The 70508-nt window shown below is 43.9% G+C and overlaps 8 protein-coding genes across 10 annotated transcripts in view; 5 read left to right on the top strand and 3 right to left on the bottom strand.

Annotated features, from left to right (window-relative positions):
- Window positions 1–1132, top strand: part of LOC311107745 (N-alpha-acetyltransferase 15, NatA auxiliary subunit-like) — a 12619-nt gene extending 11487 nt beyond the window's left edge. The window contains exon 20 of the mRNA XM_084150266.1: window positions 144–1132. Coding sequence (XP_084006392.1) covers window positions 144–353 — 210 coding nt within the window. The 3' untranslated portion in view covers window positions 354–1132. The remainder of the gene's footprint in view (window positions 1–143) is intronic.
- A 5953-nt stretch (window positions 1133–7085) lies between these two features.
- On the top strand, window positions 7086–9043 carry rab33ba (RAB33B, member RAS oncogene family a). The gene is made up of 2 exons (XM_084150272.1): window positions 7086–7448; window positions 8028–9043. Exons 1-2 carry the CDS (start codon window positions 7218–7220, stop codon window positions 8526–8528), a joined length of 732 nt encoding a protein of 243 aa, XP_084006398.1. The 5' UTR covers window positions 7086–7217; the 3' UTR covers window positions 8529–9043.
- Window positions 9044–12146: 3103 nt separating this feature from the next.
- On the bottom strand, window positions 12147–16309 carry LOC311107752 (uncharacterized protein). Of its 2 annotated transcripts, none has more exons than XM_084150279.1 (6): window positions 15927–16309; window positions 15757–15816; window positions 15476–15607; window positions 13118–13264; window positions 12907–12967; window positions 12147–12773 (listed from the first exon to the last, which is right to left on the bottom strand). In XM_084150279.1, exons 1-6 carry the CDS (start codon window positions 16089–16091, stop codon window positions 12667–12669), a joined length of 672 nt encoding a protein of 223 aa, XP_084006405.1. In that variant the 5' UTR covers window positions 16092–16309; the 3' UTR covers window positions 12147–12666. The 2 variants fall into 2 exon arrangements, with proteins under 2 accessions (XP_084006405.1, XP_084006406.1); XM_084150280.1 differs by having other exon boundaries at window positions 12147–12770.
- Window positions 16310–16591: 282 nt separating this feature from the next.
- Window positions 16592–27342, bottom strand: setd7 (SET domain containing 7, histone lysine methyltransferase). The gene is made up of 8 exons (XM_084150101.1): window positions 27190–27342; window positions 21947–22076; window positions 21585–21786; window positions 21231–21420; window positions 21057–21138; window positions 19399–19516; window positions 18608–18765; window positions 16592–17990 (listed from the first exon to the last, which is right to left on the bottom strand). Exons 1-8 carry the CDS (start codon window positions 27299–27301, stop codon window positions 17801–17803), a joined length of 1182 nt encoding a protein of 393 aa, XP_084006227.1. The 5' UTR covers window positions 27302–27342; the 3' UTR covers window positions 16592–17800.
- Window positions 27343–30921: 3579 nt separating this feature from the next.
- On the top strand, window positions 30922–31809 carry mgst2 (microsomal glutathione S-transferase 2; the record flags this gene model as incomplete). The annotated part of the gene is made up of 5 exons (XM_084150615.1): window positions 30922–30982; window positions 31139–31238; window positions 31344–31414; window positions 31506–31587; window positions 31692–31809. 5 exons carry the CDS (start codon window positions 30922–30924, stop codon window positions 31807–31809), a joined length of 432 nt encoding a protein of 143 aa, XP_084006741.1.
- Window positions 31810–33792: 1983 nt separating this feature from the next.
- LOC311107287 (short coiled-coil protein B) lies at window positions 33793–36805 on the top strand. Its single transcript, XM_084149771.1, has 4 exons — window positions 33793–33914; window positions 35419–35490; window positions 35584–35664; window positions 35763–36805. Exons 2-4 carry the CDS (start codon window positions 35472–35474, stop codon window positions 35903–35905), a joined length of 243 nt encoding a protein of 80 aa, XP_084005897.1. The 5' UTR covers window positions 33793–33914; window positions 35419–35471; the 3' UTR covers window positions 35906–36805.
- A 15364-nt stretch (window positions 36806–52169) lies between these two features.
- On the bottom strand, window positions 52170–61246 carry LOC311107571 (matrix metalloproteinase-17-like; the record flags this gene model as incomplete). The annotated part of the gene is made up of 11 exons (XM_084150077.1): window positions 60300–61246; window positions 59660–59792; window positions 59319–59472; window positions 59131–59239; window positions 58815–58992; window positions 58358–58534; window positions 58179–58275; window positions 57956–58029; window positions 57491–57640; window positions 54558–54809; window positions 52170–52561 (listed from the first exon to the last, which is right to left on the bottom strand). Exons 1-11 carry the CDS (start codon window positions 60456–60458, stop codon window positions 52170–52172), a joined length of 1875 nt encoding a protein of 624 aa, XP_084006203.1. The 5' UTR covers window positions 60459–61246.
- Window positions 61247–69627: 8381 nt separating this feature from the next.
- LOC311107422 (histidine--tRNA ligase-like) overlaps window positions 69628–70508 on the top strand; it is a 5011-nt gene continuing 4130 nt past the window's right edge. The window contains exon 1 of one of the 2 annotated variants that reach the window (XM_084149915.1): window positions 69628–69807. In XM_084149915.1, coding sequence (XP_084006041.1) covers window positions 69718–69807 — 90 coding nt within the window. In that variant the 5' untranslated portion in view covers window positions 69628–69717. The remainder of the gene's footprint in view (window positions 69808–70508) is intronic. The other variant, XM_084149914.1, reaches the window with a different exon arrangement.

The following is a 70508-nucleotide window of genomic DNA, read 5'->3' as shown; positions in this document are numbered from 1 at the left end:
TCGAGTTCCATTGCCCTCTTTACCACATCTATGCCTGAACCAGAAACAGTATTTGGAAAAACAAAGGCAAGGAATAATGGAACAATTGTGAATATGGTGTGAACCAAGTCTAAGCAGACACCCTATCTTGTCTTTCCTGTCAGATCTGCACAGAGGTGCTGGAGGCGCTGCGCGAGGGAAATCTGGGCGACGGGCAGCAAAAGGCAGCAGAGGCGTACCGCGCTGCGTGTAACAAGCTGTACCCCCACACCCTGGCTTTCATGCCCCCTGGCTATGAGGACAACGCCACCACCATCAACACCAATGGAGACCTGTCAGCCGGCGAGCACGACGACATGGCAAACGACATGTGAGAGGGGAGCGAGAGAGGAAGAGGAGCGCACATGCTGCCAGTCAGACAACACCCCAGCTACGGTTGTTTGTTTGTGAATGCCCCCTGCAGTGCACTGACCTGGACTGAGAGCCGCAGAGGAAAAAGAGAGTGAAGAGGAGGAAAAACGAATGCCTATTTTACTTTTTTTAAACCCTGTTGACAACTCTATTCTTTAACAAACAAATTAAACGGTATGAGAAGAGTGGAAAGTGTTTAGGGTGGATGCCGTTAAGTCAGGTTTTTACTCCTGTGTTTTCATGCCTGTGTTTCTCCTGTATGTGCATCTGCTTCTCATGTTTTTAAAGGTAATTTATATATTAAAAATGACAAAGAATAAAAAAGTTTGCAAAAGTTGAAAGATATCAATTGTAGTGGTGGTGGTGATGATGGAGGATTGTGGTTGTACTTGTAGGCTGGCGTGTGCCAATAAATAAAAGGCAGAACTTTTAAAAGGAGACATCACTTGTTTCCCGGGGGAGGCGTAGCAGCGACGCACTTGGTTAATCAGCTACTGAGCTCAAGAAGTCCTCTGCTCGGCCACAAGGGTGTGCAGCGGTAGAGTTCCCGGCGAGGCCTCCAGGAGGGGACAGGACACGGCTGATCTGAATGCAGAGACCCCTCAAAGCTCACCTGGACTGCTGCATGACTGACGTGTAGATTTATTGGTTTTAATTTCCTTTTCAGCTCAGTATTTCCTTTTCTAGTTTAACCCATGTGAAAGTCCCATAAAACCACTTCCTGATAAAGCAAAACAAATGTTTGTTTTGGGGTTTTATTTCTGTTTGTTGGTCAAATGTTGAAAAAAGGCTAAATCCAAGTTATCCCCTCTTTATTTTTATTTTGAAAAAGCCTTTTTCTCAATCATACTGAATTCTGCACACAGATCACTCCAATCTAACACCAATGAGTTCTCAAAACTAAAGTTAAATACAAATATATTTCCTGATTGCATTTTTCCTGCAGAAGTTTGATTTGTATTTTATTGTGGTTAATATTCCAATTGCCAAGAAAGACAACATTTGTGTGATCTTCAAGAGGAACACTCAAATGCATGTTGGTGTACGTACTATGAGGGGTGTAAATACCATGCTAGGTTGGACGGGGCCTTCAGAGTTTCGGCCTGGGCACGGTCCCCTACTGCCCCACCCTCCTGCCTTTTGAGCTGAGGATGATGTGGTCCAGGTTGAGGTAGGTGGTGAGGAACTCTGGGAAATCTCTCTTCCCGACCACCTCTAGGAACATGGCTGTAGCCGTCAACAAACTCTGTTCCTCCCTGGAGGGGGGGGGGGGGGGGGAAATAGTTGAGAGAACGGCAGAAGAAAGTTCTGAAATGGTGGAACGCTAAAGGAGTAATGAGTTTTTTTGGAAACCTCAAGCTCTTGTCCTACTCCTCCTACCTGACGGTGTGTGACACCCCTCAGCTGCCCCATGACCTCGTGGATCAGCTCTGTCACCAGACTCCAGGTCATCATCCTCGAGCCGTGTATGATGGCGGAATCACTGCCACACCTGGACACAAAACACTACACAGACATCTCTAATGAAATGGACCATGGACTCTGCAGTGGATGAATCCTCCACCTGTCCCCTGTAGAAGAAGTGACCTCTGCCTAGGGGAGAGCCATGAAGCATTACTCAATCACATATCTGTTCCAAATGGACTTAGCCTTCATTAAGTATGATGGTTCATCACGATGATGCATACCATTGAATTCTCACCAGTGAGCCAAGCATCTAGCATCTGGCCTCCCGAGTGGTGCAGCGGTCTAAGGCACTGCATCGCAGTGCTAGAGACGTCGCTACTGACCCGGGCTGTATCACACCCGGCCGTGATCGGGCGGTTCACCATTGGCACAGCGTCGTCCGGGTTAGGGGAGGGTTTGTCTGGGGGTGCTTTACAAGTAGGCCGTCATTGTAAATAAGAATTTGTTCTTAACTGACATGCCTAGTTAAATAAAAAAATTCATCTATGAACAGGATTCCTACAGCGATGTTATACTTCAAGCCATACAAGGTCACTCCACCCTAGAAGAAAGTTTAGAGCAGTACAGTACATGAGATGTGGAATTGTATTCCAGAGAGATGTATAGCATTTTGTAGTACAAATATACAGTAGCACAATGTTATTGAGTAACTAACCGCTGGAATACAAAGCAGCTCGTCGGGGGTAACCGTGAGGTCATCTCTAAGCTGGTGCATCCGGTTGTCACCCTGAGTATGCAGCTGGAAGAGCTGAGGAGGATACAGATAGGTAGAGCGACTGGGGAGTGATAGTGTGAGACTGACAAGTGAGAAGGACAACAGTACCTTGAAAGGTATTGCTTGTGCACAACAGCTCAATAAGTCCTACATCAAGGACTTCATTTCTGCATGAGCTCTATCAAGCCCAGGTCATACACCATGAAACCATCAACACCAGCTTTGATCTCCAGTAACTTCAGTCTGAAATATGAGACACAAAAGAAATGTTGAATGGTGCAATTGGAGCCAAGTGAAATACAAATCAAGCAATCAGTCTTTTCACTGCTGATCTCATGTGGCTCAGTTGGTAAAGCATGGCGCTTGCAATGCCAGAGCTGTGGGTTCAACTCCCACGGTGGACTACTATGAAAAATGTATGCACTCACTACTTTACGCCGCTCTGGATAAGAGCATCTGCTAAATGACAAAAAATGTGTTCCCAGAATAGATCAGGGACAAATAAGTCAGTTGTTCTGTAGATGGTGAGAAGTGGATAAGACTGTGTAGAATAGGTCCTTGCCTGGTGATGTTGACCAAGGCTGCTCTACAGAGGGCACTGTCCCTGTCCTAAGGCAGCAGCAGGGCTGCCAGGGCTCCTCTACGATGACACGTCTGGAACAGCTTCTCCATGTTGAGGACTTACTGTGGTCAGTCAGTAAGGTCACCTAGGAGAGAATTGAATGAGTTTTCGTAAACTAGTAGTTTAGTGATGGACCACGATATACCCAAAGAGATTACCCATGTAATCTGGTGCATTCAGTTTTATAATAAAAAGGCTAAACTGAGCGGTTTGGGACAGAATGGTCACAATCTAAAAAAAACACTGTTGGTTGAAAGATTGAAAGCTGAAAGTTGTCTGCTCCAACATTGCCAGTATAGATACATTTTGTAGTCCCATACAAACCCTTAGTTTCCATGGAAAATACACTACATGACCACTCTTCTGGGAAGGCATTCCACTAGATGTTGGAACATTGCTGCGGTGCCTTGCTTCCATTCAGCCACAAGAGCATTAGTGAGGTCGAGCACTGATGATGGGCAATTAGGCCTGGCTCGCAGTTGACGTTCCAATTCATCCCAAAGGTGTTCGATGGAGTTGAGGTCAGGGCTCTGTGGAGGCCAGTCAAGTTCTTCCACACTGATCTCGACAAACCATTTCTGTATGGACCTCGCTTTGTGAACGGGGGCATTGTTATACTGAAACAGGAAAGGGCTTTCCCCAAACTGTTGCCACAAAGTTGGAAGCACAGAATCATCTAGAATGTCATTGTATGCTGTACCGTTAAGATTTCCCTTCACTGGAACTAAGGGGCCTGGCCCGAACCATGAAAAACAGCCCCAGACCATTATTCCTCCTCCACCAAACTTTACAGTTGTCACTATGCATTTGGGCAGGTAGCGTTCTCCTGGCATCTGACAAACCCAGATTAGTCCGTTGGACTGCCAGATGGTGAAGCGTGATTCATCACTCCAGGGAATGCGTTTCCACTTGCTCTAGTCTAATTGTGGCGAGCTTTACACCACTCCAGCCGACGCTTGGCATTGCGCATGGTGATCTTAGGCTTGTGTGCGGCTGCTCGGCCATGAAAACCCATTTCATGAAGCTCCCGACGAACAGTTCTTGTGCTGACGTTGCTTCCGAGGCAGTTTTGGAACTCGGTAGTAAGTGTTGCAACCGAGGACAGATGTTTTTCCACTTCACAATAACATCACTTACAATTTTACGAACTGACTTGTTGGAAAGGTGGCATCCTATGATGGTGCCACGTTGAAAGTCACTGAGCTCTTCAGTAAGGCCATTCTACTGCCAATGTTTGTCAATGGAGATTGTATGGCGGTGTGCTCGATTTTATACACCTGTCAGCAACGGCTGTAGCTGAAATAGCCAAATCCACTAATTTGAAGGGGTGTCCACATACTTTTGTATATATAGTGTATACTGAGTGTACAAAACATTAGGAACACCGGCTCTTTCCATGACATAGATTGACCAGGTGTATCCAGGTGAAAGCTATGATCCCTTATTCATGTCACTTGTTAAATCCACTTCAATCAGTGGAGATGAAGCGGACGGTTGAGCTAACGTGCGCTAATGTGATTAGCATGACCGTTGTAAGTAACAGCAAACTTTCCAGGACATAGACATGTCTTATATGGGCAGAAAGCTTAAATTCTTGTTAATCTAACTGATCTATACAATTTACAGTAGCTATTACAGTGAGAAAATACCATGCTATTGTTTGAGGAGAGTGCACAACAACAAAAAACGTATCATCGCAACTGGTTTGATACATTCACCTCTGAAGGTAAATAATGTACTTACATTCAGCAATCTTGCTCTGATTTGTCATCCTAAGGGTCCCAGAGATCAAATGTAGCATAGTTTTGTTTGATAAAATCCATTTTTATATTCAAATGTAGGAACTGGGTTCTACAGTTTGAACCCCTGCTGTCTCTGGCTCCACACCCACCCCGCCCTGCCATCTAGATGTGTGAAAGTTAGTGTATAAGCTAATTATCTATCATGTATGACATTCCTGGGAGTGTGTAAACTTACATTTTGTATTACCATATCATTTATGTATGTTCTCTATAGTTATGTACTTGAAAATGTATCAATTTACATTTACATTTACGTCATTTAGCAGACGCTCTTATCCAGAGCGACTTACAAATTGGATTGACCAATTCGGCACATTTGGGCAGACTTGATACAAAATAGTCCAGTATTGCAATGCTTCACTGGATCAATCTGAAACGTTGCAGACACACTGCTGCCATCTAGTGGCCAACATCTAAGTTGCGCCTAAACTGCAATATTACATTGTGGCCTTTCTCTTGCATTTCAAAGATGATGGAACCATCTAATGTGTTATATTCTCCTACATTCATTTCACATTTACACAACCTTCAAAGTGTTTCATTTCAAATGATATCAAGAATATGCATATCCTTGCTTCAGGTCCTGAGCTACAGGCAGTTAGATTTGGGTATGTCAATTTAGGCGAAAAATTGAAAAAAAAGGGTCAGATCCTTAAGAGGTTAACAACCAATTTGACAGAGCTTGAATAATTTTGAAAATAATAATGGGCAAATATTGTACAATCCAGGTGTGCAAAGCTCTTAGAAACGTACTCAGAAAGACTCACAGCTGTAATCGCTGCCAAAGGTGATTCTGACATGTATTGACTCAGGGGTGTGAATACTTATGTAAATGAAATATTTCATTTTCAATAAATGTGCAAACATTTCTAAAAACATGTTTTCACTTTGTCATTATGGGGTATTGTGTGTAGATGGGAGAGAAACACATATATTTAATCCATTTTGAATTCAGGCTGTAACACAACAACATGTGGAATAAGTCAAAGGGGATGAATACTTTCCGAAGACATGGCAGAAAGACACATACTGTATTAGAATAGGTTGACATACTGTATATTTTTTTGTGATCACTTAGTTGGTCAACAAGTGGGCCTAGCTAATACAAATATTACTTTGGAATATGTATTAGTGCATTGTATCCTACCTTGTTGACCTTTTCATAAAATCTTGAGACCAGTTCCTGTAGGAAGATACTCAGCCTCCAACCTTGGGGGAGAGGGCTCCAGCGCCATGCTTATAGGGGCCTGTCGGCCATAGAGTTATTACTTGTGAAATAACATGCCTCAACTCATGGGTCTATGCAAAGAAATCACTCAACTGGGACATGATAGTGTGTATATGAAGTACTATACCCTGTGCTTGAATATGTCTAGTTGGTTACTGTCTGTCTGTAGATAATAATGTTACAAACACAAGTTTAAATGGATCAAAATGTCACTGCAACACATCAATAAAAACCAGGACAGAGTGGAAAGTAGTGAACTTTCACCAGTCATGACAATAAAGATGATGTTGTCGTTTATACAATTTTAACAAACTGTAATAGGAGTACTCATGGACATGTTGATGCCTTTTTCACTACAGGAGTTGACTTTGGTAAGGAGCACTGACCACTGTTTGGCCAGGCACACTCTTTGTTTGAGATTGAGGTTAAAAGGCACTTTCTGAAACATTAACAGGATTTCACACTTTTTACATATTTTCAAACATCTGAAAATTATTTTTATTTTATAAATATTTAGTACTGTAGTTCATTTCTTTATTCTCACTCATGTAATGCTTATTTTAGTGTTTTGACTGGTCTTGGTAGGGAGGTGAGAGGCGGGCTGAAGTTGTAAGCAACGCCCATTGTGTCGAATCTGATCCAATCAAGAAAGGCTTTCACTTTCTTGGTTCCCTCTCGCGAGAGTCTTGTTTTCTGTCAACATTGTACGCGACTTTATATCTAACACAGGGCAGGGAGGGAGTTAGAAGATTGCATTAGCTAGCAACCTGAAATTGTCAGTACAAAACTAATGCATGGTCATATGTTTATATTTGGAGCTCACAGATTTGCCACGAATGTCCAATTGCATTTGTATTGGCCAAGATTCCTTGTCTAATTTTGACAGACCATCCAGCTAGCATTTGCAGTTTTGCACGCTACAACAGCTCTGTGGGTTAGCTAGGCAGTTAGCTAGCTAGCTAGTATACCCTCGATAATTAATAACTAATCAATATGGCAAGTGTAGAGTCGTCGATGGAATTCACCAGTTCACTGACTGTCTCGTCTCATCTTCCGCCACCACGGACACGGATTTTCAAGATCATCGTGATTGGGGACTCCGGGGTGGGCAAGACCTGCCTCACCTACCGATTCTGTGCGGGCAAGTTTCCGGAGAAAACCGAGGCCACGATCGGGGTGGACTTTCGGGAGAAACTTATCGAGATTGACGGCGAGACAATCAAGGTGAATTGCCAAATGACATAAAACATGCAACATTTTTGTTTTTGTTTGGATTATTCTAAAACAGAACAATTTGAAACACACAATGGGCATAAATGCAGACAGGGGGGAGGGGGATTGTTGTGGCATCAATTTCATACGTCTAGATCTTTGATGATCTCAAGGGCAGTGGCAGCAGAGAGAACTAGCTATCTGTCTGGTGCACCGACTGCCCTCTGTAGAATCATACACATATTACAGTTGAGTTCATCCTATAGCACCTTCACATTGGACATTATGTTTAGCTACTGTGTTTGTTTCTTGAGGACTGACAACTTTCAATAATAATAATAATAATAATAATAAAAATAATATGCCATTTAGCAGACGCTTTTATCCAAAGCGACTTACAGTCATGCGTTCATACATTTTTGTGTATGGGTGGTCCCGGGGATTGAACCCACTACCTTGGTGTTACAAGCGCCGTGCTCTACCAGCTGTGCTCTACCAGCTGAGCTACAGAGGACCAATATATCCAAGAAACTGTTCAGTGTCATTATAATTTGTACTCTCTTTCCCCTCCCTCTCTCTCTCCCTCTCCAGGTCCAGCTATGGGACACGGCGGGCCAGGAGCGTTTTCGTAAGAGCATGGTGCAGCACTACTACCGCAACGTGCACGCAGTGGTGTTTGTGTACGACGTGACCAGCGCCGCCAGCTTCCGCAGCCTCCCGACCTGGATCGAGGAGTGTAAGCAGCACGCCCTGGGCCAGGAGGTCCCGAGGATCCTGGTGGGGAACAAATGTGACCTGCAGAACTCTGTCCAGGTGGGCACAGACTTGGCCCAGCAGTTTGCCGACGCCCACTCCATGCCACTGTTCGAGACGTCCGCCAAGAACCCCAGCAGTGATGGCAGCGGTGATAGTAGCCGGGGGAGCAGCGATCACGTGGAGGCCATCTTCATGACGGTGGCCCACAAGCTGAAGTCCCAGAAGCCTCTGATACTGAGCCAGCTGCCCAGGGGGGTGTTAGGGGGGGACACAGTGACCCTGAGGAGGGGGAGGGACGAGGGCGAGGAGAAGGTGAGCTGGACCTGCAGCTGCTGAGAGAGGAGGGGTGAGAGAGAGAGCATTGGGGGAAGCAAGAGAGGGAGGTTAGGGGAGATATAGGAAGGAAGGACTATTATCATACAGTTGAAGTCGGAAGTTTACATACACCTTAGCCAAATACATTTAAACTCAGTTTTTCACAATTCCTGACATTTAATCCTAGTAAAAATTCCATGTCTTAGGTCAGTTAGGATCACCACTTTATTTTAAAAATGTGAAATGTCAGAATAATAGTAGAGAGAATGATTTATTTCAGCTTTTATTTATTTCATCACATTCCCAGTGGATCAGAAGTTTACATACACTCAATTAGTATTTGGTATTTGGTAGCGTTGCCTTTAAATTGTTTAACTTGGGTCAAACGTTTCAGGTAGCCTTCCACAAGCTTCCCACAATAAGTTGGGTGAATTTTGGCCCATTCCTACTGACAGAGCTGGTGTAACTGAGTCAGGTTTGTAGGCCTCCTTGCTCGCACACGCTTTTTCAGTTCTGCCCACACATTTTCAATAGGATTGAGGTCAGAGCTTTGTGATGGCCACTCCAATACCTTGACTTTGTTGTCCTTAAGCCATTTTGCTACAACTTTGGAAGTACGCTTGGGGTCGTTGTCCATTTGGAAGACCCATTTGCGACCAAGCTTTAACTTCCTGACTGATGTCTTGAGATGTTGCTTCAATATATCCACATCATTTTCCTTCCTCATGATGCCATCTATTTTGTGAAGTGCACCAATCCCTCCTGCAGCAAAGCCCCCCACAGCATGATGCTGCCACCCCCGTGCTTCACATTTGGGATGGTGTTCTTCGGCTTGCAAGCGTGCCCCTTTTTCCTCCAAACATAACGATGGTCATTATGGCCAGACAGTTATATTTTTGTTTTATCAGACCAGAGGACATTTCTCCAAAAAGTACAATCTTGTCCCCATGTGCAGTTGCAAACCTTAGTCTGGCTTTTTTATGGCGGTTTTGGAGCAGTGGCTTCTTCCTTGCTGAGCGGCCTTTCGGGTTATGTCGATATAGGACTTGTTTTACTGTGGATATAGATACTTTTGTACCCGTTTCCTCCAGCATCTTCACAAGGTCCTTTGCTGCTCTTCTGGGATTGATTTGCACTTTTCGCACCAAAGTACGTTCATCTCTAGGAGACAGAACGCGTCTCCTTCCTGAGCGGTAGGACGGCTGCGTGGTCCCATGGTGTTTATACTTGCGTACTACTGTTTGTACAGATGAACGTGGTACCTTCAGGCGTTTGGAAATTGCTCCCAAGGATGAACCAGAATTGTGGAGGTCTACAATTTTTTTTCCTGAGGTCTTGGCTGATTTCTTTTGATTTTCCCATGATGTCAAGCAAAGAGGCACTGAGTTTGAAGGTAGGCCTTGAAATACATCCACAGGTACACCTCCAATTGACTCAAATGATGTCAATTAGCCTATCAGAAGCTTCTAAAGCCATGACATCATTTTCTGGAATTTTCTGAGCTGTTTAAAGTCACAGTCAACTTAGTGTATGTAAACTTCTGACCCTCTGGAATTGTGATACAGTGAATTACAAGTGAAATAATCTGTCTGTAAACAATTGTTGGAAAAATTACTTGTGTCATGCACAAAGTAGATGTCCTAACCGACTTGCCAAAACTATAGTTTGTTAACAAGAAATGTGTGGAGTGGTTGAAAAACGAGTTTTAATGACTCCAACCTAAGTGTATGTAAACTTCCGACTTCAGCTGTATATGGTAAACATCTCGGTGATATGGGAAAGAAAAAAGATCAAAAGGTAACTTGTTTGAAGTGAATCATGTTGACTGGTTCCACTGAACTGTTTGAGATTGATGTACAACATACTCAATTTACATGTAGGAATAACGCACACATACCTCTCATAGTTTACAGCAGGCCATATCAGTGCACATCACTCAGGCGTTTCTGTAACAAAATTCCCATCCATAGGGTTTATAATTGTGCCCCTGCGTAAAGCAGACAACTATAAAATGGTTTCCTAAGCAAAGTTATCTTATGCAGCATGTCTTACATAAGTCACATCTATAAAACAACTATTACAATATACAAAAAATACAATTTCTCCTAAGTGACATTTCTAAGTAACCATACACGTATTCAGTCCCCACTTAGCTGTTTTCTACCCTAGTGTGTTGTCGTCCCAATGCCTTTACTATCGTCATCATTGCTTTGTGTGTGTTTGGATCACAGCTGGTCCTGTGGTCCATCGCTAGTGTGAGTTTCAGCTTTACGTGTGTGACTGTGAGAAAGATGTGTGGCATAACATCAGAGAAATGTAAACTACTGTGAGTGAAACGCATGATGCTGCACTTACCACTCCTCCTGATGAGATCATTGTTGATGTGGGGCAAGACTTGTCATCATTTCCTCTTCATAATCTGCTTTGGTTGAAGATGCAGTCCGGGATCTTAAGCACAACAAATTTGTATCATATTGTACAAATTGGATTTGCACCCAAACAAATGTGTAGATAAAACATTTTTTTGCAGGATGTAACGTATCGTACTAAATGGATGACGTAGTGCACAATTGGATGACTGCTATCAATGCATGGGTTTCTTTATCTTTACAAGTCTGTAAAATGTGTCAAAAATAGTATAGAGAAGAACAGTACCTGTGTTGTTGCCTATTAAGCTTAGCTAACGCACCTGAGGGGTACACTACAAATCAGGGTCAATGAATTAGCCAGCTAACTTTGATTTAAAAAAAACCCCAGAAATAACAATTTAGCTTTTTGTTAATTAAGAAAGCTAAACTAAGATATTGTTTTGGTTGTTGAGTCATTTAGACCATGCACATTTCAAGATTATCTTTCTAAAATATGAAATGTTATTTCAGAATATTTAGGCAAGTTAGCGAACTCCTTGATCCTGCTTTGTAATACACCCCTCTGCTTGTTTGAACATGGGACAGTTGCAATGAAAACCCACCAGTGAAATTACCCTCTAATGAAGACTTGTGCCCGTGTTTATGTGCTGTATGTCAGATTACCAGTAAGTCTTATCGTAAAAGGACTGTTTGTAGCCAGTAGAACACAGATGCCACATCACATTAATCAGCTGCTCTAAGGTACTGTGGACTCAGATAGATGGCCTTTTCTCAGGATACAGTTAATTAATTAATATTAATATTCTCTATGACCTGTTACCCTTAGATTGGACTACAACACTAGACAGAGAAAATGGTAGGCTTTATCAATTGCCTTGCACTCTTGTTTTACTTTCATATGGTCTTTAGTGTCCTTTTGGTTTGTAATGTGTTGGTGCTCTCTGAAGTTCATACATTTATTTCTGTTCATTTTATTTGGGTTATTTGATACAGAGGTATGTGTACTGCTTGATAGCTCTTTTCAAGTGCCCCGATAAATATGTTTGAGAAAGATGCCATTTATTACGTCGAGAGACTGAACACTTCAGGACTGAACTTCTGGGAAGTAAAAAAAGGAGTAAAGCCTTGCAATGGTTTATGGATTACATTACAAATGTTATGTGTAACCTTGCAATAAAGCATCCTGTACATTTCAAGGCATTGTTATTTCAGGACAACATGTTATTGTCTGTGGTACGAGGCAGTTAAAGAAAGATCATCAAATAAAACATTATTTCAAAAGATTTATTTAGTTGAATAGAACATGGCATATAAAAACACCTATAAAACAGGGCAACAATCCAAACGTGAGCAGCTTCACAGAAGGACCATGTACATTTCAACTGTCACGGGATACCGTGCAAGGCACTTCCATGCTGATACTTTGGCAGATTCATTAAAAAAGGCATATTTACACTAAGTATGTGTATATTACATTGGGATTTACACATACAAGTAGATGGGTAATAAGTGGAAGAACAGTAGACAATCTATTTGGAAATGGCAGGTTGAAATGTTTGGTATATTGCATCTGTTATTCTGCCTCCTCTTGGTTCTCTGTTTGGTGAAATGCTAGTGGACAATAATATAGCTAGCTACTCACTACAACATAACAATCCTCTATAGCTGGGTCTGCTGGTTTTAATTCGGTTTACTCAAACATGAGTAATTGCCAAAGGTGCTAAATGGGGTTTTTCCCTCCGAAGTCCCCTTTCACAAGGTTAGGTAACCACTGCCCTAGAGGATTCCTCTCAGGTGAGTCTGCTGTAGGGGGGGAGTTTGGAGGGTGCCTCTTCTACCTCAGGACATCTGTCACTGAAGTTCACTGGAGAGTTTAACACACTGTCTTCGCTACCTGCTGGGGGAGGGAGCAACTGCATCACTACAGTCAATACCAAACAAGTGTCTCAACACAGCAACCACTCAGCCTAAGAGTGGCCAGAGCTCGACCACCTAGCTTTCCCTCTTCCTCACTCACCTAGATAACTTACCTTGCCATGTACACACAAGCTCGGTCTGTGTGCTGGGGTCATTCTGAGGGACCAGTAGCTCCTGAAACAAACACACAGTCTGAAAACATGGGAGGATCAGGCAGACAACTGTATATGATTGGCAGGTATGATTATTTAGTGCTCTGATATGGTTTAGTGTGGTAGAGCATAGTATGGTACAGTGTGATATAGCACTACTGCATGTTCTTACCAGGCCAGTGAGGCCATCGTAGCAGCCACAGAGGGGCAGACTGCGACAGCCTACAAAGGCGATGAGAGAGGAGAGGACCAGGCTGACGACACAGACCAACAGTATGGTGGCATTGGCCCCCTTCACCATCCGGCTCAGCATAAACCTCTGTAGAGCAGTCAGAGTAACACACATTATTATTGATGAACCATCCAAGATGTGTTTGGGGTGTAAGAAGGGTAGTTAGGTACCTCCTTAGGATTCAGAGAGAGTAGTTTCTGCTTTAGTCAAATCCTTTGTAACCTCATCCCCAGGCTATCAGGGAGGAAGTGTCAGATATACCAACCTGGTCTCAGAGCATTTCGTATTATTCTGTACGTACATCCGACACACTTGATTTACAGATGGTTACTTAAGGGAAATGTATAACGCGAACCTCTAGCAATCCAAAGGTTGTGAGTTCAAATCTCATCTTGGACAACTTCAGTATTTTAGCAACTTTTCAACTACTTACTACTCTTTTGCAACAATTGTCTGTTCAAAAAGTGCACTGTGAACCATTGTACATGGGCCTTGAATTAGAAAATGTTTTTTTTTATAAAATAAAAGTGCATGTTTCTGGAGAACAAAGGAGAGTTTAACAAAAATAATCATGTGAATGCACATAACGTCACTGTGGGCCGTGCAATATTAATGTATAAGTCCCTCTGGGCCTTTCCCTGCATTAATGAGAGAAATGACACTGTCTGTCTCCTGCCAATGCTTTGAACTTTGGCACAAATGGTGTGAGAGCAACCAACAGTGAAGTTCTCTTCCAACAGTGAAGTCATCAAAGCGAGCCTTGAAGTTATCCATCAGCTTCTGGATGAAATCAACATGGTTGGGAACTTTTGTCTCCCTGCGTTTGCTCCAGAAGATTGGGGAAGTGGACAAGTTCTCCCTGGAGGTCATTCTTGAAAAGCTCCAATTTCTTCTGGAAAGCCCGGACTGCTGTTATCATCACATCACACACTGTGTTGTCCCGTCCCTGCAGCTTAACATTCAGTTGATTAAGGTGTGATGTAATGTCTGTCAAAAATGCAACTGTTTCCATCTTCTCATCATCTTCCAAAAACTCAGTTGCCTTGTCACTCTTTTGCTCTGATAAGAAAGCTTTGATTTCCTCCTAAATGGCCCAAAAGCGTTCCAAAACCCTGCCTTTGCTGAGCCATCTGATATTGTTGTGCAGTAGTAAGTCATCAAAACTGGCATTGGCCTTTGTCAGAATGCCTCGTAGCAGGCGCTGTTGTAGGGATGATGTTGCTCTCAAAAAGTTGATCAGTTTCATCATCGTTGTCATGACCTCAGAATACCCTTTTCCCAGACTGGCACACAGGATAGATTGATGGATGATGCAGTGATATGTCAGGTCAGGGTAGTCGTCTTTCAAACGTGCAACCAGTCCCCCCCCTCTTCCTATCATGGCTGGAGCTCCATCTGTGGTGATGGACCACTGACTTCAGATCAATCCCCCTTCTTTGTTCTGTTATAAAATCTGACAAACACCAGAAGCTGGGCATTATCTGTTGATTCATCCACAGCTAATGAAATGCATGGTGCATTCTGAATGGCCTCATCAAGTTGTGAAGTTAAATCTTCAGGTAATATTCCAGTTCTCATTGCTGTGGAATCTGACAGTGGGATCTGTTTGATCTTTTTGTTAACCTTCAAGCAAGGTGTCAGCAACTTCACACATGCATTCTTTTACCATCTCAGCGTCTGAAAATGTTTTTTTGCGTTTTCCCAAAACCCAAGCTATCCTCAGTGAACACTCCATTGCACATTGTTGGGCTGTCAGGAAATTGACAAGGACTTTGGTGGACCTCTAATATTGGGATTTGAGTTGATGAATCTTGTTTGTTCTCATCATTAATGTGATTGGGTAAGACGTGGCCTCTTGTATTTGCATATAACCACGCGATTGGATTAGACGGGGCACTAGTAGAGGTGGGCGTTGCTTCGAGAGAGAGCAAGAAAGAGAGGTTGCTGAGTTAAAGAGGCTGCTGCGCCCAGTAGATTTTTTAAAAGCTGTCTAAAAAGAATGTATTGACTTTTATATAACAAAGAGCGATGTTGTCCGGTCCAGATTGACCCTTCTTTGGGTCCGGACCCGGACCGCGGTCCGCCAGTTGTTTGGCTGAAATAGAGTGTCTCGGATTTACATACAGAATTATACAACATGCTCTGAGACCAGGTTGGATATACCAGACTAAATCCTTTGTGACAACAAAGCAGTTGGCTGAAGCAGAAACTGACTGGCACACAGACCAGAGTAGGCACTATGTGTGAAAGAGATTGTTGTGTTGATCGTTTGTGGGAGCTGGTAGGGTCGGGCATTACCACTTCAGGGTTGTTGTGATGGTGGAACACCTCGTTGTCATTTTCGCCATAGGTCAACGTTAGGCAGGCGTAGCCTGACACCATCACCACGGAAACACCGGAGCACACTGAGGCAGCGATCATTACATTCACCTGAACAGGGTCAAACCAGGCTATTAGAGGATTTAACATTACTTGTCACCTTTGTGGAATTCAGTCAGACAAAATGAAATCATGTTTGGTGTGCTTTAATTGTAATTCAATAGGAGGAATCAAGCCAAGGCTACCTTTATCACACTTACCAATACTGGATTTTTCCTTTGGGAAGCAAAGAGCGCCAGCGCACCTGGGCAGGCCATAATCTATAGGAGGAAGTCATTATGAATGACGACAAACAGGCAGTCCAAAGTGTCATCCTCTATATTTTGATAAATCATTACATATGTTTAGATGAAAGAAAACCCATGCTCACCAAACCCGCCCACACAGGTGCCCTAGTTTCACTGAGGGTGGTGTTTTTCCGAAAAAACGCATCAATGAATCCGCACACCAAGCACAGCGCCGCACATGCCACCTGCAGGATGCCCAGAACGACGACACTGCGCTGGTTGAATATGAAATACCGGTAGCCGTCCATCTCCAGTTGAACTTTTACTTTGGCGCGTCCAAAGTCCTTTGTCCTAGAGTTCACACAAAAACACCCAGTCCGACTTCCAAAATGAGTTCTCTCACTGCAACATTTTTATAAGTTATTATACTTTTGTTAAATAGGTCAACTGTCCTTTCCCCTGTCCGCTCACTGACTTTCTTCCGGGCTGTTGTGTTGGTTTCTGTTGACTCACGCACGACAGGTGAACATCAGCGCGTTAACCATTAACCCGCCCACGCGCAGGTGCACAGCGATGAAATCCCATGCAAATATTTAACCCCTTCTCTGCCATCATTGTGGTAGGTAGGAGATAGTTTCCTTCTCTTCTGATGTTGCGTTTCATGAGCAAACGCAATAAATCTGGTTTTGAATACCACTTAACTATTGCCAATAGAGATCAATCAACACATGAATAATTTTATTACACATACTCGTACTTCGTTAAAACTAGCACATTAGAATAAAAAAATCTAAGCAAGTCACAGATGGATGGTTCATGTTGTCTTTATTTGTGTTTAGTCTGGGCTACTTACGAGTTTACCATTGCTATTGCTATCACAGTTGACCTTTTTATCTCCCAGAGTATTTAAACAGTCTCCAAAGTTGAGCTCACTTGTTGGTCTGAATCATGTGCAGAGTTGACAATAACACCAACCAAAAGGTGAGAAAAGTGTTGATAAATAAATGTAACTAATGAACTATAGATATCATTGGTTAGTATTTAATGTATGTCAAAAAAAAGGTTAGAAGGCCAACCATGTCAATTTACTGTAAGTGGCTGAAGAGGACATTCAGATCATGATTTATACTATACTCAGGTGATGTTGGGGAAATGATTTGGCAAAGCCAATGTCTTCAAACCTATTCAGATTCACACAGAGACAATGTTTAAACAGCCAGTACACACACTAACACACTGTCACAGTGGAGTAAAAGGAATAAGGGTCTAACTTGATCTCAATTACCAAACTAATATCAAGGACACTCCACATACCACGAGTTCATGTCCATAGGTTGTATAAAAGACACAGGCTGGGGAGAACGAGACTCACAGAGCAGCAAATACAGCAGTAAACCTTGTACATTACATCTGATTGGTCTCTTGACGTGACACATAGGTTCCTGTGTTTAAGTGCAAGTGTGGCTGGGTTAGTGCTGATCTCCATAGCACCCTCACCCACATCCACGTACAGCGGTGTTCCATTCCTATACCGTACAAATCGACATATCACACCTTCCACCTGTGTTGCCAAGCTCTCAAACAATCCTTCGATGTTTGGAAATAGTCTGATCCGAGCCCTCAATGTTGCTGTGCCTTTTGTCCTCAAGGAGCAGCCGTAGCAAGACTGGGGGCTCAGGTAGAGGGGTTCAGTCTAGAGGGGGGCAGTTATTAATGAGTAGGTGGAGGTTGAAGCAGGGCTGCATTGAGAGCACTGTTAAGGAAGAGGATGTTTGGGTGTAAGGGTAACACTAGTTCAGGTCGGGAAAGTAACATGCTTTGTTACACCGACCGCGTCAATATTTTGAATTTATTTTCTTTCTTTTGGGAGTTATTGCTCCTGTGCAAAGGGCAGGGAGGTGGGTAGCAGTTGTGTCAGTAGAGTGGTAGATGCTTTATTGCCCTTGTTCTATGAAAAGGGGGGTCCAACGGGGTAGTAGTTGTTCGGGTAGATTGAGTGGAGTAGTAGTACGTTTTTTTACTGCCCGTTGGTAGTCTGTCTCTGCTGGAAGGCCTGCAGTTCCTGTTTGTACCAGTCTGGTGCCTCCGGACCGCTCTTCCCCGATGGCTCGTGGTCGTAACCATAGGCAACAGTCAGCTCCTCATCCCTCTGCACCACCCGCAGGGTGCGGATGCACTTGATGGGCCCAAAACGAGGGTGGACGAATCTGAGGAAGCAAATGATCAACAGACAGATGTGTTTTTGATAATGGATCATATACTGAAATAGAACATAATAGAATACATTAGGCTTGGGCGATATATATAGTTTATACCGACGGTCTGATTTTCAATACCGTTAAAAATATATACTTTTTCGGGGGGGGGGGGGGGGGGTTGGGGGGTTGGGGGCACCCACTGCAGGGGTGCGTGCTACGCCACTGCTTATAACTATAACTAAGAAATGTAAGATGTGTCAAATTAATTATATCCAGCACAGGGCTCCAGCTATGAATTTGGTTTGCTACCTTACTAGCTAACTGGTTAGATGTCAAGATCAAGCTTCATGGTTACAGCAGAGACATTCAATCTCAAGATCCCTGTTGCCTAAATTGTTTTGTGCATTTAATTATTTATTTATTATTAATAGCGCACCTTGTGTGCACATTCGGTAATACTGTATACACCGGTATGGTACGGAAACGGTATGACCATCTGGATACCGTCCAACCCTAGAATACATGACAATTCTATCTTTACTATTCAGACCATTGTACCCTCCTGAACATCATGTTGCTCTCAGGTTGGGTCATATTTGTTCACGCTATGCTTGGATAATACTCACGGGTCGTATTTGCAGTTTGGGGTGAAGGAGTGGTTGGCCTTGTGTCCCAGAGAGGCACAGTATCTGTCCATCTGGTGGAAGGGCTGGGGAACGTCAATCACTGTGTCCTCATCCAGGGAGATGGTATTCCCGTTCAGGGACCAATCCCTGCTGTCTACCTGGGAAGCACCGTTGGCAACACCACAAACAACAACAACAAAAACAACAACAGTATTTAATTCAAAAATTATGTTTTGTTTAGCACAGACATCTATATACACAGTATTTGGTTTGCCATGTGAATGATTATTGCTCATACCTTGTCTTTGTGAAACTCATAACACATTAGTAGTCTAATCGCCTAGAGCTAAATTAGGTTTTGTATGAACACACACACACACACACACACACACACATTAAATAGTTAACCAAATAGCTAGCCGGACTATCTGCATTGATCCTATTTGCACTAACTATTTTGACTCATCACATACGCTGCTGCTACAGTTTATTATCTATCCTGTTGCCTAGTCACTTTATCCCTACCTACATGTACATATCTACCTCAATTACCTCGTACCCCTGCACATCGACTCGGTACTGGTACCCAGTGTATATAGCCAAGTTAACATTACTCATTGTGTATTTACTCCTTGCGTTATTATTTTTCTTTATCTTTCCCCCTCTACATTGTTGGGAAGGGCTCGTAAGTAACCATTTCACTGTTGGTCTACACCTGTTGTTTACGAAGCATGTGACAAGTAACATTTGATTTGATTTGACACACAAACACAGCTCCCTCTCCCTCTTACCTCTGAGTGTGTGATGCGTACTCCGTTGTAAAAGGCCATTACAACATTGGCCTCAACATCAATCTTGGCAAACAAGCCTTCTCCTGCTCCTGAGATCAGTGAGTCTGCCACAAATACCCTGTGACACAATAGGGAATGACACAGCAAAACTGACTTCAGATCAGCTTCTCTCATATGTGACAGCCGAAGGTAAACCCATAGGATATGTCTATGTAAAAACAGAATTTTAGAAATTTGTACCTACTAGACTTAATAAGAGTTACAGTGCATTCGAAAAGTATTCAGACCCCTTCACATTTTCCACTTTGTTATGTCACAGCCTTATTCAAAATTGATTGTTTTTTTTCCTCAACAATCTACACTTGAATACCCCATAATGACAAAGCTAAAACAGGTTTTTAGATTGTTTTGCAAAAAAAAATAAAAAAAGATCACATTTACGTAAGTATTCAGACCCTCTACTCAGTACTTTGTTGAAGTACCTTTGGCAGCAATTACAGCCTTGAGTCTTCTTGGATATGACGCTACAAGCTTGGAACATCTGTATTTGGGGAGTTTCTCCCATTCTTCTCTGCAGATCCTCTCAAGCTCTATCAGGTTGGATGGGGAGCGTCGCTGCACAGCTATTTTCAGGTCTCTCCAGAGATGTTCGATCGGGTTCAAGTCCAGGCTCTGGCTGGAACATTCAAAGGACACTCACAGACTTGTCCCGAAGCCACTCCTGCGTTGTCTTGGCTGTTTGCTTAAGGTCGTGGGAGCTCTGGAGCAGGTTTTCATCAAGGATCTCTCTGTACTTTGCTCCGTTCATCTTTCCCTCGATCCTGACTAGTTTCCCAGTCTCTGGAGCTGAAAAACATCCCCACAGCATGATGCTGCCACCACCATGCTTCACCGTAGGGATGGTGCCAGGTTTCCTCCAGACGTGACGCTTGGCATTCAGACCAGACAATCTTGTTTCTCATGGTCAGAGTCCTTTAGGTGCCTTTTGGCAAACTCCAAGCGGGCTGTCATGTTCCTTTTACTGAGGAGTTCTGTCAAAGTGACCATCGGGTTCTTGGTCACCTCCCTGACCAAGGCCCTTCTCCCTCGATTGCTCAGTTTGGCCGGGCGGCCAGCTCTAGGAAGAGTCTTGGTGGTTCAAACTTCTTCCATTTAAGAATGATGGAGGCCACTGTGTTCTTGGGGACCTTCAATGCTGCAGACATTTTTTTGTACCCTTCCCCAGAACTGTACCTAGACAAATTCCTTCGACCTCATGGCTTGGTTTTTGCTCTGACATGCACTGTCAACTGTGGGACCTTATATAGACAGGTGTGTGCCTTTCCAAATCATATCCAATCAATTGAATTTACCACAGGTGGACTCCAATCAAGTTGTAGAAACATCTCGATGAGGATCAATGGAAACAGGATGCACCTGAGCTCAATTTCGAGTCTCATAGCAAAGGGTCCGAATACTTATGTAAATAAGGTATATGTTTTAATGCATTTGCATACATTTCTAAAAGCCGGTTTTCACTTTGTCATTATGGGGTGTTGTGTGTAGATTGATGAGGATTTTTTATTTTTATTTAAATCAATTTTAGAAGAAGGCTGTATCGTCACAAAATGTGGAAAAAGTCAAGGGGTCTGATTACTTTCTGAATGCACTGTACCTACCTTTTGCTTTCATAGGGGTCTGGAAGAAGAGTGTGGGTAGCGATACAGGTGGAAGTGGATTTATCATAGGAGTACACAGGGCCTAAGAAAGAACAGGAAATGCTGAGATTTTAGAAAACCTACAGCGTTATATTTGACTACCGGTTTACTTGTCCTGTGTGTCATGTCACTCACTGTCAGGTGAAACGTCAAAGTGTGGTCTGGCGGTCTCCATGGAAACCAGGGTGGCGAGTCGAGCCTCGATCAGCTCCCCCTCCACGAAGCTCCCATAGAGAGCCGTTTGGCCATCTGGGTAAACATACGCCACCGCTTTACCGGTCATCTCGCCATCCTCGTTCACCTGCCCAAATACACTGCCTCGGTCCTGGACACACACAGCAATTAGTTGAGTGTTCAATCAATTCATTCTTCAGTTTTGAATATGGAAAAGCAGCCAACTTTAGAAGACAGTTCTACTCCCTATGAAATCTCAATGTAACTTGTGTAGTGTAACATAACAACAAGTTACAGATGAGTATGATGACTCACAGGGTAGTAGATCCAACACTCCCCACAGCGGCTGTTGTCTTTGTACTGGCCTTCAAACATCAGCCGGCCCTCAGAATCAAACTCCTGTGCAGGGCCGTTGAGGTCCCCATCCATATAGGTCCCATGGAGGACCCCTCCATCCTCGTAGGAGTACACCCCCTGACCCTGTAACGCATCGTCCACATAGAACCCCTCCAAGGTGCTGTGGAGGGGAGGAGGAGGAGGGAGGGAGAGGGGATGGGTTATGGGAGGGTTAATTAAGGCAAGGCAAGGTAGCTAGATAAGAGCCTGAGAGCGAGACAGCGAGAGAGAGAGATCACACAGTCACACTTGAATGGACCGTGTATGCTTTTCTGTCATACCTGCCATCAAAAAAGAAGAACTTGCCCTTCCCATTCTTTTCTCCATGTGTAAAATGTCCTTCAAAGCGATCGCTGGAGGAGAAGGTGACTGTACAGAACCCGTGAGGCTGGTCATCCTCATCCAGAGGGCCTGGACACGCACACACATCAGGATTGTACAGAGGCACAAGACAGCTTACATTGGAGTTCAACAGTCTCCATTTCTACAAATCGTCTCGGAAATAGAACCACACATTTAGGAGTCTGCATTATTGCCAAGTCACTGTATCTGGGCCCAGTTTTTCAAAGGTTATCTATCTGGATTTTGCCTATCGGATAGGATTACATGCATTGAAATAGAACGAATACGATGGACGAATCATTGACTTGAATGGGGACACCTGTTCTATTCATTCATATTTCTATGCATTTAATCCTATCCGATAGGCGAAATCGACCAGATAGATAACTTTTGAAAAACTGGGCCCAGATGATAAATGCACCCTTTGCTTTGCTTGCTGTTCTGATCCAGATCCAAGCCTGATAATTTTAGGGCAACCTGACCACTTGTGTGCTATGCCAGCACCACTTTAGGGTTGGTAGTACTATACCTTACTTCTCTTGGTTTCCAAATCAACATTTCTTTCATCAGCCAAAGGCACAATCCTAGTCATACAATATGACTAGGATTGTGCCTTTGGCTGGTGAAAAAAATGTTGATTTGGAAACCAAGAGAAATGCTGGTTTCAATGGCATACAAGTAATAATTCCCTCATCGTTTCTATGGTCGGATTTTGGCTAGGCTACTTTGAAGCAAGGTAAGACATGCCTTATTAATTTGGTAAAACGTCCAGGTTTCAAACAATTACATACAGTGTGTGCAGTAAATAATGTGCGGGTTGCAAAAGGCACTGGCCTTTCTCTGCTCTTGTGATCATTTTAGCTAAATGAGTAGCCTATGTGAGCAGAATCAAGCATTAATGAAGTATTAAGGCCGATCAAAGCTCTAATCCAGACATTTAAAATTAGCCCTTTTTTCCGCACGCTATCAGGACCACATCAACTGATATTAATTGCTTTTTGGGCCATGGGGTGGGAGCTTTAAGATTAGTTGGTTCTGAGGGTGTTGGAGCCGAATCTAATGGTTGTCTGCTGTATCTAATTTTAGTTTAACTCAACCCTTCACAAAAATTCCAAGTAATCAGGTGCCAGCAGCTACATGGTTGATTTTGCAAATACGGGTACTTTTGGATGTTAAATGTTTTTGAAAATGAATATTTTCTTCACTCTGCCTGGTAACAAGATCTAATAGTGGCTGAGACCATACTTTTTAAGAATATAAAGATTTTTATCGGTTTCCCCAAATACCCGAGGGTAAATGTCATTACCACCACGTCATAAAATGTGGTATTTTAGTTGAAAAGGAAATTACAGAAATTGTGCCTACGGTATTTTATATGACATTTTACGTTTTTCTTTTAAATTATGTATTTTTTACTATTTGGAAGTTTTAATTATATGTATTCATCATTGTCATGTCTAAATGTCTATATATGCCTTGATGATACTCAGAAACATGTATTTACCAAATCAAAATCTTAATATTTTACATTATTTTAGGAATTATCTTAAGAACATGCATATAAGGTTCACATATGGGAAAAATCATCAATATTAATTGTAATTTAATACACCTTTTCCTCAAAAATATGTACCGTGATGGTAATGACTTAGTGTTGTGGTAATGACAGCGTGTGGTGGAAATTACATTGAATATAAAACTGATTAAAAATAACATTAAACATTTTGTCACAGTTGTACATGTTTAATTTTATTGAAGATATAGAACAGACCATTCAAAACCTCAAAAAACAAAGGTTACATGTCTCAAGAACTTAAAGCATATTTTAGAACAATTTGGGATTCAATGCATTAGGCATAAATACATGTACAAGGTTGGAAACACTGGTTGACATTAAACAAATTATTGTTCACTGGCTGCAGCCTATTAATTCAGACACGAGACAGGTGTGTGCTCACTCAAGATTTTTATGCACTCTATTGCTTAACGAGAGACCAAATTTCCTCCCAGACTGCGCCATCAAGCATCACATGCCGTTTTGTCACTGGATGAGGCTCAGGGACAAGCCCAAGCACATTCTCTGGTTGGTACCATACAATGTCCTCTCTCATTGGCCAAAATAATCGGTTGGCTCCCACACGACTCATGGTTTTGACTAGAGCGCAGCTCTCTGCATCAACATCTTGTATAATACCAGGGTAAGGGTCTTCATCATATTTCACAACACACCACTTTCCAATCAGTCCCTCAACACACCACTTTCCTTTCTCTTGAGGTATCTTTCTTTTTGTTTCTTAAGATACTCCTGGTATCTTATAGGATCTTGTTTGATTTTGTTTATATACACTACATGACCAAAAGTATGTGGACACCTGCTCGTCGAACATCTCATTCCAAAATCACAGGCATTAATATGGAGTTGGTCCCCCCTTTGCTGCTATAACAGCCTCCACTTTTCTGGGAAGGCTTTCCACTAGATGTTGGAACATTGCTGTGGGGACTTGCTTCCATTCAGCCACAAGAGCATTAGTGAGGTCGGGCACTGATGTTGGGCGATTAGGCCTGGCTCGCAGTCGGCGTTCCAATTAATCCCAAAGGTGTTAGATGGAGTTGAGGTCATGGCTCTGTGGAGGCCAGTCAAGTTCTTCCACACCGATCTCGACAAACCACTTCTGTATGGACCTCACTTTGTGCACAGGAAAGGGCCTTCCCCAAACTGTTTCCACAAAGTTGGGATCACAGAATCGTCTAGAATATCATTGTATGCTGTAGTGTTAAGATTTCCCTTCACTGGAACTAAGGGGTCTAGCCCGAACCATGAAAAACAGCTCCAGACCATTATTCCTCCTGCACCAAACTTATCAGTTGGCACTATGCATTGGGGCAGGTAGCGTTCTCCTGGCATCCGCCAAACCCAGATTTGTCTGTCGGACTGCCAGATGGAGAAGTGTGATTCAACACTCCAGAGAACACATTTCCACTGCTCCAGAGTCCAATGGCGGCTAGCTTTACACCACTCCAGACAACGCTTGGCATTGCGCATGGTGATCTTATGCTTGTGTGCGGCTGCTCGGCCATGGAAACCCATTTCATGAAGCTCCCGACTAAAAGTTATTGTGCTGACATTGCTTCCAGAGGCAGTTTTGAACTCGGTAGTGTGTTGCAACCGAGGACAGACCATTTTTACGCGCTATGTTCTTCAGCACTCGGTGGTCCCATTCTGTGAGCTTGTGTGGCCTACCACTTCGCAGCTGAGTCGTTGTTGCTCCTAGATGTTTCCACTTCACAATAACAGCACTTACAGGGCAGAAATTTGACGAACTGACTTGTTGGAAAGGTGGCATCCTATGACCGTGCCACGTTGAAAGTCACTGAGCTCTTCAGTACCGGCTATTCTACTGCCAATGTTTGTCTATGGAGATTGCATGGCTGTGTGCTCGATTTTGTCTATGGAGATTGCATGGCTGTGTGCTCGATTTTATACACCTGTCAGCAACGGGTGTGGCTGAAATAGCCGAATCCACTAATTTGAAGGTGTGTCCACATATACTATATATACAAATGTATGTCCTTGTCCTCTCCTTGGTTGATTTAGGGGGCATCTTACAGAAAAAATAAATAATTGTTATTAAATCAGTAATAACCATAGTAAGTCACATAAAAAGACATCCAAATCACTCAATCATCCTAACATAATACAAAATGTAATAGTCTTATTTAGCAAATAAGTGTTCAATTTCAACTTAACCATGATCATATATGTAATTTGTGTGTCTTTTCAGGTCTTAAGGTTAGTAAAAATGTATGAACTAATACATTTAGTCATTACCAGTTCATTATGTGGTGGTAATGACGTGTTGTGGGAATGACATTTTTACAGTATTTGGTCATAAATAGCAGGGATTCTAGCATGCTAACTCCAGTTGAACAGCTAGTATACAATGTATCCTACATATAATTAAAACATAATTTCAAAAATCTGACATTATTTGATGACATTATAGCCTATTTGGTAATGATGTACAATAAAAATATTATCTTCTCAAGTCATATTCACCTTTATTTTTCTATCATTTCCCGGCATCAACATTTGAATCTGCCTCCATGACATCCATGTGCGCCACTGTCACTATTCACATCCATGGTAACCAAGAACACAGACTTTTGAAAAAACTTTATTATCATGTAATTTGCTTGTTGTGGTGGTAATGACCCAATACTTAGAGACGACTGTATTTTCTGTTTAAAAAAGTAACAAGTGGCTTATGCACATCTAATATGTATATAGTTTCCATTTATTTGACTCTTTTTTTTAAACAGGTGCATTAATTATTTTCTAATTATAAAGACTTTTAAGTGTAATACATAGCAAAATGTCAAAAGTCGGTGTGAGACAGGACAAAAACAGTGCAAAACAGTGAAATACAGACATGAAATGCTTCAGAAAACAAAATAAAAAAACACATTGAAAGCTGGAAAAAAAAGTTTACGGTTATTTTAGTCTCTACTTAATGGATGTGGGAAAAAAAATCTAAATTCACATTTTCTCTTAAAAATATAATCATGAGACACAAAAAGGCCCGTATTTGCAAAATCACCCACATAATATGGAATTGTGTAGACATGCAGGCACAAGAACTCGCACGCACGCGGTCGTCCGACACTATGCATTTAGAATTACCTCTGATATTCTCTAAAAACAACGTTACGGCGTCAGCACATGTAGGCTACTGTGAACAACACCTATTTTCTAAAAGTAACAATTGTGTGATAAAACATCAAGTAGGCCTACGGTTAATAAAGTGTCACGGATTTCGCATAGCACCTAATACGACAAACTTTAAGTCAAGTCTACAATTTTGGCACACATACCGACGTAGCCTACGTGACCCAGAGCGCACGCAAATAGTTTACAATACAATTTAATACTTTTTCAATCTCATGCATTTTAACTCAAGTGTCAAAGCACAGAGGCCCACATTTGTGTCGATACTGCTGCCTCACACGCCCGAAGAGTGGGCTTCCATCGGAAATAAAGTCCCGGGCGCGACGGGCCCACAACGCCTGTTAAAACCATAACATCAATTTGTTCACGGTATATTATGCGGAGAGTTTACCGGAAAATATATTAAAACAAATACACACAAAACGACGCATATGAGTTTGTCAGCCTTTTCCGTACCTTCAACGACTTCTTCCATATCGTCATCGCTGTCCATAGTGGAGGTTGCTGTGGATGACACGCGCAGAGACTTGAAGTGTTGCGGTCGTTTTTGTAATATCCAGCACTTCATCTACCACTCCATTGCTTGCCTCAGCTCGCTTTTCTTCTTCTTCTTTAAATTTTTATGGCCGACTACACCTATTGGTGTATTGCCGCCACCTACTGTACCGGGTATTGAAAGAAAACAAAAATAAGATATTTTCATTACGGTGGGGCCCCATTCATTCATCGACAGGACTCCTTGTAATGCATCAAAAGTCCCCAAAAACGCTCAACCGCACTCACAATGATGCCTATTTGTTCCGATTTGCTCTCCGTTTGCGCTGTGCAGTTGATAATTTAAGTAATAAACGCTACAAAGTCCACCTTCTTAACATGTAACATGTCAGGATCCCTGTGTTGACAACATCATATTCTGTCTCTACTCCTACTACCATTACTTCTTCAAATATTTGGGCCAAATAATTTTGCAAATGTATTAAATAACTGAAATATTAAATTTACATAAGTATTCAAACCCTTTACTCAGTACTTAGATGAAGCACCTTTGGCAGTGATTACAGCCTCGAGTCTTCTTGGGTATGATGCTACAAGCTTGGCACACCTGTATTTGGGGAATTTCTCCCATTCTTCTCTGCAGATCCTATCAAGCTCTGTCATGTTGGATGGGGAGCGTCACTGCACAGCTATTTTCTGGTCACTCCAGAGATGTTAGATCGGGTTCAAGTCCGGGTTCTGGCTGGGACACTCAAGGACATTCAGAGACATGTCCCGAAGCCACTCCTGCGTTGTCTTGGCTGTGTGCTTAAGGTCATTGTCCTTTTGGAAGGTGAACCTTCGCCCCAGTCTGAGGTCCTGAGAGCTCTGGAGCAGGTTTTCATCAAGGATCTCTCTGTACTTTGCTCCGTTCAGCTTTTCCCCGATCCTGACTAGTCTCCCAGTCCCTGGCACTGAAAAACATCCCCACAGCATGATGCTGCCACCACCATACTTTACCTTAGGGATGGTGCCAGGTTTCCTCCAGACGTGACACTTGGCATTCAGGCCAAAGAGTTCAAACCTGGTTTCATCAGACCAGAGAATCTTGTTTCTCATGGTCTGAGAGTCCTTTAAATGCCTTTTGGCCAACTCCAAGCAGGCTGTCATATGCCTTTTACTGAGGAGTGGCTTCCGTCTGGCCACTCTACCATAAAGGCCTGATTGGTGGAGTGCTGCAGAGATGGTTGTCCTTCTGGAAGGTTCTCCCATCTCCTCTGAGGAACTCTGGAGCTCTGTCAGAGTGACCATCGGCTTCTTGGTCACCTTCCTGACCAAGGCCCTTCTCCCCCGATTGCTCAGTTTGGCCGGGCGGCCAGCTCTAGGCAGAGTCTTGGTGGTTCCAAACTTCTTCCATTTAAGAATGATGGAGGCCACTGTGTTCTTGGGGACCTTCAATGCTGCAGAAATGTTTTGGTACCTGTCCCCAGATCTGTGCCTCGACACAATCCTGTCTCAGAGCTCTACGGATAATTCCTTCGACCTCATGGCTTTCGCTCTGACATGCACTGTCAACTGTGGGACCTTATATAGACAGGTGTGTGCATTTCCAAATCATGTCCAATCAATTGAATTTACCACAGGTGAACTCCAATCAAGTTGTAGAAACATCTCAAGGATGATCAATGGAAACAGGATGCACCAAAATCTCTGAAGCTGGAGACTCTTATCTCCCTCACTAACTTTAAGCATTAGTTGTCAGAGCACCTTACTGATCACTGCACCTGTACACAGCCCATCTGAAATTAGCCCACCCAACTACCTCATCCCCATATTGTTATTTATTTTGCTCATTTGCACCCCAGTATCTCTATTTGCACATCATCTCTTGCACATCTATCATTCCAGTGTTAATACTAATTGTAATTATTTTGCACTATAGCCTATTTATTGCCTTACCTCCATAACTTGCTACATTTGCACACACTGTATATATATTTTCTGTTGTATTTTTGACTTCATGTTTTGTTTTACCCCATATGTAACTCTGTGTTGTTGTTTTTATCGCACTGCTTTGCTTTATCTTGGCCAGGTCGCAGTTGTAAATGAGAACTTGTTCTCAACTGGCTTACCTGGTTAAATAAAGGTTAAATAAATAAATAAAATAAAACCTGAGCTCAATTTCGAATCTCATAGCAAAGGGTCTGAATGTTTATGTAAATACGGTATTTCTGTTTTTTATTTTTAATACATTTGTAAAAATGTCAAAAAACCTGTTTTCGCTTTGTCATTATGGGGTATTGTGTGCAGGTTGACAAGGAAAATGTTGTATTTCATCAATTTTAGAATTAGGCTGCAACGTAACAACATGTGGAAAAAGTCAAGGGGTCCGAATACTTTCCGAATGCACTTGACACATGACCAAATAATTTACATTTATCACACTGCTTGAGTTTGGGCACGAGGCTCTCACAGGGAATCTCATATAACCCAAATACACGTGACAAGTGAGACTCTTCATCAAAAAAGAATAGAATGGATGGAGTGGGCTTATGGAGTGGGCTTCCACACTCAATCTACCATGCGGGTCAGTCGTTGTGCACCAACCACTTGATCCAATTCCTCACGTATATCCTTCGCATTTACTTCTAGCGCCACCCCAGAGATAACACCCTTCGTAGGCGCCCTGCTTCGAAGATCCACACACTACACATTCCAATCCGACATCTTCTTGAGGCGCAAAGCACGCTCCTTCTGTTCCATAGAAACACACAAAAACAAAATAAGCCCACTTCTCGTTATTCTCATCCAATGCATCCATAATTTTAATAGACTTCAAACGGAACTCCCAGGTAACAACATCGATCCAAAACCCTTATTACAACCAAAAAAGACTCAGAACTTGGTTTGGATTTAACCTCCACTTTATTTCTCTTATTTTCTTTTTGCATTCGCCACTGTAATCCGATTCTTCTCACTCTCATCTCCACTCGACACTTCATCGGCTCCGTCATAGCTCCGCATTGACATGATTACTTGATGGTAGGTGGGGGCGGGAGGTCCTGTATAAACACAAACTCACTTCCTTGACAACAGCTCTGCACTGCTCCGCGAAGCACAAGATGTATGAATGCCCTGACTTCTGCAGAGGCCGTATCACCGTAAATGCTGCATGGCCAATGCAGATATCTGATTGACCATGCAACACCTTTAAGAGGCGCTGACATCACTCATATTGAGCTGCATAGTGCCTGTCGATCACTATACAACCAAAGCATGCGGTGGGTCACTGGGCAAAGATCTAAAGGGCATCAAATCACAGTGAGGTCATCATGTCACCTCCAACATTATCCAAGTTCTTCTGACAATATAGCCTACTACACTGAATGACTATATGCATACTGTATACAATACTGAATGTGAGTAATAATGTATATAAAATAAAAATAAAATAAAATGTATGTATATAGGCCTACTGTATATTTATTTTTGCTATCAGAAGTGGACAGCCACCTGTTTTCACTCAGCCTCCTAAAACAACCCCTCCTCAATATTATGGGCGGGTTATAGAAACTCAGCTCTGGAGCATTCATAATACAAGAACAGACTTGTTGACAATGGGTGTGACTTTCCCTAAGGAAGATACGCAAACCAACCTGGTGTTATAACAGTGGACAAACCCTATCTGTCTTAGGCTAAAACTATACTAAAATCATGACTTTGGAAATACCCCTTCTGCTGGCTGCCGTGTCTCTGTTTTCTGCCCTACAAATGGGTAAGCAAACTAAACTTTCAGGCCTTACACTGCAATATGGTTGACTACACGAATATCTATGCCCCTGCTTATGGGAACAGAACCATGAAGGCCTATATTGTGTAAATATAATGTTGAGTTTGTAAGATTGAAGTGTTGTTGGGGTATCTTCCTCAGGGTACCTGGCGAGACAGGTGGGGCTGGCGAGAATGACACACAAGGTCATGCCGCCCGCTGTCACTGGACCACCAGAGTTTGAGAGAACATTCAGGGCACAGTAAGAATTCAAAACTTTATTGATTTTAGATTAAATGTTGTGTCTGCATAACTCAATGCTGATGTGTGTGTGTGTGTGTGTGTCATTGTTCTACTGCATCCCTAGTCAGAACAATGTTGAGTTGTACCCAGTCTTCCTAGTGGTGCTGTGGACTTCTGGACTGCTCTTCAGTGAAGGTAATACTGTATGTCTGAGAATGTTTTAGGGCATTCCTTACATTTTGTACCATAAAATATCATTACATACTGTACATTTGTGTCTTCCTAGCGCTTGCAGTTCTTGGAGGTGTTGTGTATATGGTGGCTCGACAAATGTATTTCAATGGATATGTCATGTCCACTAAAAAAAGGTAGGATTGCCTGAAAAAATGAACATGGCTTAATCTGTACCCTACCTTCCCCAGAAAATGAATACGTGAACTGGACTCTAATGCAGCTTACCTTGTATTTCTAGGTTGCCTGGGTTTTACATGACTTTGGGTGCCTTATTCTGCTTGTCTGTGCTGAGCACAGTCGGTATTCTTCATGGCATTCTTCTTGAATACTTTTACAAAATGGTTTCTATGATGTAAACACATTAGCAATTAATATAAACAAATGGATGGGGAAAATGCTATGTTGGTGACATTTCTGTTTTGTGCTATACACCTGTGAAACTCCAAAATAAAATATAATAAAAAAAAAAAAAAAAAGGGTTTGACCATGCTTTTTCCTGTCTGTGTCAAACTGTCTAGTCAAAGCAGAGAAATTGCAAATATTGTAACTTTGTAACAACAAAATGCAATGTCATCGATCCCCTGTGACATTGTTGCAAAGGGGCTCGCAATAATGGCAACAATCAGGGCAAATACATTTGTAGCTGCTGTAGCTAAATTATGCTCTGGTTTTAATAATCTATTTTATGTCACCCCCTAGCGGTGAAAGATGGGAACAACATGGTGGAATGTTTGTCTGATGTTGTTCCAAAACAACTTGTGGACATCCTGAGGGTTCGTGCTGATTGTACGGAGAATGTGACAGCAGGTTAAATGGCGTCCCTAGATAAGGCATGTATGTCAGGAGAGTTATACTTGGAATACGGAGGAGGAATGGACGGAAAAAGAGAGCCAGAGGAGGTCTAAGAGAGAGAGGGAGGAAGAGGGCAGAGAAAATGGAGATGGTTTGTTAAAGAAGAATGGTAGAAAGTGTAAGCAGAGTGAGTTGAAGACAGGAGTATAAATGGAAGTGAATGAGGGCGAAGTATCGGAGGTGGGAGGTGTGGTGAAGTTCTCGGAGCCCGAGGTTTGCACGGAGGGTCAGGATAAAGATGAGTCTGTGACAGTAGGAGAGAAGTTTTTGGAAAAAGTGGACCCTTGCCTTTTGGCTGATCCATTTGTGGTTTCAGGGTGGGTGAAAACAGAGTTGGGTGTGGAATCGGTGAGGGTAACCAGAAGTGGTCTAGTGATAATTGTTTGTGTTGCTGGTCAGAGGGAGAAGGCGCTCTGTGTTAAACGAATGGGGAAAGAGATGTTAATTGTTTTGCTCTCAAGAAAAGGGCGCCATTGAAAGGCGTGATTACTGGGGTAGCGGTAAATGTGAAAGCTGACCAACTGAAGGGGAAGATTTCCGGTGTTTGTGATGCTCGTCGTTTGGTGCGACGCAGACAGGGTGGCGTGAGTGGAGAAACAGAAGAGTCATTGTCTGTTCTTTTGAGTTTTGATGTTGTCTTTGCCCGACAAAGTGATGTTAGGATATATAAGCTTTCCGGTACCAGCTTTTGTGCCGAATACATTACGTTGTTACAAGTGTCAAGCTTATGGGCATGTGACAGCAGTGTGTAGGAGGGAGGTTCCTAGGTGTGCAGAAAGGCATGAGACAAAGGAATGTGTAGCATTGGGGAAAGTAGTGGTATGTGTTAATTGTAGGGGTGCCCATGGGGCTGGGGATCCGAAATGTCCGGTGTGAGAGGCAGGTTGAGGTTTCCAGGGTTAGAGTAGTGCAGAAGTTGTCTTATGCTGAGGCAGTGAAGAAAGTAGAGGAAGATGGGTCAAGGGGGAGGGATCCTGAGAGGAATGGTGTGAATAGTAGATATGTACCAGTACAGAGGGATAAATCAACAAGTTATATATGTTTCAGTAAGATTGGATTTTTGGCATTTATAGCAATGGTTATCAACTGTACTGCAGGGATGCAACGTAAGTCGCAGAAAATATAGGTTGTGGTGGCAGCTGCAGAGAGGTATTTGGGTGTGCGAGACTTGACATCAGAAGAGTTACAGGGTGTGTTATGTGGTGGTGTCCCATCCTTTCAGGCTGTTGGCCTGAAGTAGGAATTAATAGATTTAAATAGTGGAGTATGGTAATAATTCTTCTTATTATTATTTTATTTTTGTGAGTGTAGTGTTAGATGGTAGGGTATTTGTTGTATATATATATATATTTTTAAAGCAAAGTACAAGGGAGTTATACTCCAGTCTAGTAGGTGGCGGTAATGCAACATTTATTGGATGCCAACCGCCGTTAAACCTCATCGAAGAAGACGACGACGACGACCCCCCCCCCCCCCCCTAGCGGACACACGTGACACATCACACGAATGAGGCGCTAGATGTATTGAGCAGCTGCTGGCAGGATTGTTGTATTTTTCCTGTCATTTTCCATTTCAGCACAACATTCAATAATTTTCTTGGTCTTTGAGGGTAAGTAAGTTACATATTTTCTGTCAATGTCGATTTGTGCTGTTTTAATGGTTTTGTAGAAAGTATTGTTCTGGGTAGCAAATAAGAGAGGTCTGTCAGGGTTTGTTATTGTTTCGCCAGCTGGCCTCTGTCGGCGTAGCTAGCAAGATTAGCTAACCGGCTAACTAGCCTGCTAACGTGGCTAACTTTGGTGCTAAGCCTGGACGCCGGTAGAAGAACATGATTCATAACATTACCGGTAGCATAACATACATTTGGGTGGACAAGTGTTTCTAGATTTGCTTATTGTGACTACGGGCAGACAAAATGCCATTCTTTAGCTAACGTTAGCTAGCATGGTAACTAGCTAGGTAATTTAGCCAGTAGCTACCTAGCTATCTCGTTATCTCTCTGCTCAAAGTAGGGTAATAGTCTTGCAGCCAGCACGTGTATATTATGTAAAGACATTAAAGGGGAAATCTGCATTTCAAACAACAACAAAACGAAAACCCCGCCACTGTTTTGGTAAACAGCTGAGGGATGGGGCTGGAGAGATGTAACCACTCTCATATTCAGAGACGGAGCTGTGCAAGGACTGACCATCCATGAGCTCCTTGGCACAGTTGGTAGAGCATGGCGCTTGCAACACCAGGGTTGTGGGTTTGATTCCCACAGGGACCTGTACATTTTACATTTACATTTTAGTCATTTAGCAGACGCTCTTATCCAGAGCGACTTACAGTTAGTGCATACAATTTTTCATACTGGCCCCCCGTGGGAATCGAACCCACAACCCTGGCGTTGCAAACGCCATGCTCTACCAACTGAGCTACATCCCTGCCGGCCATTCCCTCCCCTACCCTGGACGACACTGGGCCAATTGTGCGCCGCCCCATGGGTCTCCCGGTCGTGGCCGGCTACGACAGAGCCTGGATTCGAACCAGGATCTCTAGTGGCACAGCTAGCACTGCGATGCAGTGCCTTAGACCACTGCGCCACTCGGGAGTGCGCCACTGTACGAAAAAAGTATAAATGTATGCACTCACTACTGTAAGTCACTCTGGAAAAGAGCATCTGCTAAATTACTCAAATGGAAATGTAATGCAAGGACTGACCATCCAAGAATTAAAGGGTATAGCTATATCATTAATTTTACATAATTAAAAGTCCAAAAATGGATGTAGCAATCCCAAGATTGCCCCTTTAAAGTAACTGAAAGGAAATGTTGAAATGTTGCCAACAACTAACTTAATCACAAGTGGAAGTGTACCACTTGGATGGCGAATTGAATGGAGCAGTGGGAACAGTGCCATCAAATGTAGGCCTACCTGTAGAGACCGTTGATTGTATTTAATTATTTACAGCAAGTCAATCAATCCTAAAACGGTTATTAATCAATCCACACATGTAGGCGCCATGTTGTCACAAACCTCGACTTTTCTGAACTACATAATAGAGTTGAACACGTCAGTCATGGGGCCATTGACCCTTGCCTTCCTTCACATTTATTGTTGTCCACTTCCAGTGCCCCTGTAAGTCGCAGCCCTGCATTCCAAAAAGGAAGACGTGTACTTCGCCATGAGCTCCGATGGGGACGGTAAGAGACACACTTCTGGGAAATGTGAAATGCCAGCAGCATGTGATTGCTGTGGACATGTTTGTAAATAAATTCACTGTGTGTGTGTTGTAGGTGACATGGAGAATCAGGCTGAGCTGGAAGAAAAGACAAGGCTTATAAACCAGGTGTTGGAGCTTCAGCACACTCTAGAAGGTGAGACAGCTGGATATGTGCAGACAGACAGGCGAAAGCATCAGTAAATAATGTTACAGTTAATGCAGTTCCTTGAAAATCATTGTTGTCATTGTCAGACCTGTCATCGCGTGTGGATGCAGTGAAGGAGGAGAACCTGAAGTTGAAGTCTGAGAACCAGGTTCTGGGTCAGTATATCGAGAACCTCATGTCTGCCTCCAGCGTGTTCCAGACCACTGACACCAAGAGCAAACGAAAGTAAGCGACCAGCCAGGAACCCCCCCCTACCCTCCTTAACCAACCCTCCTCCCCTGGCCCCCTCTACCTTCAGCCAAATCCCTCATAACCTGTATACCACTCCATAACCGCCCCCGAACTACAACTGGTAGAGTTTATGCCTTTGTCATCATGACAACCCTAGACCCTCCCCTCACTTCGCCACCTTTACGTTTTTTTCAGTGAAGCTCAAGTTGGGTTACTTTTTCCCTTTTGTATTTGTTACAGTATTGCTGTCATTGTTGCACAGTTGTTGTATCCGACATTATGTTATTTTGGGGTGTATATGTTTATTACCTGTTACTACACATAACCTCACCTGGAGGAAGAGACAAGGGAACTGTGTCATTTCAGATTGCCTAGTAGTTTGGGTTGCAAATGTCTGGTAACTTTCCCAAAATTCTCAGGTTTTCCATTAATCCCGGTTGGAGTATTCACAAATGTCCTGCTTATCCTTTTTCTGGAATACCAGGGAATTTGGGGAAAGTTGCTGGAATTTTGCAACCCTAAGGCTAAATTATTTAATTTAGATTGTCATGTTTTAATATTGTGTTTGTCATCAATATTATTAGACTATGCTTTTAGATCTAGGCTCAATTGCAATGATGATTACTTCTCTCCACTGCCAAAGTTTTCCTCAAACAAACAATTTGTTAAAACAGAGCTCAGCCCTTGTATTAGCTCAAATAAATTGTAATTGAATGAACCATTTGGGGCTTGCTCATATGAATCACTGGTGAAGAAAGTTAATTCATTGCATTTATGATCCAGAGGAAGTCACCCTAAACCTGCTGTGTATGCACTGTGTCGCCGGTGTGTACATTTGACCATTATGTTGCTCTTTTCAACATTTGTTTTAATAAAACTGTTTTATTTGCCTTTTTGATTGAGTGTCTGTGGTGGTATTCCTCTCCCCTTGTGTAGTCTCCTCATATTCCTCTCTCACTAAACGATATCTCCATCTTCCACCCTTCCACAGGGGCTCTAAGGGTGTCCGGAAGGACAAATGAGGCACAGCCAGCTTTGAGTTTTGATATTCTGCGTCTCATTGTGACGTCATGTTGTAAATGTATCTGTTGAAATGTAGAGGTATTGTATGTCAGCAGCTAAGAAGGCTCAGTATCTCACAACAATCTGGAACATGTTCTTGTAGTTAACATTATATTTCAGAATCTGGCACACTCTACATGGGCCTGTGGTAGCCTGATATTCAGTTGACATACAAATCCCTAGATTGAGGGTCAATCCCTTTTTAAGGTCAATCCATTAATTCTCAATTTGGAAAAAGTCTGTCCTCTCCTCGACTCAGTCCTCTGTGAGCTGGATACCGATAAGTGGTCGCCATATGTAGGAGTTTCTTAGTTATAAGGTGAAAGGATGAGTTTGCCATCTCCTTGATTGCCTCCTCCAGCCGATGATACACAGATGTATTCTCCCGCCGGCTAACGAGGAAGTTTTTTGACAAATCCGGAGGAGAGGAAAACCAATTAAGAATCTCCCCATATAGTCTCCATAGAAGTGATTGTTGAGTTGACCCAGCTGTTAGACTTGTGCTGGGGAACATTATCTGTTTCTGTCTGCTAGTCTGAGTAAACTAGAGACCAAACGTGGGGAGAGATTGAGCAAATACTACTCATCAACTTGGTTATATCTGTAAAAATAAGTAGGGGATGTAATGTCAGACAATGTTCTTGTTTTTAGAGAGTAGAGGTAACCTGTGTTTTCTATCTACTGTAAGGGTTGGGAAAAAATGAGAATTTGCCAAGCAGTTAAACTGTTATCCACAATCAAGAATGCTTTCATGTTTTATTTATTTATTTACAGCACATAGTAACACATACATACTGTATATACATGTGGAGTGGCTGCGCTCCAGTGATCCCCATTGAAACTAGCAGCTCAGTACCAGAAACATAACAGAAGATTAACAACGAAATGCACCTATGGCAGAAAAGCTACTTGAGGAATGAACCTGATCTACAGCATTTTGGCCAGAAACATGAACACACACACACTTGCGCAAACAGTGTCAATAATACACTCATACAAACAATTGCACCACTCCATATTTGTTCTCAAACACAACATAGTACATTGCATCCATTACTCACCGAGTGTATCGATCCAATCACTGAACTGTCGTTCTTACACTCTAGTATAGCCCTGTACATGTTAATCATGTTTTCCCTCTAGACAACTGAGACTAAAACCACAGCTGAAAACTGGTGCCCAGTATAAAGTCTTCCACAAATGTAGAAGTGCTCAAGTTGATTGACAAACTCATTTAGGAACAGAAAAACACACTTTCTCCTCCAGATTCACATTATAGTCAAAGGTTGAACAATTCTCTGTTGTGCGCAAAGAGAACATCCACAGAGAGTGTGTGTGTGCTTCCATACAGTAGCAGGTGAGGCTCTTGGAGGAACTGCATTGACTGTCCATGTCCAATATAGGTCACTGTTCCAGTTGTGGAGTCACAGGCGAGTGCCGCATGCCCTCCAAGGTTTCTTCTCTCTCTTCCCCTTATCAAAGTTGAATAAATATCTGACAGACAGGGAGAAGCATGAGCGGTTATTACTAATTAACTTAATGAATCCTTAGTTGGTAGAGCATGGCGTTTGCAATGCCAGGGTTGTGGGTTCGATTCCCACGGGGGGCCAGTATGAAAAATGTATGCACTCACTAACTGTAAGTTGCTCTGGATAAGAGTGTCTGCTAAATGACTAAAATGTAAAATGTAAATGTAATGTTTTTCCCCATTCTGTAATACACATGATTTCCCATGCTCTTTTTGTGACACTCATTTGTGGACGGGTGGTCACTAGACTAGTTACAGAATGTTATGGTTTGTTCTCATATCTGTTGATAGTGATTGACGTCAGAGCTACTGAAGGTACCAAGGATACTGATTATTATTGTGAATAAGTTCACAGAGTCCCTCTAAGTTTAGAGCGGGAACTAGGTAGGAATGTGACATGTTTTTCTAGGGAAACAAGCCCCCTTCCTCTTTCAGTTGAGCACCTAGAAGTTGTTTGAAAACACCTTTAAATCTAGTCAACCATTGACTGACTAATAAAACAACAATTTCCTGTCACTTCCTCATACACACACACAGCTCACCTCGCTGAGCAGAACCCACATGTCAGAGTCGTTGTTTACCAGTAGACGTAATGCAGAGATGGGCTGCATCTGTGCGTCTATCTGTCCCTCAGCCACTCCATCCACAAAGCAACCTACAACATGACAAACTTTTAAAACATATAAGTTACCTAAATGTAGCATTATTCTTTAGACCCCTGGCAGAATATACAGTATATTATAACAGTACAACCAGTCACACACAAAACAACCCACAGTGGGATATAGCCCATTGGCAAGCTGGGCATAGAAATAGCATTCCTGGCATGGGTACACTCAGTATGGCTGCTGATCCACACATCACAGTACCATGACTTGAAGGGGAGGGGTCATTCTAGTCATTGTATTTCTATGATTCAGAATCATCCTGATACACAGACCAATACCTTGATGGAGGTATGTCTGCCTGTCTGACCCTGAAAAATGTTTGTGTAATAATAGAAGATGGGAGTATTTCCTTACTCTGGGCCAAAAATAGTTTTTCCTGGTCACGTCATCTGTTCAGTAAAAACTCCTGCTCCTAGTAATGATATAGAATAGTGAAACTCATGTACCAATCACTATGAAGCCTCCATAAGATCCTTTGTATTGAGGAGACTGGCCACCCACCAGTCTGTCTCTCACGGAGCTCTGGAGAGGAAAAGCACGTTACAATCAATGTTCCCTCTTGAGTGAAATTCAATCTCGTGCTTCTCTCTGTAGGCTGATATTTCTGCGCGGCAGTCTCGGGGAGCTTGCAGTAGCGGAGACTTCCGCGCAGCTCCCCGGGACTGCGGCGCAGAAATATCAGCCCACAGAGAGATGCACGAGATTGAAATTCACTCAACTTTCTAGAGAAGTGGTAACCAACCGGTCAAACGCGATTGATTTGTCGATCACCAAGGTATTCCTAGTCAATTGCAAAAAACAATAAGCCTTGTGTTACTATTTTTTTTATTTGTCTCGGGCTGTTGGCGGTAGGTGCACCCGATTCAGTTGCCCTGCGCTCCGGTTAGGCGAACTGTTTCCATTTTGAACCATTTAATTTGTCTGAAGGTACAAACTCTGTCTTCCTGGCGGGCCCAGAGAGCAAATAAGTGAACTATAGGCCTACCTCTGGCCAATCGGATGGCTCAGATGACCGTGTCTGCAGTAGCGTAGCAGGCATAAAAGAAAGCTACAGCAAAGTTGATACTGTGAGATTTCAAAACTTTTAAAACCATGACTAGAGAGAGACTGTCAACGAATACAACAAAGAGATGCTGTTTTTATTAGTGAGTTCATGTTTAAGTTCTTACTCAGCACTGTCAACACTTTGTATTCAACACTTTTATAAGCCATAAATTGAGTTGGACACGTGCGTAGCCACGCAGTCATTGGTGAACAGGGAGTACAGGAGGGGGCTGAGCACACACCATGGTGGGGCCTCCATGTTGCGGATCAGCGTAGCGGAGGTGTTGTTTCCTACCTTCACCACCTGCGGGGGCCCACGTCGGTGGCTCTGTGTTGTTTTCCTGAAAGCGGGTGAAGAAGCTTGTCTGGGAGTGAGGTGTCGGTGTCCGCGACGTGGCTGGCTTTCCCTTTATAATCCATGATTGTCTGGAGTCCCTGCCACATGCGTCTCGTGTCTGAGCCGTTGAATTACGACTCCACTTTGTCCCTGTACTGATGTTTAGCCTCTTTGATTGACTTACCGAGGTAATAGCCGGTCTGTTTGTACACGTCCATGTTCCCAGTCACCTTGCCGTGGTTAAAAGCGGAGGTTCGCGCTTTCAATTTTGTGTGAATGCTGCCATCTATCCACGGTTTTTGTTCTAATTGTCACAGTAGGAACAACATCATCTATGCACTTCCTGATGAACCCGGACACCAAGTCAGTGTATACGTCAATACTATTCCCAGAGGCGACCCAGAACATTTCCCATTCCGCGTGATCAAAACAGTCTTGAAGCATAGATTCCGATTGGTCAGACCAACGTCTTTACCACGAGTGTTTCCTGATTACGTTTCTGCCTATAGGCCATGAGGAGCAGGATGGAGGCACCAAGCGTCCAAACGAAACTATCACAAGGGAAATATTCCACCTTGGCAATAACAAATGGAAGAGTAGCTCAACCGAGCTACTCGCTCTCACAATGAAACAATCACTCACAAAGACAAGGGCAACAGAGGGAACACTTATACACATACTAATTAGAGGAATGAGCACCAGGTGTGTGTGATTGACAAGACATGACAAGTGGAGTGATGAGAATGGGATCGGCAGTAGCTAGTAAGCCGGTGACGACGAATGCCGAAACCTGCCTGAACAAGGAGGGGAGGCAGCCTCGGCGGTAGTTGTGACAGTACCCCCCCCTTGACGCGCGGCTCCAGCAGCGCGACGACAACGGCCTCGGGGATGGCCAGTAGGACGCGGAGCAGGGCGAGCCGGATGGCGACGGTGGAAATCCCGTAACATGGAGGGATTGAGGATATCCCTCACCGGGACCCAGCACCGTTCCTCCGGACCGTACCCCTCCCACTCTACGAGGTACTGAAGGCCCCCCACCCGACGCCTCCTGGAGCGGACAGAGTACGCAGGATGGAACGGACAGAGTACGCCGGGGCCCCCTCGATGTCCAGAGGAGGTGGAGGGATCTCCCGCACCTCAGCCTCCTGGAGCGGACCAGCTACCACCGGCCTGAGGAGAGACACATGAAACGAGGGGTTAATACGGTAATCAGGGGGAAGTAATAACCTATAAGTGACCTCGTTGACTCTCCTCAGGACTTTGAACGGCCCCACAAACCACAGGCTCAGCTTCCGGCAGGGCAGGCGGAGGGGCAGATTCCGGGTCGAGAGCCAGACCCGATCCCCCGGTACAAAGACGGGGGCCTCACTGCGGTGGCGGTCAGCGTTGGCCTTCTGACGACGCACGGCACGTTGGAGGTGAACGTGGGCAGCATTCCACGTCTCCTCCGCACGCCGAAACCAGTCATCCACCGCAGGAGCCTCGGTCTGTATCTGGTGCCACGGTGCCAGAACCGGTTGGTAACCTAGAATACACTGGAAAGGAATTAGGTTAGTGGAGGAGTGGCGGAGAGAGTTCTGGGCATATTCTGCCCATGGCAAGAACACTGATCACTCCCCCGGCCGGTCCTGGCAGTAGGATCGCAGGAACCTACCCACGTCCTGATTTACCCGTTCCACCTGCCCATTACTCTCGGGGTGGAACCCAGAGGTCAGACTGACCGAGACCCCCAGACGTTCCATGAACGCCTTCCAGACCTTAGATGTGAACTGGGGACCTCGGTCAGACACTATAACCTCTGGTAACCCGTAGTGCCGGAAGACATGTGTAAACAGGGGCTCCGCAGTTTGCAGAGCCGTGGGGAGACCGGGCAGAGGAAGGAGGCGGCAGGCTTTAGAAAAGCGGTCCACAACGACCAGGATGGTGGTGTTACCTTGGGAGAGGGGAAGATCAGTTAGAAAATCAACACTTAGGTGAGACCATGGTCGTTGTGGAACTGGTAAAGGTTGTAACTTACCAGCTGGGAGGTGCCTAGGTGCCTTACTCTGGGCGCACACTGAGCAGGAGGAGACATACACCCTCACGTCCTTAGCCAAGGTAGGCCACCAGTATTGTCCGGTCAGGCAGCGCACTGTACGGCCGATACCTGGGTGACCAGAGGAGGGTGACGTGTGTGCCCAGTAGATCAGACGATCACGGATAAGAGCAGGCACGTACTGTAGCCCATCTGGACACTGAGGTGGAGAGGGATCCGTGCGTAATGCCTGCTCTATATCCGCATCCATCGCCCATACTACCGGCGTCACAATGCAGGAGGCCGGCAGTATGGGAGTGTTGTTGCTGGGCCTCTCCTCTGTGTCATACAGCCGGGACAGCGCATCTGCCTTCACGTTCTTCGTACCCGGGATGTATGATAGAGTGAAATCAAACCGGGTGAAGAATATGGCCCACCTGGCCTGGCGAGGATTCAGCCTCCTCGCTGCCCGGATGTACTCCAGGTTAAGGTGGTCCGTCCAGACGAGGAAAGGGTGTTTTGCCCCCTCGAGCCAATGCCTCCACACGGTCAAAGCTCGGACAACAGCCAACAGCTCCCAATCACCAACGCCGTAGTTCTGCTCCGCCGGGCTGAGCTTCGTCAAGAAGAACGCACAGGGGCGGAGCTTGGGTGGCGTACCTGAGCGTTGAGACAGGACAGCTCCTATCCCAACCTCGGACGCATCCACCTCCACTACGAACGGTAGTGATGAATCAGGGTGGGCCAGTACTGGGGCTGAGGTGAACAGACCCCGCAGTTTGCTGAAGGCCTGGTCAGCCTCAGCAGACCAGCGGAGCCGGGACGGCTCACCCTTCAACAGGGAGGTAATGGGAGCTGCGACCTTGCCAAAGCCCCAGATAAACCTCCGATAGTAGTTTGCAAAGCCAAGGAAGCGCTGCACCTCCTTAACCGTGGTTGGAGTCGGCCAATTACGCACAGCTGAAATGTGATCTCCCTCCATCTCCACACCTTAGGTGGAAAATGCAGTATCCAAGGAAGGAGACGGACTGCTGGAAAAACATACACTTCTCTGCCTTAGCATGAAGGTCATTTTCCAACAGTCGGGCCAGCACCTTGCGAACCAGGGACACATGCTCGGCGCGCGTAGCGGAATACACCAGGATGTCATCGATGTAGACCACTACACTGCAACCAAGCATGTCCCGAAACACCTCGTTCACAAAGGACTGGAAAACTGAGGGAGCATTCATCAAACCATAGGAAATCACCAGGTATTCATAATGCCCCGTGGTTGTGCTGAATGCTGTCTTCCACTCATCTCCCTCTCGGATACACACCAGGTTGTACGCACTCCTGAGATCTAATTTGGTGAAGAAGCGCGCCCCATGCATTGATTCAATCACTGAAGGAATGAGGGGGAGAGGGTAACTAAATCTTATCGTCTCCCTGTTCAGTGGTCGATAATCAATGCACAGGCGCAGACCTCCGTCCTTCTTTTTCACAAAGAAGATACTTGAGGAGGCGGGTAAAGTGGAGGGACATATATACCCCTGGCGCAGGGACTCGGTGATATATGTTTCCATAGCCACCATTTCAGCCTGTGACAGGGGGTATATATGACTCCTGGGAGGTACAGCGTCTATCCAGAGGTTTTTCGCGCAATCCCCCCGCCCGATGAGGTGGTAATTTAGTCGCCTGCGTTTTAGAGAACGCTTGTGCCAGATCGAGGTATTCAGGGGGAATGCGCACGGTGGAGGTACTGTCTGGACTTTCCACCATGGTTGCACCAACGGAAACACCTAGACAGCTACCCTGACACTCTCGCGACCACCCCGTGAGAACCTTCTGCGGCCATGAGAAGGTGGGGTTGTGGAGTGCTAGCCAAGGGATACCTAATACCACAGGGAAAGCAGGAGACTCAATAATGGAAAAAGTAACCTGCTCACAATGAGTCTCCTGGGTAATCATGGTGACTGGTGCAGTAACTTCCTTAACCAACCCAGACCCTAATGGTCGACTACCAAGTGCTCTGATGGGGCGTGGAATGGATAGGGGAATCAATGGAATGCCTATACGGTGTGCGAATGCCCTGTCCATAAAGTTCCCAGCTGCGCCTGAATCGACTTGCGCCTTACACTGTGGAACTACCATGTGCTCAGGAAAGGAGATGTGTATTTTACAGTGTGCAGCAGAGGGCTCTGAACGAGTGTGGGTGTTCGATACCTGGGTTGATGTGAGAGTGCCATTCCTGCTGCCTCCAAACCCAGAAGAGCGTTGACGACAGCGTGTGGTGAAATGTCCCTTCGTGCCACCAGTGTGACACTGGCGCTGTCGTCCTCCGCTCTCTCGGCTAGCGGTTCCACCCATCTCCATCGGTTCTGGATCCGAGTCGGCCGGGATGGAAACGGGCAGACCTCCTCCGGGACGTCCTCTGGTTTCCAGCAGGTTGTCCAAACGAATGGCCATGTCCACCAGTTGCGAGAAGGACAACATGGTGTCACGGCAGGCTAGCTCCCGTCGGACGTCCTCTCGCAGATGCCACCGGAACTGGTCGATCAGGGCCCGCTCGTTCCACCCGGACCCAGCTGCCAGAGTTCAAAACTCCAATGCGAAGTCCTGCGCAGTCCTCGTCCCCTGCCTCAGGTGGACCAGCTGCTCGCCCGCCTCTCGACCCTTGGGCGGGTGATCGAAGACCGCCCGGAAGAGGCGAGTGAACTCCCCATAGTTCTCCAACGCGGCTCCTCCTTCGTTCCACACCGCGTTGGCCCACTCCAGGGCTTTCCCAGAGAGGCAGGAGATGAGGGCAGACACCTTCTCCCGCTCCGATGGAACCGGCCGGATGCTGGAGAAGTAGAGCTCCAGTTGGAGAAGGAATCCTTGGCACAGCGCCGCTGTACCGTCGAACTCCCCTGGTCGGGATATCTGGATGCCTCGGGGTGCTGGGGTGTAGGTGGTGGGATCCGGTTGACCAGCTGGTCTCGACGGATCGGGCTCTCTCCTCTCCAGGCGTTGGACGACCTGAAGAACCCGACCCATCGCTTCACCCAAGCTGGCTAGCATAGTTGAATGCTCCTGGACCCGTTCCACGACTCCAGGCATGTGCGTCTCTCCCGCTGACTCCATATTCGGGTGGGTGATTCTGTGATGAGGTGGTGTTGAAGGAGTCAGGCACAGGAGGGTAAATCACAGAATAACAGGCTTTAATCCGCAAAATACAGGTTTACGTAGAAATGCGTCAAACACACTCCAGGGCACAAAACAGGCGCACTGGAAAATACAAGGCACACGGGAAAATACTCCCGTCGATACACAATACACGAGCTCCACCGAGCTGCACTAATCTCCACAATAAACAATCACCCACACAGACAAGGAAGCAGAGGGAACACTTACACCATGACTAATGAGGGAATAAGGACCAGGTGTGTGTGATTGAAGACAAGACAAATGGAGTGATGATAAATGGATCGGCAGTAGCTAGTAAGCCGGTGACGCCGAACACCGAAACCTGCCCGAACAAGGAGGGGAGGCAGCCTCGGCGGTAGTCGTGACAGGCACACTGACAACTTTTAGCTTTGATAATTATTGATACATTTATTTAAACCTAGAGCTGCTGTGTTCTGTCTCTGTGTTTTTGGTTTATGTAATGGGCCATAGTATAAGGTTATGTACACTACGTTCAAAAGTATGGGGTCACTTAGAAATATCCTTGTTTTCCATGAAAACATACATGAAATGAGTTTGAATAGGAAATTTAGCAAAATGAATGTGGTCATTGACAAGGTTAGAAATAATGATTTTTAATTGAAATAATAATTGTGTCCTTCAAACTTTGCTTTCGTCAAAGTATCCCCCATTTGCAGCAATTACAGCCTTGCAGACCTTTGGCATTCTAGTTGTCAATTTGTTGAGGTAATCTGAAGAGAGTTCACCCCATGCTTCCTGAAGCATCTCCCACAAGTTGGATTGGCTTGATGGGCACTTCTTACGTACCATACGGTCAAGCTGCTCCCACAACAGCTCAATAGGTTTGAGATCCAGTGACTGTGCTGGCCACTCCATTATTGACAGAATACCAGCTGACTGCTTCTTCCATAAATAGTTATTGCATAGTTTGGAGCTGTGCTTTGGGTCATTGTCCTGTTGTAGGAGGTAATTGGCTCCAATCAAGCGCCATCCACAGGGTATGGCATAGCGTTGCAAAATGGAGTGATAGCCTTCCTTCTTCAAGATCCCTTTTACCCTGTACAAATCTCCCACTTTACCACCACCAACGCACCCCCAGACCATCACATTGCCTCCACCATGCTTGACAGATGGCATCAAGCACTCCTCCAGCATCTTTTCGTTTGGTCTGCGTCTCACAGATCCGAACACCTCAAACTTCAATTTGTCTGCCCATAACACTTTTTTCCAATCTTCCTCTGTCCAGTGTCTGTGTTCTTTTGCCCATCTTAATCTTTTATTTTTATTGGCCAATCTGAGATATGGCTTTTTCTTTGCAACTCTGCCTAGAAGGTCAGCATCCCGGAGTAACCTCTTCACTATTGACGTTGAGACTGGTGTTTTGCAGGTACTATTTAATAAAGCTGCCAGTTGAGGACCTGTGAGGCGTCTGTTTCTCAAACCCTGACACTCTAATGTATTTGTCCTCTTGCTCAGTTGTGCACCGGGGCTTCCCACTCCTCTTTCTATTCTGGTTAGAGCCAGTTTGCGCTGTTCTGTGAAGGGAGTAGTACACAGCGTTGTAGGAGATCTTCAGTTTCTTGGCAATTTCTTGCATGGAATAGCCTTAATTTCTCAGAACAAGAATAGACGGAAGAAAGTTATTTGTTTCTGGCCATTTTGAGCCTGTAATCGAACCCACAATTGCTGATGCTCCAGATCCTCAACTAGTCTCAAGAAGGCCAGTTTTATTGCTTCTTTAATCAACACAACAGTTTTCAGCTGTGCTAACATAATTGCAAAGGGGTTTTCTAATGATCAATTAGCCTTTTAAAATGATAAACTTGGATTAGCAAACACAACGTGCCATTGGAACACAGGACTGATGGTTGCTGATAATGGGCCTCTGTACGCCTATGTAGATATTCCATTAAAAATCTGCCATTTCCAGCAACAATAGCCATTTACAACATTAACAATGTCTACACTGTATTTCTGATCAATTTGATGTTATTTTAATGGACAAAAAAATGCTTTTCTTTCGAAAACAAGGACATTTCTAAGTGACCCCAAACTTTTGAATGGTAGTGTATATACATTTAGCTTTGGATTTAGCTTTGGCCTTAATGTGAATACCATAATCTTGTGAACAACCTCACTGTGAACAACCTACTGTTTGTCTGTCCTCTCTGTCTGTCTGTCTGTCTGTCTGTCTGTTTGTCTGTCTGTCTGCCTGTCTGTTTGCGTGTGTGCCTTAGTGTGTTTATGGATGAGGATGCATTTCAAAACAATCATTCAGGAAACACAAACATCGTATTAGAGTACAAATAATTGTATTCATGCAACCATTCCATCATCAGTAGCCATATCACTGTGAACCATCCTTTTCATCTTGTGACTCAACATCGTGCAAGCTCTCCTTTTTCTCAGCGCAAAACTCTGCAGAGAGAAGAGAGGAGACGTTAATGAGAACTTGGACAAGGTTTAAATGAACACAGGACTCAGCCAACAGGGATCTATTCTATAATGACAACATTATAAATTAACACAATTATTATAATTTTTTAACATTTTTATTTAGGAGTTAGATCAGCTTTAATATTGCAATGTGGCTTCTATCAATGTAATTGTTTGCATAATTTCCAATCCCCTATATATAGATTTTTTTGTAAATATATATATATTATTTGAAATACACTGCTCAAAAAAATAAAGGGAACACTTAAACAACACATCCTAGATCTGAATGAATGAAATAATCTTATTAAATACTTTTTTCTTTACATAGTTGAATGTGCTGACAACAAAATCACACAAAAATTATCAATGGAAATCAAATGTATCAACCCATGGAGGTCTGGATTTGGAGTCACCCTCAAAATTAAAGTGGAAAACCACACTACATGCTGATCCAACTTTAATGTAATGTCCTTAAAACAAGTCAAAATGAGGCTCAGTAGTGTGTGTGGCATCCACATGCCTGTATGACCTCCCTACAACGCCCGGGCATGCTCCTGATGAGGTGGCGGATGGTCTCCTGAGGGATCTCCTCCCAGACCTGGACTAAAGCATCTGCCAACTCCTGGACAGTCTGTGGTGCAACGTGGCGTTGGTGGATGGAGCGAGACATGATGTCCCAGATGTGCTCAATTGGATTCAGGTCTGGGGAACGGGCGGGCCAGTCCATAGCATCAATGCCTTCCTCTTGCAGGAACTGCTGACACACTCCAGCCACATGAGGTCTAGCATTGTCTTGCATTAGGAGGAACCCAGGGCCAACCGCACCAGCATATGGTCTCACAAGGGGTCTGAGGATCTCATCTCGGTACCTAATGGCAGTCAGGCTACCTCTGGCGAGCACATGGAGGGCTGTGCGGCCCCCCAAAGAAATGCCACCCCACACCATGACTGACCCACCGCCAAACCGGTCATGCTGGAGGATGTTGCAGGCAGCAGAACGTTCTCCACGGCGTCTCCAGACTCTGTCACGTCTGTCACGTGTTCAGTGTGAACCTGCTTTCATCTGTGAAGAGCACAGGGCGCCAGTGGCGAATTTGCCAATCTTGGTGTTCTCTGGCAAATGCCAAACGTCCTGCACGGTGTTGGGCTGTAAGCACAACCCCCACCTGTGGACGTCGGGCCCTCATACCACCCTCATGGAGTCTGTTTCTGACCGTTTGAGCAGACACATGCACATTTGTGGCCTGCTGGAGGTCATTTTGCAGGGCTCTGGCAGTGCTCCTCCCGCTCCTCCTTGCACAAAGGCGGAGGTAGCGGTCCTGCTGCTGGGTTGTTGCCCTCCTATGGCCTCCTCCACGTCTCCTGATGTACTGGCCTGTCTCCTGGTAGCGCCTCCATGCTCTGGACACTACGCTGATAGACACAGCAAACCTTCTTGCCACAGCTCGCATTGATGTGCCATCCTGGATGAGCTGCACTACCTGAGCCACTTGTGTGGGTTGTAGACTCCGTCTCATGCTACCACTAGAGTGAAAGCACTGCCAGCATTCAAAAGTGACCAAAACATCAGCCAGGAAGCATAGGAACTGAGAAGTGGTCTGTGGTCACCACCTGCAGAACCACTTCTTTATTGGGGGTGTCTTGCTAATTGCCTATAATTTCCACCTGTTGTCTATTCCATTTGCACAACAGCATGTGAAATGTATTGTCAATCAGTGTTGAAAAAAAGTGGACAGTTTGATTTCACAGAAGTGTGATTGACTTGGAGTTTCATTGTGTTGTTTAAGTGTTCCCTTTCATTTTTTGAGCAGTGTATATATACTTTTTATATATTTTTCTTCTTTATTATTTTCCCCTAACCCTACCACCCTAATACTAAATGTTGCCTGGTGTCCTTTTTATGAGTAGGTTAGGGTTAATAATGACCTGTAACTCCATCGTAGGAATACTGTGCAGGCTGAGGATACTGGAGGCATTCTGCTTGCTTCCGGAACGGCTTCAACTCTGACTCCGGCAGTGTCCTGGTCTTCCCTGGAAACAGAAGAAGAAAGAAACTGGTTGATTTCATGACTTGATTGACCAAGGTTCAAGGTTTCCAAAATCTTTTGGATAAATGTTGGTTCTGGCCATTGGAGGGATCTCAAAAGCACACACACACACACACGCACCTACCAAAGATATAGAGAGATCGGACATGCACTCCGGCCATAGTGCTACTGAAGTGCATGATGAGACAGTCAGGGCAGGTTTGTAGGAAGTGTCCAGTGGAAGTCACATTATTCTCTATGTAAGAAAAAAACACACAGTAACTCTCAGAGTAATTTAACAGCATCTTTTCTATCTGATAATATAGCCTAGAATGGCCAGCCAGTCAATAATGTTTGACTTACGTGTGATTTGCAAACTGTTTTTGGAAAAGCTCATGTTGACAGAGGAGTTAAGGCATTTTCCATCACTGGCAGAGGAAATTAGATGATCATTAGAAATATACTTTTCTTAGAGCTGTAGAATGTCTATTCACATAGCAGAGCTACTGTGTCTAACGATACATGACACAAGTGGATAGAGACAAGGCTGTAGAGAGTTACTATCACTTACATCAAGTTTCCCTGGTTCAAAAGGACCGTCTCATTGTGTGAAGTGGGAAAGATTTCAATCCATGTGCTGTTGGTCTTTCTCAGTATTGCATTGAACAGCTCATGGTCCGAGAAACCCTCGATGAAGATCCACTTACCAAAGATCTGTGGGAAAATGTATTGGTCTGTCATTTCATGTCATACATTTCCGTTTTATATCACTATTTGTCTGTGAAGCATAGTGCCTGATGGCAGAGGCTGTATTCTGCCTATAAGTTGGAGTCAAATGCCTTTTAAACTATAAGTTGGAGTCAAATGCCTTTTAAACTCCTTTAGATTAAATACAATACAGTTCACAGATTGGAAATCGTCACTATTTCTAACATACCACAACACCACTGTGGGCCTTCATAGAGGTCCACTCTATAGATAGGTGATGTACTCACAGTATGTTGGTCTTCCGGTGCGAGCAGTTTCACCAGATGTCCACAATCCTCTGGTGCCGGTGCTGCTGTTCCCACTGACAACAGAGCAAGTAGAGGGGCCAAGTAGAGGACACACATCGTGTAGATCAAGGTAAACTGAGCCTTCAGAGAAGTAAGTCTTAGCAAGAAGGAAGCCTTGGTTGTCAATGAGCTGAAAACACCTTCAATTTATACAGAGGTAAGACGTGGAGTGTTTTAAGATAATGTTTCTCTCCAAGTTATGCAATACTGAAGTTACCCAAATCAGCATGTGGTTGAACTCTAGGACGCAGGGAAATTCCAAAACGACCCCAGTGACAGCAAGATTAAACAATTGGACCTCTACAACTATCAGTTATTTCTAGTTTGTTTGGTTTGGTCAGGGGCCTAAATGGCAGCACCCCAAAAGACACATGTTGACAGTGACTATGAACCTAATGGTGACTTCTATTACTATTAGTATCAAAATATAAGTTAGACATCTGAGTTTATGGTTTAACAATGAAAACTGATGACAATAGAGTTTTATTTTATTTGGTCACATAAAATGTTCTGAAATCATCAAGTGTAGGCTGTACAACAAGGTGCTAAGGGATACATTTCACAGATAGACATAGAGGTACAACAGCAGCAGATAACTGTTTATAATTAATCTGAAATGTCCAGGACAAATATTCCTCCTTTGGGGTGTAGGGACTTCTTGGTTGTGTCCCAAATTCCCACCTTCTCCTAACCCAACCCCTATACCACAGCCCTAAGAATGGATTGTAAGGGTGCATGGCAAACTTTGTCATAGTGGAAGGTGAGAAAGGGCCTAGCACCATTGACAACAGCAGCCACAACCTGGAGGGAATGGAGGGGGTGAGAAAGGGGGAGGCCATTGTTGAGTATTGGGACGTAGCCATGGGATAGAAGGGGGTGAGAGGGGGACGCCGTCGAGAGTATTGGGACGTAGCCCAACATCACACAGTTATCAGGGGGAGGAGAGTCAACAGCAGGGCACTTATGAACAAAGTCACGCTCACGCTGCCAACTTTCGCTCCATTCAGGCAAGTGCAGGGCCAGTGCTGCAGTCCCTCTCTGTCTGTGTCTCTGTCGGTGTCTCTGTCCAGGCCATGGCCCCTCCTCTGGCCTCCGCTCTCTTCTCTCTCCCTCTCCTCCTTCCTCCTCTCGAGGAGCTCCTGTCGTCCAGTAGGGGGAGACAGAGAGAGAGAGAAGTCGTCTAGGACAGGTGTGGAGGGGTGAGGGCAGTCCAACCAATCGGTGGCCAGGGATCGAGGGTATCCTGCCTCTGGGACGGAGGCTGGGTGGGGGAACTTCCAATATAAATCTCCTTTGAAGAGGTAGATGGAGCCTGAGGAAGTGATCAGACCTAGTATTTCAATTACTTTTCATTACATTTCAAAACAAGTATTCTGATAACCTTTATTTGACAACATGTGAAATGTATTTGGAAATACAGTATAAATAGTATTTGAAATAAGTATTTGAAAATACAATTTGGTACACTATTTGGTTTTTGCAAAATAAAAGTATTTGTTTGGGCTGTGCATTTGAAAATACTCAAATATACATTAAAAGAAATACACATGTACAGTGGGGAAAAAAAGTATTTAGTCAGCCACCAATTGTGCAAGTTCTCCCACTTAAAAAGATGAGAGAGGCCTGTAATTTTCATCATAGGTACACGTCAACTATGACAGACAAATTGAGGAAAAAAAATCCAGAAAATCCCATTGTAGGATTTTTAATGAATTTATTTGCAAATTATGGTGGAAAATAAGTATTTGGTCACCTACAAACAAGCAAGATTTCTGGCTCTCACAGACCTGTAACTTCTTCTTTCAGAGGCTACTCTGTCCTCCACTCGTTACCTGTATTAATGGCACCTGTTTGAACTTGTTATCAGTATAAAATACACCTGTCCACAACCTCAAACAGTCACACTCCAAACTTCACAATGGCCAAGACCAAAGAGCTGTCAAAGGACACCAAAAACAAAATTGTAGACCTGCACCAGGCTGGGAAGACTGAATCTGCAATAGGTAAGCAGCTTGGTTTGAAGAAATCAACTGTGGGAGCAATTATTAGGAAATGGAAGACATACAAGACCACTGATAATCTCCCTCGATCTGGGGCTCCACGCAAGATCTCACCCCGTGGGGTCAAAATGATCACAAGAACGGTGAGCAAAAATCCCAGAACCACACGGGGGGACCTAGTGAATGACCTGCAGAGAGCTGGGACCAAAGTAACAAAGCCAACCATCAGTAACACACTACGCCGCCAGGGACTCAAATCCTGCAGTGCGAGACATGTCCCCCTGCTTAAGCCAGTACATGTCCAGGCCCGTCTGAAGTGCATTTGGATGATCCAGAAGAGGATTGGGAGAATGTCATATGGTCAGATGAAACCAAAATATAACTTTTTGGTAAAAACTCAACTCGTCATGTTTGGAGGACAAAGAATGCTGAGTTGCATCCAAAGAACACCATACCTACTGTGAAGCATGGGGTTGGAAACATCATGCTTTGGGGCTGTTTTTCTGCAAAGGGACCAGGACGACTGATCCGTGTAAAGGAAAGAATGAATGGGGCCATGTATCGTGAGATTTTGAGTGAAACCCTCCTTCCATCAGCAAGGGCATTGAAGATGAAACGTGGCTGGGTCTTTCAGCATGACAATGATCCCAAACACACCGCCCGGAAAACGAAGGAGTGGCTTCGTAAGAAGCATTTCAAGGTCCTGGAGTGGCCTAGCCAGTCTCCAGATCTCAACCCCATAGAAAATCTTTGGAGGGAGTTGAAAGTCTGTGTTGCCCAGCGACAGCCCCAAAACATCACTGCTCTAGAGGAGATCTGCATGGAGGAATGGGCCAAAATACCAGCAACAGTGTGTGAAAACCTTGTGAAGACTTACAGAAAACGTTTGACCTGTGTCATTGCCAACAAAGGGTATATAACAAAGTATTGAGACACTTTTGTTATTGACCAAATACTTATTTTCCACCATCATATGCCAATAAATTCATAAAAAATCCTACAATGTGATTTTCTGGATTTTTTTTCCTCATTTTGTCTGTCATAGTTGACGTGTACCTATGATGAAAATTACAGGCCTCTCTCATCTTTTTAAGTGGGAGAACTTGCACAATTGGTGGCTGACTAAATACTTTTTTTCCCCACTGTATTTGAAGTGATATAGCATGGGGCTTAATGTTTGTTGACATACATTCACACATGTATTGTACATTGTGTGAGGTGTCTCTAACATATCATATTTTACATAGTCCTTCTCATAGAATCCCAGTCTCTGCTTTCCTCGTTGCTCTCTCTCTCACTCTCTCTCACCGTCTCGCTCTGTGGTAATTCCGTTCACTCCTCCTCTGATGAGCTCGGTCCAGGTGTCACTCTCTTCTTCCTCTCCTCCTGCTTCCCCCTCTCCAATGTCCCCCCACACTGGTCCTTCCTCTGGGTCCCACATCATGCCCTGCTCCTCCTCTCCTCCCTTTCCTTCTGTCTCTCCCCGTTTCGTCAGGGCTGAGAGGGGGCGGGGGTAGCCCTCCTGGAGAGAGAGGTCCTTGAACAGCCAAAACTGGGACCCTAAAACATAAAACAGAAAGAGGCTATAAAGCATCTCCTTAAGGTTGAGGTTTGGTTTACAATTCATAAGGGTATACAGTGCATTCGGAAAGTATTCAGACCTCTTGACCTTTTCCGCATTTTGTTACGTTACTGCCTTATTCTAAAAGGGATTAAATTGTTTTTATCCCCCATCAATCTATACATAATACCCCAAAATGACAAAGCAAAAACAGGTTTTCACATAAGTATTCAGACCCTTTACTCAGTACTTTGTTAAAGCACCTTTGGCAGTGCAGCCTCAAGTCTTCTTGGGTATGACGCTACAAGCTTGGCACACCTGTATTTGGGGAGTTTCTCCCATTCTTCTCTGCAGATCCTCTCAAGCTCTGTCAGGTTGGATGGGGAGTGTCGCTGCACAGCTATTTTCAGGTCTCTCCAGAGATGTTCAATCGGGTTCAAGTCCGGCTCTGGCTGGGTCACTCAAGGTCATTTAGAGACTTGTCCCGAAGCCACTCCTGCGTTGTCTTGGCTGTGTGCTTAGGGTCGTTGACCTGTTAAAAGGTGAACCTTCGCCCCAGTCTGATGTCCTGAGAGCTCTGGAGCAGGTTTTCATCAAGGATCTCTCTGTACTTTGCTCCGTTCATCTTTGCCTCGATCCTGACTACTCTCCCAGTCCCTGCCGCTGAAAAACATCCCCACAGCATGATGCTGCCACCACCATGCTTCACCGTAGGGATGGTGCCAGGTTTCCTCCTGATGTGACGCTTCGCTTTCAGGTCAAACAGTTCAATCTTGGTTTCATCAAACCAGAGAATCTTGTTTCTCATGGTCTGAGAGCCTTTAGGTGCCTTTTGGCAAACTCCAAGCGGGCTGTCATGTGCCTTTTACTGAGGAGTGGCTTCTGTCTGGCCACTCTACCATAAAGGCTTAATTGGTGGAGTGCTGCAGAGATGGTTGTCCTTCTGGAAGTTTATCCCATCTCCACAGAGGAACTCTGGAGCTCTGTCAGAGTGACCATCGGGTTCTTGGTCACCTCCCTGACCAAGGCCCTTCTCCCCCGATTGCTCAGTTTGGCTGGGCGGCCAGCTCTAGGAAGAGACATGATGGTTCCAAACTTCTTCCATTTAAGAATGATGGAGGCCATTGTGTTCTTGGGGACCTTCAATGCTGGGGACCTTCAATGCTGCAGACATTTTTGGGTACCCTTCCCCAGATCTGTGCCTCGACACAATCCTGTCTCTGAGCTCTATGGACAATTCCTTCGACCTCATGGCTTGGTTTTTGTTCTGTTATGCAATGTCAACTGTGGGACCTTATATAGACAGGTGTGTGCCTTTCCAAATCATGTCCAATCAATTGAATTTACCACAGGTCAACTCCAATCAAGATGTAGAAACATCTCAAGGATGATCAGTGGAAACAGGATGCACCTCAGCTCAATTTTGAGTCTCATAGCAAAGGGTCTGAATATTTATGTAAATAAGGTATTTCTGTTTTTTATTTGTAATACATTTGCAAAAATTCTAAAAACCTTTTTTCACTTTGTCATTATGGGGTATTGTGTGTAGATTGCTGAGATTTTTTTCAATCAATTTTAGAGTAAGGCTGTAACGTAACAAAATGTGTAAAAAGTCAACAGGTCTGAATACTTTCCGAATGCACTGTATGAATAGGGGCGGAGAGAGAGGCTAGAATCATACTGCTACAGTTTTTCTAGATTGCTACGACACTTTTAATGAAACTGGGGTCCACTTGATCTCCATCATAACCTAATGAGCACAACAGTATTCTTTTTTGCAAAGCTTTAAGTAATTTCTCATTGCTTTCACACACAATGCAAAAGCTAAGCACATTTTTGCAAAACAGTAAACGCAACTCTCTACAAAAGACGCAAAACTCAGTTGAGTAAATCATGACAAACAAAATGAGTCACAGCTGATACAAATTACTCCCATGAATGTGCACCTCTTCTGCACGTGTGCAAAACTTCTTTGCACAATTCTTCAATCTGCAATCAGTCCTTATTCATGCATCAAAGAGGTCACCTCTGAGTAGCTGTATGCAAGCATGGACCAAGTAAGAGGCTGAGGGCAAGGACAAAGGAGCGGTAGAGGGGCCCATAGAGGAAGATAGTTCAGCTCTCAGTTCAAATGGAAAAAGGTCAAATAAAGCCTTTTGTTTCTGGATATTCATGCTCTTGAGTGACATTGTTTCTGCATTGGTCATCTTTGGTAACATCCTTTTAGGAAAAAATAATATATTATATTTTTTACTATATAATTATAGTATCAACCAATGTCACAGACATAAAAAAGAGGCTGTATGTTTGATTTTGTGTAATGTATCTAATGTTTTGAGTCTCTTTTTGCATTTTGTTAATTGTTTTGAAAAAGTGAATTCTGTTTGGACAAATGTTCTCAAGCAATTGATAAAAACTCTAACAGTTTAGTCAGTTGAGTAGCACTAATTCTCCACTGTTGTTGATAATGTGTCACTTCTGCATTGTGATACTATGTGGAGTAGAATAACCTCCAGACTCTAATCTAAGGTCAGTTTATAATTTCCCCTCTAAAAATGGTTAAGGTTAGGAGTCAGGGATGGAATGCTGATCCCAGATCTGTGCCTAAGGGCAACTTCTACCCAGAGCTATCTGTGTGCAGGTGGAGTGTGTGGGGTGACTGGGGTCAGAGGTTACCTACCAGTGATGAAGATGATGGTGTGGTCTGAGTGTCTCTCCAACACAGCCTGCAGAGGGGGCAGGTTAGGGGGCAGACCCCCCCACAACCTCCTCACCGAGGCCCCCCGGCCCGACACCAGCCCCCCAGTACTGACCCGCCACATACTCAGCCCTGCCAGAGAGAGAAGAGGGAGGTGAGGAGGTGACAGATGAGAAAGGAAAAAATAATAATGTAGAAGGTGAAAGAGGGTGGGAGAGAAGTGAGGAACAGAGAGGAGGAAGGTACGGTAGGAAGGGTAGAAAGAGAGAAAGGAGTATGGGGTGAAGGAAAGATGAAGAGAGGTGAGACAGAGTTCAGTTCAGTACACAGTCCTGCAATTGTGGATATATCCACCAGGGGGCGATCATGCCACTAGAATAATGAGGGAACCTGGGGACAATAGTCACAGCAGCCAACCAATAGGGAGCCTATCTACACCACACTCACCTTTAAAGAAGAACGTCTCTCCCCTAATGTTGGCCACTGCATCAAAGCTAGTGTTACAGCGGTCTACAAAATGGCTGAAAGAGAAGGAGAGAGCAACAGAGAGGAGGAGTGAAAGGGAGGGAGGGAATGCCGAGATGGGGGAGAGAGTTATTTGTTGAGTGGCTAAAGCCTTATCCTCTTTTGTTTCCCTCTCTGTGTCCTTGTGTCTGAAGTGTGTCAGTACCTGTGTCTGTGTCGGTGTCCGTGCCTGTCGCGATGCCGCAGCTGAGGTTCAGGAGCCAACCGGGGAACGTCTGTGACCATGAAGTGATTTCTATTACCTGCAAACACAACACCGTCGTTTCAGAACCCATCACACACCCACACATATACACATACACACACAAACACACAGAGACTGACCGTAGAGCCTGGTGATGTGCTCCAGGTCATGGGGGCCCAGGCGGTAGTGTAGAGGGTCTCCTACGGGGCCCTGGTAGTAGGGTCTCATCACAGAGCGCCTGGCAGACGAGTGGGACAAACCCAGGGCATGGCCAAACTCATGCACCAGGACCGTGAACAGGTCAGTACCCTCAGAGGCTGGGGTGAGGCGGGGGGGGGGGTTAGGGTGACTGTTAGTAGTGTGTTGACTGTGTCCATAACATTCTCCAAATTGAAAACTTACATCCAAACCCATTTCTATTGTGAACCTCAGTGGAGACTCAAACTTAAATTCCACCTACCAGAGGGCTACACGGCGCTATCAGTGTAATACGAATACTATCCTTAATTTTCTGATCTACTGTTTGACTTGGAATTGGGCCCTTGAATCACCCAGTACCTCTCTCTGCTGTCTCTGGTTCTTTTGGTTGTCACTCACCTGGCTGACGGAACGCCCACTCCTCCTCGGCGTCCAGGTGTACTCCGCCTGCTCTAGCAGGGTCAGAGGGGAAAAAGGCGTGGCCAACAGCTCCCCCAGCCCCGTCAAAGGGGTATCCATCACCATGGAAACCGTGGAGGAAGTCCACCTGCATGTCTGCCCCTTCTGAGCCTCCCACCTGGCAACAGGAGAAACAGGAAGTGAAGAGAGAGAGAGCGAGAGAGCGCGAGAGAGCGAGAGAACGCGAGAGAGCGAGAGCGAGAGTGAGAGAGAATATATTTATATTCAACTAACACATCCAGGGAAAGAGACTGACCTCGTGGAACTCCAGCGGGGTTGGGTCCGCCCACACCCTCAGGGCGTAGAACACCAGGGAGCGAATCGTCTCACGGGAGAGGGAGGAGGAGGTGGGGTATGAACGCAACCTAGGGAGAATTAGAGAGGGATTGAGAGTGAAGATACAGAGATGAAGAAGGAGGAATAGTGAGCAGTAGTCTTATGAACCTCCAGTTGATGTTCCTTCGTGTCCATGTGGTCACAGCCCTCTTTCTCCTCAGGCTCTGCCCCTCCTGGAGCTGATTGGCCAGTGGTCTTGGCTCCTCCCCTTCATCTGGCAGTGAACATCGTGGGGCTCGCATCAGAGCCAGTGTCTCCTCATCTGAGAGAGGACAGAGAGAGAGGAGGTCAACAATAGGTCAGTAATACAGGAGTGAATGAGAGAGAGAGGGAGAGAGAGATCGGGAGAGAAAAAGAGAAAGAGACAGAGACGGAGAAGGAGCGAGAGCAACACAGAGAGGATGGATATAATCAACCTAATTGTCCCAACCCTATTTCTATTTTCTCACCTGCAACTCCTGTCTCCTCCAGGCCTGCGAACCTCTGCATGGCTCTAACAGCATGAGTGACAGCTGTCCAGGCCTGTAGCTGTCCAGTAGAGGGGTCTGAGGGCGGGAGGTAGCCATACCTGGTCAGCCAATCCTGGGACAGGAAACAGAGGCATTGGATTGAGAGGCATTATAGTAGGTCAGTCATAAAATGTGTGCTGCATAGAGACATATGTTGGGTAGCAGAAGTGGACATTTTGAGAGGGTAAAGAGATCACTAAACTAAGTGAAGATTAGATAAGTGAAAATCAGAGTTTGACTGCTCTTCAAAGTGTGTCTATGTACAGTATCTAAACTAATCCTGTGAAGGTACAGGTCCATATCCATGTGAGCCCAGTTTCACAATAAAAAATATAAGCTTGCGCAACACTGGCCTTGCAGGCAACGATGTCAAGTGAAAAAAAAATTATGATACAAAATCAGATAAAGGCATATGATTTATCACTTTTGGTAGTGAATTTGCATTCACAATTCTTTCGATTCACAATTTTCACTTCAGAGGCCATCCATAAATGACAGCAACTTGCTGGAATAAATAATCCATGCTGGATGAATAATAAAATAGCCCTAGGGTATTATATGCCTCCGCATTTTTCCTCACCACCAGTCCAGTGCTTTGGTCGTCAGTGGGGGTAACAGGAGCAGAGGAGGTGGATGCTGTTGTGTCCGTTGGGGCAACTGCCGAGCCTTGGACCCCGGACACGGACACGGTTTGCGTGCATGCGCACAGGAGGAGAACACTCCACGCTGCTGCCTTCATCCTGCTGGCGTTCACATATTCCAATGAAACTCGGAAAACAAAGTTGGAGTGAACATTTATCGCCTTAGGTCAGTTCATCCAAGCGACGGGTCCAGGTCTCCGAGGTGTCATCCGTCCTTCATGGTTGGGTTGACGGTGAGGAGTGAAGATAAGCCGTGACAGGACCAGTGCATCTCCGGACGTTTTGGCACTGCTGGTAAAACGCTCTGGGGATGGGAGAGCACCAGTTTACATGTTCGTTTTCTGCTGTTGTTGCCAAAGAAAACGTTTATGCTATCTCTGATCATGCTGTCATTACATGGCACACTTTATGTTAAAGGCTTTAAATGGCTTTACCAAGCTTGCCCTTTGCACCATATGTCGCAAATCCTTCAAACATGCAGAGGTATATACATTATTATAATAGGCCAGCACTATCGCAACAAAGCTGTATAGCCTAGTTTTTTACTCAGCATAAAAGTGAGTAAATCTCCTTCTTTATCATTGAGAAAATGTAAATAATATGTAGCCTATATCATGCAGAGGTACAATATTATCCTGAAAATAATGATGAATGAAAATGTCAATGAAGATAGTCAGGAGATGTAGGCTACATACATGTTCGATAGGCAGATGAATCAAGAAATATCTAATCAGGAGGTGGAAGAACATTTGCATAAAATAAATAGGGGAGGGGTGTGTTAGTGTGTACAAGAAGACACTGGATTTAAATGCAGAGGGAAAGTGTGTATGGGATGGGGTTGGGAGTAAGGGGGGCTGAGAAGGACGTGGTGCTTTAATGAAATTAGCATGTGCATCACGCACAAATGGTTCTAACACCCTCTGTCAGACAATCACAGTAGCTAAAAAGCATATACTGTACGTGCTAATATACATGCTGCTAATCTACTAATGAAGAGGGGGTGCGAAAAAATATATGATCTGTTAAAGCTAAATACATCTGTACACCGTTACTGGAAACATGACATAGTGCAACATGAATGCATGCTGTATGCACTAGTTTGCACACTCATGAAATAGTGCATACACACAAACAAAGTGTGTACACACATACGACAGTTAATGATTGACAGAGCAGCATTAGATAAAACAAGATAAAATGCAGTTTATCCTATGCTTACCAGCTCTTCTTCCCTGACTTGTATGTCCTTCATTCGCTGATCTCTCTTCTCTCACTCGCACTCAATCTGAACAGATGTGTCCCTCTATCATCCCTCCTGCTACCCCCCCCCCCCCCACCCCCCTTCATGTTTCGGATCTCTCACAATAGTTTCCTACATACTGCCCCCACCACCCCTACAACACAATCTGTGTGCGGGTTTTTGTACGTGTGGTGTGTATCAATGGAGAAAAAGCCTCTTTCCATCCTGCAAGAAGATTGACAGTTTCCCTTTCTCTCTCCATCACTCACTCACAGCATATGGCTGCCAATGCTTTCCAACTGTTCAGCTCCTAATTAATTGTGAGAAGTTAATATGTAGCCTATTGCAAATTCAATATGAAAGCACAATTTGAATGAATCTATGTTTTAAAAAAATAAAACAATTAGGCTCAGAAACATGTTTGGCACTGTGTATAAAAATTAATTGAATGTGTAACTAAAGCTTCTCTCTGTTGGATTAGTGAGAATGAGACAGCATAAATGTTGTGTGTGTGTGGCCACATGTTTGACTGTGTGTAGTGAGGAGGCGGGTTAGTAACATTTTGATGAAATCCTCTTAATGACAGGATTAAAAAAATTAAAGACAAAGATTTGAACAGATCTCGCTCTCTGGCTCTCTATTTCCCTCTACAGGGGTATTATTGAAGCCTACTGACCTCCTTCTGGAAATAATACTGATTTTAGACAGACAATTCTAAATACAATCACAGAGAAATAATATATGCCATTTGGCAGACGCTTTTATCTAAAGCAACTTACAGTCATGCATGCATACATATGGGTGGTCCCAGGAATCAAACCCACTACCCTGGCATTACAAGCGCAATGCTCTACCAACTGAGCTACGACGTGATACAGAGACAAAATTAGAGAACAGAGTACTTTTCCAGATGCACCAGTATAGATGCATCCGTCTCTCTCTTTCTCCTTCATTCTCTATATCTCAGGGGAAAAGGTATGATTGAAAAAGCACACATAGATAGGACTCCCTGTTTTTACAAGGAAACGTGATCCCCCTGATCTGCCCCTAATCTTTAACCAGAACCTGTCAAAGCAGAGACAAAACGGGATAAAATACAGACCTAACAGCAAAATTATCACCACCACTCTTCGTTTAAACCCCTAATTCTGAACCTCAACCACTCAACACAACGTCACCAACTGACCCCGTTCGTCTGTGGTTTAACTCCACTGACAATATTCAAATTCCTTAAATCTAAAGAGTTGGCTGCCAAACTAAGTGGAGAAAATAGAAAGTAGTTCACCCTGCTGTCTTGACAACGGGGCCGACCATAAGTGTATGCGGTGGTTGGGCGGGGTCAAAGGTGATGTGCTGGAGGGGGAGATGGTTAATGCATGGAGGCTGTATTTTTGGACCCCTGAAACAGGGAAGGGGGTATAAGGTTGAATGTGTGAATGGGGTTGTGTGTCTGGGAATCTACGAATGCCCCAATTGTGGGGCTGAACTTGTGGTTCCCCAGGCAACTGAGAAACTTTTTGGGCACTCAGCATTGCATGGAGTCTTTGTTGTTCACTCAACATGTAGCATACCTCACAACTGACATCTTTCAGATGTCCTGTTTTTTTACACTATCGAACATGGAGGATATATGAGTTCTCACTGCGCTAATTGTAACATCCTGTCACATACCTGTAGTTCTAGAAGGAAAGGTGTTCATTGCATGATGCCAGTCTGCTCAAATGACAAGAACAGGGTTGGGAAGGTTGTTGAAATCACCAGATCATCAACTGACACCATCTGATTGATTTCATTTTTCACTCTTTAATTAAATTAAAGTAAAACTAGTATGGTAAATTGGCAACCAGGCAGGCATCTCAGTGCTGAAACAGACTGGTATCATGTCTAGGACAACTGGCATTAGACTTACAGTAACTGGCATCAAGTGAGGCCAACTCCATATATCACTTGGAGGACAATACAGATCAATACTGTGACTGTGTAGGTCCTGCTGTTAGCTGGGTATTGTAGGTCACAATGTGCCTATTGTGCCTCCAACATCCCCCTGTTAACTAGATGTCTAAAGGGAGCAGAATCATCTGATGTTGCACAGACACCACTGCTAGTGAGAAGTGTGTGTGTGACTAAAATAGGGTATTCTACAGTGGGGGAAAAAAGTATTTAGTCAGCCACCAATTGTGCAAGTTCTCCCACTTAACCCTCCCGTTGTCCTAGGGTCAAAATGACCCGCCACTGTGTTGAACCAACTTTCTTTAATTTTTATATTTTTTGGATCATTTGTGAGAAGGAGGCAGTGATACTTTCTTTAAAGCCTGTAATTTTCATCATAGGTACACGTCAACTATGACAGACAAATTGAGAAAAAAAAATACAGAAAATCACATTGTAGGATTTTTAATGAATTTATTTGCTAATTATGGTGGAAAATAAGTATTTGGTCACCTACAAACAAGCAAGATTTCTGGCTCTCACAGACCTGTAACTTCTTCTTTAAGAGGCTCCTCTGTCCTCCACTTACCTGTATTAATGGCACCTGTTTGAACTTGTTATCAGTATAAAAGACACCTGTCCACAACCTCAAACAGTCACACTCCAAACTCCGCTATGGCCAAGACCAAAGAGCTGTCAAAGGACACCAGAAACAAAATTGTAGACCTGCACCAGGCTGGGAAGACTGAATCTGCAATAGGTAAGCAGCTTGGTTTGAAGAAATCAACTGTGGGAGCAATTATTAGGAAATGGAAGACATACAAGACCACTGATAATCTCCCTCGATCTGGGGCTCCACGCAAGATCTCACCCCGTGGGGTCAAAATGATCACAAGAACGGTGAGCAAAAATCCCAGAACCACACGGGGGACCTAGTGAATGACCTGCAGAGAGCTGGGACCAAAGTAACAAAGCCTACCATCAGTAACACACTACGCCACCAGGGACTCAAATCCTGCAGTGCCAGACGTGTCCCCCTGCTTAAGCCAGTACATGTCCAGGCCCGTCTGAAGTTTGCTAGAGTGTATTTGGATGATCCAGAAGAGGATTGGGAGAATGTCATATGGTCAGATGAAACCAAAAAAACTCAACTCGTCGTGTTTGGAGGACAAAGAATGCTGAGTTGCATCCAAAGAACACCATACCTACTGTGAAGCATGGGGGTGGAAACATCATGCTTTGGGGCTGTTTTTCTGCAAAGGGACCAGGACGACTGATCCGTGTAAAGGAAAGAATGAATGGGGCCATGTATCGTGAGATTTTGAGTGAAAACCTCCTTCCATCAGCAAGGGCATTGAAGATGAAACGTGGCTGGGTCTTTCAGCATGACAATGATCCCAAACACACCGCCCGGGCAACGGAGTGGCTTCGTAAGAAGCATTTCAAGGTCCTGGAGTGGCCTAGCCAGTCTCCAGATCTCAACTCCATAGAAAATCTTTGGAGGGAGTTGAAAGTCCGTGTTGCCCAGCGACAGCCCCAAAACATCACTGCTCTAGAGGAGATATGCATGGAGGAATGGGCCAAAATACCAGCAACAGTGTGTGAAAACCTTGTGAAGACTTACAGAAAACGTTTGACCTGTGTCATTGCCAACAAAGGGTATATAACAAAGTATTGAGAAACTTTTATTATTGACCAAATACTTATTTTCCACCATAATTTGCAAATAAATTCATTAAAAATCCTACAATGTGATTTTCTGGTGAAAAAAAATCTCATTTTGTCTGTCATAGTTGACGTGTACCTATGATGAAAATTACAGGCCTCTCTCATCTTTTTAAGTGGGAGAACTTGCACAATTGGTGGCTGACTAAATACTATTTTTCCCCACTGTATTACTGACAATCTACACATTAGAAGTGTAACCTAACCTGTAGTAGACATGTTCATGCCTTCAGAGAGACATTCTAAACAATAAAATACATAAGGTTTCACACCAAAACACTGATGTTTGTTTCAAAACATTGTCAGTGAGCACATGCAGAAAGCTGAGACTAGACTACTCAACGTCAGACTGTCTGTTGACATTTGTTCGTAAGAATAAGTGCAGCACAAATCCTTGACTATCACATAATAAAATGGGCATGACAATGTTATCAAATCAAATCAAATTCAAGTTGATTGGTCATATGCACAGGATACAGTATAAACGGTGAAATTCTTACTAGCAAGCTTCCTCAACAGCGCAATGTAAAAAGTAAACAAACTACAAGTGAATACAAATACTATATAAATAAAAGTAGTAAAAAGTAACAGAACGTGATATATTGATGAAAAATAGGCCTACAGAATATACTATTAATATATAATATAATATATATATAATATATAATATACTATATACTAAGTTAGGCTATTAGGCTAAACCAATGCCATGTATATTTACATTTACATTTACGTCATTTAGCAGACGCTCTTATCCAGAGCGACTTACAAATTGTTGCATTCACCTTATGATAGCCAGTGGGACAACGACTTTACAAATTTTTTTAAATATATTTTTTCCAAAAAATGTGTTTTAAATTTTTAGAGTATATTTTTCATTTTCATTTTTTGTATATATATATATTGTTTTTTATTTTATTTATTTTAATTATTATTATTATTATTTATGTTTTTTGGGGGGTGGGGTAGAAGGATTACTGGGCTCTCCACTCTTAATGCTAGCAGTACTGGGCTCTCCACTCTTAATGCTTGCAGTACTGGGCTCTCCACTCTTAATTCTAGCAGTACTGGGCTCTCCACTCTTAATGCTAGGAGTACTGGGCTCTCCACTCTTAATGCTAGCAGCACAGGGCTCTCCACTCTTAATGCTAGCAGTACTGGGCTCTCCACTCTTAATTTTAGCAGTACTGAGCTCTCCACTCTTAATGCTAGCAGTACTGGTCTCTCCACTCTTAATGCAAGCAGTACTGGGCTCTCCACTCTTAATGCTAACAGTACTGGGCTCTCCACTCTTAATGCAAGCAGTACTGGGCTCTCCACTCTTAATGCCAGCAGTACTGGTCTCTCCACTCTTAATGCCAGCAGTACTGGGCTATCCATTTTTTATGCCAGATGTACTGGGCTCTCCACTCTTAATGCCAGCAGTACTGGGCTCTCCACTCTTAATGCTAGCAGTACTGGGCTCTCTACTCTTAATGCTAGCAGTACAGGGCTCTACACTCTTAATGCTAGCAGTACAGGGCTCTCCACTGGGCTCTCCACTCTTAATGCTAGTAGTACTGGGCTCTCCACTCTTAATGCTAGCAGTACTGGGCTCTCCACTCTTAATGATAGCAGTACAGGGCTCTCCACTCTTAATGCTAGCAGTACAGGGCTCTCCACTCTTAATGCTAGTAGTACTGGGCTCTCCACTCTTAATCTGAGTTGTTCTTGAATGCACTTGGGTTACTGAGAACGTAGATGACAAATAATAGCCTACTAGGAGAAAAAAAAATCCAAAAGAAATCCATAAAATTAAGGCTCTTAATAAACCTATTTTTGTTGATGAGAAACACTGTTTGTTGATTGGTGTATTTCTTCATATATCTGGGTATATGGTGCATTATAGTCAACTTGATCTGCTTGATAGCCTCCTTACTGTTATTTTATTGTTGCTCTTTAATAATTTGTTATTTTTCTATTTTCATCTTTATTTTTTTATTGTTTACTTTAGTTTATTTAGTAAATACTTTCTTAACACTTATTTTTTCTTAAAATTGCATTGTTGGTTAAAGGCTTGTAAGTAAGCATTTCACTGTAAGGTCTACACCTGTTGTATTCGGCGCATGTGACAAATACATTTTTATTTGATTTGATTTAAATACAATTTTAACAACAGAAAACATTTCTATGTTAAAAAGGAGTGGAGATGCCGGGGATTGAACCCGGGGCCTCATACATGCAAAGCATGCGCTCTACCACTGAGCTACATCCCCTACCTATGCAGTTGATGAAAAGCACACTATTTATACTGTATGATATCTGAGATTTATAGTTCTGTATAAAATAAAGTTATTAGTCAGCGTATGATGCGTGAAACTCCTTGCACCTTTTTATTGCAAGTGCCTTCGTTTCCTTCCATGTCTTGCTACTAAAAGATGATTGTTACAATGTATCTGGCATGTACTACTTACTTGTGCTAAATTGCTACATTGTTTCGTCAAGGCTCAATGTTACAAACCCGACATTCACGGAAGGTGGCGGAAGCGGCTGATAAAATGGAATCTGAATACAATGGCGGGAGAATCAAGGAGAATTGGAGTATTGTTCAAAAGATTGGAAAACGGAGCAAAGTAGGGTACAGTGATGAGAATGACCGGTTTGTTAATAAGGAGCTGCTGAGTAGAGTACCAATCTTGAAGAAACCATTTGAGTTATCCAAACTGGTGGAGAGGGCGCTGGTTAAAGTGAAAATCAGGAGAGGCGGGCTTGTTTTGATTTTGTGTGATTCTGCGGAACAGAAGGAACGTGCGTTATTCCATTTGATACGTTTGAAGTGTTGTGTATGTCGCTTCGGAACAGGGCACCCCTTAAGGAGGTTATATCTGGCGTTTTGTGGGAAGTTGATTTGGAAGAGATGAAAAATATTCCTGGAGTGATTGAAGCACGTCGGATGAATCTAGTGGTGAATGGGGAAAAAGTGAAGAATTTATCTGTTCTTTTTTTAAATGGAGTCTCTCCCTAATAAAGTGCGGTTAGGGTGCATTTACTACAGAGTTAGAGCATTTATCCAAATAACAATGCAGTGCTAACATTGTGGTCCTCTGTAGCTCGATTGGTAGAGCATGGCGCTTGTAACGACAGGGTAGGGTAGTGGGTTCGATCCCCGTAAAAATGTATGCACACATGACTGTAAGTCGCTTTAGATAAAAGCTTCTGGTAAATGCCATATTATTGTAAAGATTTGGGTCATGTAGAAAGTGTTTGCAGAAGGGAGAAGCTGAGATGTGGAAAATATCATATTATGTGGAGAAAATGTCCTTATTCTTAATAAAAAACGAAGTATTTCCAGAGTTTTTGTGGAATTAAGATAGACTTTATTACAATTAGATCAAGCCGAGGTGGTCTGCAGAGCATCTGAATTCCCAACACTCGGTCCTCAGTTTATATACAGTTCTATTCCTACACATTTTACATACTTTTTAGCCTAATCCCTCCCTGTTTAGTTCTTCCACCATTGTCTCCAAATCTTCATCCTTTGACCGCTCCGCCACTCTCTTAATTTATGATAGTGGCGAAATCTGACTTCTCCTCCTCCTATGCATTCAGACTTGGAAACAATAGTGGCAGGACCAAGCTTTCTCATGCAAAAAAAACAGCCATCTCTTATCAGTCAGGAGAAACCTTGAGATTAGGAAGTGCACACTCCTGCAGCCTGTTGCAGTTCCCCAGTTTCAGAGATAGGCCCCCTCTGCACACAAAGTCTCCAGACACAAATACATTTGCACATAAAACATCCAATCTAACCCATAACACATTATAAAACATATCAATCAATACTTAAATATGGTTTAAACATGGCAGGTCCATAATCCATTCTCAACCATATACATTTAAGACATTCTTCATGCATGGCCTCATGTATAGCAATATAATCAATTCTCAGACATGTACAATGGTGATGAATGGCACTGCCAAGGTGGAAAAAATATCTAGAAAGATTGAAATCATTGTGATTGCGGCAGAGCGGTTCCTGGGGCTGAAAGATTTCACAGCAAAGGAGTTATTAGCAAAAGCCGTACCACCTTCTCAGATCCTAGAGCCTGAGAAGGGAGATATGGAGAACTAAAAGAAGGAAGAAGTGGCAGTTTTGTTTGTTTTGGCAATGTACTATTTTTATTAGGGTGGATTGTTAGAATCACTATTAAGTATGGATTTATTTATTTATATTTATTTATTGGTTTCAAATTGTCCAGTTGGTGGCGGCAATACAACTTTTGGATGTAGTCCCCCATAAAACCCGAAGAAGAAGAAGAAGAACATTAACATTGTTTCGCTCTGACAAACGCCGACTTGAATATACTGCCACTGTGTGGTACGTGGAGGTATACCATCAGGATCTCAGCTTCCGGTCTTCGAGGACGAGTTAGCTGCAGTAGCACATAGATAGCCCTTCTAGTTTCCTTGACATTAAATACAACACCATGGCCGATAAAGCGCAGATACAAGATGCGATTAAAACACAAGGAGAAGTCGTGCGGAAACTAAAGACAGAAAAAGCAAGCAAAGAACAGGTCAGTATTCACGGCCAATCACGATGTTCCGTTTTATTGACATGCGGTGGAAACACACTCGTGCCATATGCGATAAACTAGCGGTAGCAATGCCATAACACCGGCCACTATCAGATGAATGAATCGCAACATAGCTAACTCAATTAGAAGTGACATTCATATTATGGCCATTGCGAAGTAAATAATGAATGATATTCTGATGCATGTGGTTAAGGTAGCTAATAATAGTGGCCCAAATTATACAGCAAACAATAGCTATCAGGCATCACAGTTGATGCAATCTCCTGTTATTTGGCATAATAGTAGCAAGATCGCTGTCTTGGCATGCACAATTGTTCGTGGACTGGTCATTCGTTGTACATTTGTTTTCCTGCCTGTGTGAATACATGGTTCCTTTCAATGGCAGAATGTTGAGCTTCTTGCACTATCTCAAAGAGTCTGTCCCAACCTTTAGTCTCTATCCTCAACTGTATAGTTCTCTCTCTACCAGTTTCTCTCTGCCTCTCTTTCTCTCTGCCTCTCTTTCTCTCTCTCACACTATTTCTGTGTTTCTATATCTTTTTCATTTACCTGTTTGTGTATGCCAGGGGGCTGGATCTCACTGACTCTCTTCAGACCTTCCTACATCACCAGGCCAGGGTCGTGTTCAGTAGGACACACAGTTTAATTATTTTGTTTATATATCCTGATTTGTGCATCCT

The sequence above is a fragment of the Coregonus lavaretus genome (genome assembly GCF_964263955.1).
Source record: "Coregonus lavaretus genome assembly, chromosome: 32".
NCBI lineage: Eukaryota > Metazoa > Chordata > Actinopteri > Salmoniformes > Salmonidae > Coregonus > Coregonus lavaretus.
The sequence above is the reverse complement of the archived record's forward strand: the minus strand, read 5'-3'. Positions and strand labels throughout refer to the sequence as shown.

Bases quoted from the DNA above. Each gene is read 5' to 3' on its own strand.
- setd7 (XM_084150101.1), bottom strand. From the start codon at position 27,301: ATGAAGTGCTGGATATTACAAAAACGACCGCAACACTTCAAGTCTCTG. The intron at 22,077-27,189 runs GTACGGAAAAGG...GTGCGTGTCCAG, and splicing joins TATGGAAGAAGTCGTTGAAG to GCCCTCTGGATGAGGATGAC. The intron at 21,421-21,584 runs GTGAGTCATCAT...GTGTGTGTCCAG, and splicing joins AGTGTTGGATCTACTACCCT to GACCGAGGCAGTGTATTTGG.
- rab33ba (XM_084150272.1), top strand. From the start codon at position 7,218: ATGGCAAGTGTAGAGTCGTCGATGGAATTCACCAGTTCACTGACTGTC. The intron at 7,449-8,027 runs GTGAATTGCCAA...CTCCCTCTCCAG, and splicing joins TTGACGGCGAGACAATCAAG to GTCCAGCTATGGGACACGGC.
- LOC311107287 (XM_084149771.1), top strand. The intron at 35,665-35,762 runs GTGAGACAGCTG...TGTCATTGTCAG, and splicing joins GCTTCAGCACACTCTAGAAG to ACCTGTCATCGCGTGTGGAT.
- LOC311107752 (XM_084150279.1), bottom strand. From the start codon at position 16,091: ATGGACGGCTACCGGTATTTCATATTCAACCAGCGCAGTGTCGTCGTT. The intron at 15,817-15,926 runs GTGAGCATGGGT...TTCCTCCTATAG, and splicing joins CACCTGTGTGGGCGGGTTTG to ATTATGGCCTGCCCAGGTGC. The intron at 12,968-13,117 runs GTAAGAACATGC...TGTTTGTTTCAG, and splicing joins ACGATGGCCTCACTGGCCTG to GAGCTACTGGTCCCTCAGAA.